The 66101-nt window shown below is 40.8% G+C and overlaps 1 protein-coding gene across 1 annotated transcript; it reads left to right on the forward strand.

Moving 5' to 3' along the window:
* The first annotated feature begins 1022 nt into the window (after nt 1-1022).
* On the forward strand, nt 1023-53670 carry FAM193B (family with sequence similarity 193 member B). Its single transcript, XM_075209166.1, is given in 11 exon segments — nt 1023-1319; nt 8107-8349; nt 18759-19008; nt 34888-35028; nt 35031-35069; nt 35167-35515; nt 35831-36044; nt 42583-42810; nt 50579-51446; nt 51627-51702; nt 52168-53670. Coding segments are annotated over 11 exon segments (2649 nt in total). The 5' UTR covers nt 1023-1175; the 3' UTR covers nt 52265-53670.
* Nucleotides 53671-66101: the final 12431 nt, after the last annotated feature.

The following is a 66101-nucleotide window of genomic DNA, read 5'->3' on the forward strand; positions in this document are numbered from 1 at the left end:
CATAATGTCTATTTGTCCAGACTAAATTTGTATGGTGAGTGACACTAAATACCTATAAAACGGAAAGGAGCTGGGTTGTATATGAAAGTTTAAGCAAATTTATTTTGAGAGCTGACAAATCCTGTAATTATACAAATGACCTCAGGAAGTGAAAGAGACCAAGGTCACTGAGATAAAGAAGGGTGGTTTACAAATGAGAAAGTATATTATTAATTCAATACTAAATGGACTCTCCCACCATAATCTGGGTATGAAGAAGAAAAACCCCTGCTCTAAAATACTTTTATAGTAAGAACAAATATGTAAAGCCTTGTGTTATTTTCATAAGAGTAGCTGCTATTCCCATGTCTATACTTCAATATGAAATCTGAAAATGTCTTAGCTAATCTTTTAAGAAGTTGTCATCTGAATAAGATTTGTGCCAACAAAGTAAAATGTATTGTGTGTTCAATTTTTTCTTTTATGATTATTTTGAAACATATTGTTATTGCTATTTTCACAAATATGTTTGTGTTTAAACTTACACACTACAGTCTAGGAAATGTGTAATCTTTTGTGATGCATGAATTTATTTCGACAAAAAAAACCCAAATTATTTTATATTAAGACTGACAACCTAGTAAATTAGCACCATTTTTTTTGTAGCTTCATAGCTACAAACAATAGCTTTTGGAGTGTGTAAAAGATCTTAATTGGGTATTTCAAAATGGTCCTGGTTGACTTTGAGCCTGTCAATACGCAACAGCCTCCTCGACAGTTCAACATGTTTAAAAGGCTGTGTAAGTGCCAGAATTATCCTTATAGCGTTGGTGTTAATTTGTTCTTCCCTACTTACATTACAAGAGACAGAGTTTACCTATTTGTCTAAAGTGAAGGCATGCTCTGCCCATAGTAAAGATGGCGTTGCTGAGCCGAGTCTTGCTTTCTCGGTAGTACATCCTGACGCGTTTGCCATTACGTAAGATGGTAACTACAACATCAAGTTCATGGTGGATGCCTGCGGCCCTATAACCTTTACCCTGCTGGCAAGGGGCGTGGTAATTGTCCCCAGCACGCCGCCATATTGGCTGTTGTCCTGTCCAAGGTGTACAAATCTGGGTTTGTGACTTGGGGTGTTATATTGTGGCGTCGGAGTGAACTGTGTGAATACAGGGACCTGTGTGGAAGAATAAGCAATGACCAGGCGGCGGAACAAGCAGGGGAGCATACGGAGAGAGCGAGCAGTGGGCCAGCACAGGCCGGGGAAAGAAGCTTCTGCTTGTGATGGACCAGAGACAGATACAGGAGAGAGGCTGGAAGAGATGGGCAAAGGTGGTCAGGTAAGGCGCCACACCCCCTCTTACCTATTAGTCTCCTACTATGTACACCCTGGTTTCATACATACTGTCTGACGCTCTTACAGTACATACAACATTACCACCTTTCCTTACTACATTGCATGTACTCAGGTAATACACACCTGCTTCAATCTACCATCAAGGTACAGACATCCCTTTCTACCTTCCGCTCATACCTAACCTACTCACAGGTTGCAGGTGCTTGTAACTCCATCTCTAAACCAAACTTACTATTTTAATTATGAAGAAAATTTGTTTTATCTGAACATTTGTTAAAAAGTATTCTCCCTCTCATTACCTCAGCCAGTGATGTGCAACCTGAAATACTTCATGTGCGGACCTCCAAAATGACTGAGCATTACCCTTCTACACAAACACACATCACTTATACCAAAATACACCCAGTGACCTAACTGCTCCAAAATTCCACCACATGCCCTCAAACCGCAACCTGTACCAAATTGCCTATAATAAAGTGTATTTTTTTTTTTCCTCAACAAATTTGTAACTATACCAAGTAAAATCTTGTGTTGCACAGCATTACACTGATATGCCTATTATAGGGTCCACCAAGGAGTTCCTCCTGTGCACAGATCCTTACTTCTCATATGAAGCATCCACCTGCCTTTCTCATCCATAAAATCAGCACTCTCTCCACTGGCTGGACAGCGACAGGAGTGAAACAGAAGAAGAAAAAACTTTTACTTCATGTCCTGATCCAGCACTCACCTGAGCCTGTGTGAAGTGTGTGGCAGAGGGTTAATCATAAACAACCACCTGGTCTGTTTAAAACAATTAAAACTTTTCCTATCTTTGCCTTACCAATTATGACACCACCAAGGTTTTTCTTGAAGAGCTGACACACTTACTCAGGAAGCCTTCGGGTCTCCCTTAAAAATAATCTATCACAATTTACTTTTATTAGAGTTATCTTAAACCAAGTGATCTTCCCTGTTTCAACTATGTAGTGTTTTAAAACCAAGCTGTCTGACACATGCATTTGTAAGAACAAAGAGACCTGAACTTATCAAGTGTAATTTCATATGGGAAATCCACAATGCTTAGGATAACAATTAACAAAATGACATACAAGATATTATGCAGTAGTTTATTTTGAAATAAAAAGGAATAAAACGCAGAAATGATGAATTTATGAATGATCAAGTTTCTCTTTGCTAGGAGAAGCATAATAAAGGGACACTCTTCAATATGACACTGGCTCCTGAAAGCTGAACAGTTTGGTTACAGATACAGCACATTTTAACTCTTCTGCAGGTGGCCCACAGCCCCCCTTCCTGTGATGTCAGGACTAGAAATTCTGTGTAAATGCTAATTAGTTATTTATGACTTCTGTTCAAAACGCCTTTCAAGTCAGATTTTCTTTCCACCAGGAGGTCCTACAAATATGATTTTACCTCCACACAACAGGTCATAAGTTTCCCTTCATTTGTATACCACACATGACTCCTGTAAGTATTATATTTGAGAAAATATGATATGAAATTTTCCTGAGTCCTTATTTCAATTTGTTTACACTTTTCCCAGCTGCTCTACCCTGGCATTTGGGATCTGTTTGTTGCATATCACTGTCCTTGGATAGCCCAGATGTTCTTGATGTAACCTTTAAAGAAAGATTTCCAAGACCTCCGCTTATGATGTGGGTCATAAATTACTACTTGGGCACGCTCTGAAATCAGTGTCTGGGGCTTTCTGATCTATAAACACCTTCTGGGGAGAACAGAACAATAACACATTAAAAGGGATATATTACTTTAGATTCAGGTTCCAGGTTTAACCCACGGCTGGATACAAAGATCATCTGAGCCATATCAAGCTATTACTATAAATCAATTCACAAACACAGTTTTGCAGTTTTATAATACCTGTACTTAACGTGCATATGACACAGCATTGACTTTTTGTGATATTTTATTTGTGCTGTTCATACAGCATACAACTACATTTTCCATCACAACTTTAGTGTTTGGCCTGGGAACGAATTAGGAGCCAGGGGTGGGTTGTGGCGATGCCCCATCAGCAAGTTAGGGTGCTTGACCAGCCGCTGAGAGAACTATTGGTGGGCTTCCTCAGTGGTTCTGGATTAGCTCGGTGTGTGTCTGTGGGCCATAGGTGGGCTGCCCATTAGAAATCTCCCTTCCCCTCCAAATACTGCAGCAACTGGTGTGGTGCACCCATTCACCATAGCAGATCAGAACCATAAAATCTGGACTGTCCAGCCAAAATCGGGACAGTTGGGATGTATGTCATCATGCCCCTCCCTACCGAACATCCTCACAATTCACACACGCCTACTACCTTGTTCACTGTACGTCTCAACCTGCTGCCTACCATCCTTACAATAAATACACCCACTTATCTACGCTGCCTTGCCCCATTGCTTCAAGCTCCATATCTATAGTCTCCAGCACATTTGTATAGATGAATATACTTGACCAATTTTTAAAAATATGTATTTTTTTCCCCTTATGCTGGCACGCGTACAGAGAAAATATATACGAGAGTAAAAGAAGGGACATTTCTGAACCTCTGCTCTAGACCTGGGCCTATATGTCCTTTACACAAATCTGAGCCTGCATAACCCGTTCCTAACTTCCCATCTAACCTATCATCTTCACCATATATACACCCTTTCCTATTTACAGGACCTCCCATAATCAACACCAGTACATACTCTGGTGACACAGACCCTATCCAGTCTACAGATCACACAGTATATATAACTGGGTGATCCTGACTCCACCAACCTACATCTTTGTCCCAGACAAATATCTACTATAATCATCCCTAGTCTGCTTTCACTTTGTAAATGGATCAGCCTTGAAAGTTACCCAAATCATGAGTTTCCTGCACAAATTTATTTGTTGCCTTAACACATGCCTACCCCAGCTGCTGCTGTTGGTCATATTGTCCCCTCCTCTCATTTAGATATTCCAATTAGTTACTTCTTTCTCTTACAAGTGTATGCATTCCATTGTTAGGTCCTTTATGAATTACAAACTCTGTCATTCACACAGATTTTAAGTTCTGTAGTAATTTTGTATTTTTGTGTAGGCATTGGTTTCATTATTAGGGCACATTTAAATTCTCCTGCATATTAAATGGCAGTATTGTGTATCTTCCCTGTCCATCTGCAGCACACACCATTCACACCTTTTACTTCCAATTGTTTTGCATATACATCTATTCCTTTTTTGGCAAAATACTTGAAAATTTCTGTTTGATGTAGATCGATTGGCTTATGTACATCCATCTTCTACTTGCACAGCACTCTTGTGATAAATGCTATTGGATTACCTTGGTAAAACTCCAAATTACTGTCAAATATGTGGAGCTGTACTATGTTTTCATGTGTGTCTATATAATATATAAATACACACACACTTTTTTATTAATGGAAATGTCTAATCAACCAATCACATGGCAGCGACTCTGTATAAAAGCATGCATACTTGGACATGAGGTTTAGTTGTTCAGACCAAACGCCAGAATGGGGAAGAAATGTGATCCAAGTGACTTGACCGTGGAGTCATTGTTGGTGCCAGATGGGATGGTTTGAGTATTTCAGAAACCTTTGATGTCCTGGGGATTTTCACGCACAACAGTTTCTAGAGTTTACAGAGAATGGCGTGCAAAGCAAAAAATATCCACCAGAGAGTGACAGTTCTGCAGATGAAAATTTCTTGTTTATGAGAGTGGTCAGAGGAGAATGGCCAGACTGGTTCAAGGTGACAGTAACTCCAACAATCATGCGTTTCAACAGTGGTATGCAGAAGAGCATCTCTGATCACACAGAATGTCAATCCTTTTAGTGTATGAGTTACAGTAGCAGAAGACCCCATCAGATTCCACTGCTGTCAGCTAAGAACAGGAAACTAAGGCTGCAGTGGACACCTGCTCACAAAGAGCGACAGTTGAAGAGTGGAAAACCGTTGCTTGGTCTGACGAATCTCGATTTCTGTTGATGGTAGGGTCAGAATTTGGTGTAAACAGGACTATGGATCCATCCTGCCTTATGTCAATGGTGCAGTCTAGTGTTATAGTGGTGTGGGAATGTCTTATTGGCACATTGGGTCTCTAATACCAATTGAGCATTGATTTAAATGCTACAGCCTACCTGAATAATATTGCAGACCATGTCTATCCTTTTTTAGCAACAATCTAACCACCTTCTAATGCCTACTTCCCGCAGGATAACGTGCCATGTTACAAAGCACATGTCATCTCTGGCAGATTCCATTAACATGACAATGAGTTCAGTGTACTCCAATGATCTCCACAGTCGTCAGAACTGAATCCAATAGAGCACCATTCCTGTCAACATGGACCAGAGTCTGCAAGCAATGTTTCCAGTACCTTGTTGAATCCATGTCCCAAAGGATTCATGCCCTTCTGGAGGCAAAGTGGGGGGAGGGGGGGGGTCATGCCCAGTACAAGAAAGGTGTACAAAATTAAGTGGCCACTGAGAGTATATCACACACACCAGATTGAGATAAGCAGGGCCCACTGTAGAAATCTATTAACTACGAAATGGCATGTGGAGGAGGGGGCATGACCAGACAACAGAGGACATGACTAGGACATGACCATCTCCTTGCCCCTCCATTATGTCTGTGTATGCTGTGCGCACCAGTGTTTAGTTTAGGCTTATCTGTAGTTTGAGTGGAGGAGCAGGTATTGAAGAGTGTTGACATAGGGGCCCACCTGGGACCAGGGACCACCTGAACAATTTCAGACTAAAGTCTGTGTTAAAGATAGTTATTTTTTAACTTTAATAACTAATCTGCATAGCACATTTTTGCTTCAAAATGTTACAAATACATTGCACTAGAGTTTAAAATATCATATGCAAACATAAATAAACACCACCTCCAAACCCAGCCATGCTTCTTTATTTTCATTCCATTATTCTTAAATAAGAATAGTAAATATTTGGTGAGTTTTGTTATTCTCTTAAAGTCCTCTACCTTAAGCTTTTTTGCATGCTAGGTTTTAAATTCATGTCACAAACACCTTACACCTTCATGTGTGACAAAGGGTTAATCGCAGCAATCCCACCTGGTTTAGCAGTGACTATAATCCCCGATTATTATTTTTTTTATATTGCACACTCACTATTAATTCCGAGAATTAACCACTTTGCCTATTATGCCAAACAGTTACCTAAAGTAAATGGGAGAAAATATAGAAATAGAAAAATGTACTTCATTTCTTATCTCTGTTGCAGGAGAACGTAGAAATATGGATCATAACCCCAATCAGAGTTGGTCTGCTGGTAATATGAACAAAGATGCTTTGCCCTCATGGTGATTTTAAAAGATCAGCTCCTGCCCTCCCTCTGAGAAAGGCAGTGCATATACTAATATACATCGGAAAATGAAACGCAGTATATTCAGAAATTCTTGTACAAGCCATAAGTTTCCTTTCGTACATCACTGAATCGTAATACATGCAATCGGAGTATACATGTACCTACATGTTTACATGACGTCACTGTAAAATAAAATCTATTGGGGAGATATTGGGTTACTATGGTATTTTATTAACTTGTCATTAGACCCTATCAACAACAATCAGATTTTCTAATTCTGATGCTAAGGAGTGTTCATATGGATGTGTTCTTTCTAGATACTTTACAGATAATTTTAAAAGTAGATGCTATCTGACTTGTCATTTGATCTTTGTTATGTATATGATGGCTGAAAGAGAAACGCATCACTGACCATATGTCTTCAATGTTTTCTATATTTGTGTATATTTTGGTTTGTGTAAACATAAGCAAGTGGACACCGGTGTATGTTCCTTTTTGACTGAAGCTTTTCTCACTGTGTTGAGGACTGAAATAAGACATGTCACAGACTGCATATAGTTCTTTGTAAGTATTATATTTGTAGTCTACAGGGATTATTTGGAATATGTGTGCTGTCCAATTGAAATACATTGTTAGTTGAAGTAGATTTCATGAGGTAAAAATTACACACCTGCTCATCACATCTGAAATCATTGTCCATATAGCTACACGCGATTCTCTGTTCAGAATCCATTGTCTTTCTCTTGCCTCGTTCTCCAGCATGTTATCTCAGCATTTTACCAGGTCCAGCAGAAAGCCTGAAATAGTTTTGGTCCTAGAAACTTAAGAGGCTTATAGATTGTTGTGTAGATTCAACACCCTTGATTGTGAATTTGCTGCTCAAGCACACTGAATCTTGTACTCTACATTACCTTTGAATGATTGGTGACAGAAAATGTTTGTAATCTGGTGTGAAACACTTGTTAGTTGTCTGGATTGGTGTGAACATATTCATACATAGACTGCAAAAGGCTCCTAAAAAAAATAAAATTACACAAAAAAAAAATAATAAAAAATTGTTACCTAGCATGTTTTTATTGAAGTACACATTATCTTTGCACTTGGTGCCATTTTAATGGAGGCAAAAGGGAGCCCACCATTAGAGTTCCTTGTACTGGAGTCTGGATAACACAGATGCTAAAATAGGTTTCTGCCCCTTTGCGATCTTAGGATGACAAGAGAACTGGTGAAAGACACTGGGGGGAAAAAACAGTCTAGAGGCGACTAGGCTCCCATCGCATGTGCTACTTTACTACTGATTCTTATCAGTGGTAGAAATTGTTTTAACCTTAAAGAATATTGTCTGAATTTCCAGTCACTCCTTGATCACTACCATGATGAACCACATTGTTACCTCTCATTATTCTCGGTCTCTTTACATTGATGTATGCTCTGTTTTAGGTATTGCCTTCTTCAAGTGAGTTTGTACAAACGTGCTGCCTGTTGTGTCATCGGGAGAGGAAAGATTGGTTGGGCTCTGCTTCTCACAATGGGTTGTTATCTCACATGGATGAGATTCCTGCCTCCTTTATGCCCTCCTTGGCACAGAATCTGCTTGGGGAAATGCCATTGTGGATCTGCCAAAGCTGTCGGAAGAGTGTGGAGGAAGAAGAGAGCCAGACAATGGCAGAGCAACCATTAGCGGTGAGGTTCTGTTCTCTAAAGAAAGGATTGTTGACATGGTTTCCTTTTTTTTTTTTTCCACTTCTTCTTATACCTTGTCTCTTCTGTGTGGTTTTGTTGTTCTGTTGGCAGATACCATGAGAAACTGACTAAACATGTCAATCTGGTGAGTCCTTCATCTCCAAATTTGACCAAAAATCCAACTTCTAATCGGCCAAAAACTCACTTTGAATTGTCAAGCTCTTAATTTCATTGAGCAACACAGAAAACCTAGTTGGATGCTTAAATTGTGTCAACCAAATAACTAGATCACAAAGAACACATATTGCGATTGGTCAACGGCTGCACACACCCATCAATGCAGTCATCGGCAAGCTACATTTTCCAGCCAGCCCAATAAAAATCTGATCAGATTCAATTTTGATTTACAATCTCACCTCAGTTTGGTTGAAAATGTATCAAATTGCATTTATAAGGGACTGGCTGTGAGTTACCTTACATCGGCTTACCTTACAGTCTAGATATACATACTTTTGGTAGGTACAAACCACAGTATACCGAGAATACCCCACAAGACCTGCCATTTTGGTGATGCTCTGACCTCTGACCCAGTCATCGAGCCACCACAGTTTAGCCCTTGTCAAAGTTGCTTAAATCCTAACTCTTGCCCGTTTTACCGGCTTCCATTACCTCAATTTCAAGAACTGACTGTTCATTTGCTGCCTAATATATCCCACCTCTTGAGATATAGATAGATATACAATAATCAAGATACAAATTGGGGCATACTCTATAAGGATGATTGTCCAGATAGTCCAAAGGTCATGAAACACTTGCCAATGTACAGACGGCTGCCAATTCCTAGTAACACCAGATGTTAATTCCAGGAAAATTCTGAAAATAAAAATAAAGGAATAGGTTGTCAAAATAGTGTACTACTGTTAAAATAACAATCCTTAATAGCTAATTAGTGCGTGCCAAAGGATGGACAAAAGCTCGTGTGACCTTAGTCCATATAGATCCCAATTTCACAAGATGGGATGATCAAAATGTGTACAACAGAAAAGGGAGTAGAGACTTTCGTGCTAACACCGTGACCCGAACCCAAAGGTAAATATGCATACCAAAAATAAAAACTTTATAGCTTATCTGCTTGTAGTCCTGTAGTCCTCATATATTCACTGTCACTCTTGAACACAAAACATCAGAAAGAAGCCAGTATAGTGTAGTATTTTTAGTACACAGTTTAATGCACATGAAAACAATTGATATAACACTCACATTGTGTAAAAGAGGGATAGGCTTATCTGAATTACTACATATTGAGTCCTGGCAAAAATGAATCCTGGGTTAAGATGCACCAGTCAACTCACAGTATGGTAGAAAATAGTCCCAGATAGGTATCCCTTACACTCCAGTAGTAAATGAAACCTCCTCAACGCGTTTCATATTTCTCGTAACAGGAATGTAAACGTTGGAGAAGATGACACTCTTTTATACACTATCAAGCTTGTCCGTTTCTCAACCTCGGAACCGAAATTCTCTTCCTTAAATCTGGCAGAAGTTGTGGATCTATATCTTTATTTATATTTAGAGATATTGTTGTTGTTTTTTTAGCTTTTTCAAGCTCCATAAATGATTCATATAATTTGCGGTAATCTACTAATATTAAATAAAAGTAAATTACTAAAAAGGGATGAATTACCAGTTTTTGGGTTCTTCCAGTTTGCCTGTGGTTTTTTAATTTTATAAAGAACTTTGTTTTCAAGTGCAATATAAAAGTTACAAGGTGACATCAACTGTACAAGTGCTTAAATTCACAAAGCACACAAAAGTTACATAGAAGTGAGTAAAAGTATTCAGAACACTTCAACTAAAGTATGTTGAGAGTTTGTGTGTTTGGCAATGAAAGGTTTGAAAACTGAACAAAATATGTAAGGGTCTATTGTGGGTAGGGGGAGGGGGTGGAGCGAAAAGATACATTAAGGCCAAGGCCTGGAAGCCCGATGTACTTGTGTCCAGTATGTTAGAGGCGAGCGATAGTACACCTCTAACTTGAAGAAAGATCTGAATAGCCTAGATAAAGATCCCTTTGGGGAGAAGGGGGTGAACTTTTTTATAAATGAACCAATTGCACCAGATTTAGGTGTGTTCATGGGATTTATTTAAATATCCAGAGGTTTTCTCCTTGGTTGCTAAGTACTAATTAAGTACCAGATTTTACTATTGACCCGTTGCTGGGATGGAGAATCTGGCCATTTTGGAGTTCTTGCCGCCTGGTTGGGTACTGAGAGGGAAGGACCAGGATCACTTAGAGATTGGAACTTTAATGATATCACTAATAAGTCTATCAATGCTATCCTAAGATTGAAGCTTTATAGACCCCTTTACTCACAGTAAACCATATATTTTAAACACTAATCGTGTAAGTTGCACAAGTCGGCTTCCCAACTGATATCTTGCTTCCAGGTAACGGCCCGCTTAGTGGTCCCCAACAAGTTGTAGAGCACGGAGATGATACCCTTCGAGAGGGAGTTGTGCACACAGAGACTTCAAAAGAGTTGTGGGCTTATTAATATTGGGCAATGGAATCCACAAAATATTACTCTTGCAAGTATGCAAAGGGGTTGACTTCCAGGAGTCCAAATTTATTTTACAAGGTTAGCCCAATAAACGCAATGAACAGATCCAAGGTATCCATTTTTAGCCAAGAGGAAAATGTGGCACACATTGACCAGGTGAAAAGCCAGAGGCTTATTCCATGAAGGCGTAATAGGGGAGGTAGGTTAATTCCAAAGTGAAATATACAGTGGTCCCAGATAAGACATGTAAAATCACTGACAAGCTGGGACCGCAGGAACAAAGGCCTATCTCTAGCTTGGAAGCCCGCCACTGATGCCAAGGAGCAGACGTTCCATTCAGAGGCTTCCATTTTAATCCATGTCCGAGCATGATTTCTTTGGAAACCAAGTCACACTGTGACTTAAGTTAGATGCTAGATAATAAAGACTGATTTCTGGAAAGCCCCTACCACCGTTGGAGGTAGCCCTAAGTAGATCGAAGAAGCTTGTACGTGTGGTTACTACTTACACACAAACTGAACAAACCATCTATGTAGTTAAACCAAAGTGGGCCTGGGTATCTTGACTGCGAGGTATTGGAAGAGAGAGAGTAAGCGGGGCAGCAGACTAATAAGTATAACTGTCCAATCAAGCCACAATATAACTTTTTTTTGAACAGATAAGTTTTGCAGATCTGCTAATTCAAGGATAGTCTATGTTTTGGAGAAATTGATTTTATAATCTAATATAGCCCTATAAGCGGAAAGAACTTCCAATACGGTTGGAAAGGATGTATAAGGGGCGGTTGGCTTAAGTGGTGCACCATCAGCATTTAACCACCCCTTATAGTCTTCTGCTCCAGTTACGTGATGTAAACTGGAGTATCCTTTCATGTCTTGGGATAGGTGGATTCTCTTCTCCAGGAGCTTAATAACCAGCACATATGTCATTGGTGACAAAGGTCGCTCCTGTCTGGTGCCATTCGTAAACGCAAAGTGTTTAGATAAGACACCATTTACCGAGACCCTTGGAGGAAGTCCCCCTCAAACCCAAACTGCCTACAAGATGGAATGATAAAGGGCCAACCAATCCGGTCAAATGCTTTCTCTGCATTGTGAGAGAGCACCAGGGCCAGGGTTTTCTTTGAATTGACGAACCTGTTGTTATAGTGGGCTTTCCTCTTAGGAATGAAGGCCACCTGGTCATTATGGATTAATTAAGGCAGAACCGCGTTCAATCAGTCTGCTAGAAGTGATATGTAAATCTTAATATCCGTGTTCTGAAGGTGGAGAGGAATTTCCAAGTTGTGCAATATTATAGTGATTATTAATAGAGTTTACCAGATTATAGCTTTGTCAGATTCTCATTTAATAATGACAGTATTGGTTTGATTTCAATCTGGACACCAGCAACCGGTCCGCCTTATTCTTCTTTTTCATAAAAGGTCTGATTTAACCATTTAAGGGGGTCATTGGCCTTGGCTGAAAGTAGAAGGCTTAACTCTCCCTTTTGTTGCTATCAGCCTATTGTAGTTCTCCTCAGAGCTTGTGCACTCATGGGTCTTATTTAGCTGTGCAATCATTTCAGAAGCTTGAAGCAGTTTCTATGACCTAGCTTACTGTTACGAGCCGCGGCGATGTCCAGCCGCCGCGACTCTCTTTCCCCCGTCACGGCCGTCGCTATGCCGACCGGGACGTCACTTTCAGGGGCTCGCCGGCCGCTGCCATAGCAACGGCCAGACGCTCTTCTGTCCAACGCTGCGTCCCGGCATTACAGAGCAGCTGGGCGCGTACGCAACAGCGGGGCAAGCCTGCGGGCTAATTAATTCTATCAAGGGACAGCCTGTGGGCAATCAGAGTATTGGGCTCTCATTGGCCTGTTTCAGTATTTAAGGCAGGGAGGGCTTAGCCTCCCTGCCGGTTATAGCTTCCAGTTCCTGTGTCGCTGCCTGCTGTTGCTCTCCTGTACCTTTGGTGATAACCTTTTGGATTGATTTCTGCCGTGTATGACCTCTGCCTGTTTCCTGGATTTGCCTGTGCCCTAGACCTACTGGCTTGAACCACCGTTTCTGCTGTATTACCCGTGACCTCGACCCTTGACTTGTTTCTGGACTATTCTTCCTAGTAAGTAACCCCTGACCCCGGCCTGACCTTTGGAACTGTTGCCTGCCATTACCTCTGCTCCTGGGTTCCCCGCAGCTGATACACACCACACGACCCTCTGTAGTCTGCAGCCAAGGCTGTCCCCACCACTAGGGGCTCCAGTGAACACCTGACTATAAAGTAGACTCCGGGTGGTGTTGTATTGGTTGGTAGGGTTCCTGACACTTACTTAGTGTAGACTGATCAAGATACTCCAAATTACTGTCTTGTGGGCATCCCAGAGTATCGTGGGGAAGGACATTGGGTTAGCATTGGTTATAAATACTATTGTATATCAATATTTGCATCTTCAGCTAGGGGTTAAGAAGAATTTGTTTATTTAGGCGCCAGGTGTATTGCAAAAGTCCAGATTGGGGGTTTAATGCTACCAGCCCAAGATCTGACCACATGCTGGGAAAGATGGCAGCACCCAGGATATAAAGCGCAGGGCTAATGCATAGAAAGATCATGCCCAACCATGTTGGACAATGTGGAGGGGGGCAGTAGAGGGTGTTATTACTAGTGTTGGGTTCCAACTCTCCATGTGCCTGTAAGGTGACTTTCTTGGATTTACAGTTTATCTTCATGCTGACCTTCCTCTACCCTTTAAGGTTTTCACATATACAGGTTTGGGAGTCTGTCTTCTGGAAAGTTGCAAAGTCCTGGACAATGGAGGTTACTTTTGCTGCTGGTGGAGTAACCGTTGTCTCACCTCTATTACTGATCATCTTCCTTCTGTCTCACATGATCCTCCTTCTCCTCATTAATGCACCCTGAAGGGACAGGACACTGAGCCCTAGAATAAAATCCACTGAAAGCCTTTAGTTTCTGGAGCTTTTCTGTAATGAAGGCACATTTCCACCTATGACTTTTATGTTGATATAGCAATATGTCTTGGGGCACATAGAGAATAAATGTGTTCCTTTTTGAATGCTGCTACTATGAAGGTTGCCCACATTCTTTTCTAACAATATGTTTGTATCTTGTTCATTTGCTTTCATATGTCAGGGCAGCATGGTGGCTTAGTGGTTAGCACTTCTGCCTCACAGCACTGGGGTCATGAGTTGGATTCCCAACCATGGCCTTATCTATGTGAAGTTTGTATGTTCATCCCGTGTTTACGTGGGTTTCCCCCCTGTGCTCCGGATTCCAAAAACACCCTGAATATAGATTTGTATCACTAGCTTAGAGACTCGCCTACAGGAGATACCTTGACGTTGGCAGGTACCTAACAAATATGTGGACATAAGGAACAGTGAAGACCCTGTGCAGTACATGGGAATATACAGATAAGCCTATTTTACTGTCTTCAAGGTACGCAGTTACACACTGGAGTGGGAGTGGTGTGCACTTTGCTGCTTATAAAGTTAATGCACTATCTCTGGCCTTTTTTGTCTGTTTCCTTTGGGGGTACTTTGGGGTATTTACTGCGAGACCTACTTCTGACGCTCTGAATATTCGGGGATGAGGTTTCTTGGACATGCTTAAATATATTAAGCTCTGGTACGTATATATTAAGTACGAGGTGTGTGTATATGTATATGTGTGTGTATATATATATATATATATATATATATATATATATATATATATATATATATATATATATATATATATATATATGGAAACCATAGTTTTAACACAACATCTTTTACCCAGTTAGTTGTATTGACTCACTTGTAAAGTCGGTGAATTATTATTATTATGGTAATAGTTTAACGCCAAATAGGTGGACAGTTTTCCCCTTTTTTTTTTTCTTTTTTTTTTATAATAATTATTATGTTTAAGTCTTATGTGCCATTGGTTAGATACTGTTGCTTGGTATGTATCAAATCCACTGATATCGGAACAATGGCAGTGGTGCTTTTGTACCATTGTCCTTTACCAGCATCTGTCCCTTGTATGAGCATACGGTATATTGTGTCTTTCACATTTAAATATAAAAGAAAATGTCCACAAAGGTGTACGTCCTATTGGCGAATGGAGAACACTGAAACGAAAGGTGCTAATGGATCAATCAAGAGAGTGATTTCCTGTCGAAGATCCCTTAGTAGCTATGGGACTCTTGAATTTTGTTACCCCTCCCTTGATGTGCTCATGTACACTGATATCCTGTTATGTCACTGTTCTCAATTAGAGGTGCAGCTGAATATTTTTGATTTGGTGCAAGGGCACAGTGTGCGCTCTCCCCTTCTTGTTGCATATCGGATTACACACAAAAGAATACAGAAAACTGATCAAGGCTGCAGTGTTCATCATGAAGCAAATAACTGGCACTGGTAAAATTTTATTGACACATGCACAAATAAATGCAGGCTTTCAGCAATAAATAAGATTTAATAAGACAGGCTCTTCCTCAGGGTGTGACTTTCTGCTTGTCCTCCGGTTTTCCACAGGTTATTGCAAACCGGTGCTCATTAAACCCTATTTTCCCCAATCTACATAACATGGTATATCAGCTGTCTATAATATCAGTTTAAAAGAAATCCATTGCCTCAGCAGAAAAATACTGCATTACAATTAGTAGACTGCAAACAGGAGAACTAGAGGGGTTTAAATGCAACAAACTACTATCCTATTGATTAGGACTGCTGTGATCATGGTTTATAGAGAATGGTTTGTCAAAGGTCATAAAGATCATTCATTGCCCTTTGTTTAACCTAAATATCCAAAATTATGTCCTTTAATAGTTGTGACAACTAATTCCTCATTCTCTATGTACTCAATGTATTATATTTCTGAATTCTTCCATTGTGACCATTCCAAAAAATGTCTGTATGATGAGTAAGTGTTTTAAAGCTTAGCAATATTAAATGTTCCTGCAAGTGACCTTACTAAATATCTTGCTGTGCAGGAAAGAGATGGGGTTGAATTTCTCTCTGTCATACAGAAGACTATTTATAGCGCAGTGGAAAGAGGAACATGTCCACTCTGAGGTCTGCCCATACCATGAGGACATTGTAACTTGGAGGCGGTATATCAACAACATGTCCACATGGTGTGGGCAGGACCAGTGGAAAACCAATTTGTCTTCCAGAAACTTATATAATAATCCAGGAAGCATCTAATTTACTATGGTGTATAAGAATAATGGCACAGATGTCATAATATTTTGTGTTAGGACGGTCCAGGTAAACAAATTATAGAATGTCAACTGCAGTAACACAGTGACGGAAGTGTGTGTATAGATCTATATCGTGAGTGTGTGTGTATATAATAATATATATATATATAATGTGTGTTATTGCATTTAACTCCCCAACTCCAGTTCTCTGATTTGCCATTTATTCTTCTGAATGCAGTATTTTCTGTAATGCATAATGCTCAGTATTATCGATTTGCCAATACTGCATTGCTCTGTCCACTGACACATTTTTAAGACTCTTTATAAGTTCAAATAAGACACAACTTTTAAAAAAAAAAAAAATGGCAAAAAGGTTAATTTATTTTAAAGAAATCTTGAATTGCCATAATTATTAGATTGGGCGCACAATTAAGATTGCATGTAATGGGCATTTGTTGCAAAATTGTCTTTTGATGGTATTAAAAACAATTTATAAAACTTTTGTTTCACCCCCAAATACTTTTGGCAAGAATTTTTTTTTATTTTTTTTTTATACTCCGTTGTTCATGAACATGACAAATGGAGGGAAGTAGTGTATACAGAGATAGCTGTGAATTAAAACAACACTTTTATAAAAGTTGTTTCTAGAAATATTGTTTTAATTGCTTTATATTTCTCCATGTTAAAGCAAGCCTGTGTCAGTATTTTTCATCCTGTTGGCAGATCAACTACAATCGGACAAAGAATAAATCTTGTGCTACATTGCATTTGCCTCACATGTGCTGCATTTGTGCATAGTTTCAGCAGCATATGTACATCTTGGTGAATCTCACTGTATCAATATTCAGTATGTGCATATATGGCTAGACTGCACAAATTTAGGTTTTTAGAGCCTATTACAGGCTGCATTATTGAATATTCCTAACTGACTATAGGTGTACGTTTTGAAATGATTTCTATACTGATACACCATTTGCGTAAACCATATTCAAGTACTCTGAAGTCAAACAGCCCTATTCACTTTGATACATCCTAGTTTTATGTATGATAAATGCATGCTTAACTGAAATACTAGACACCATTTACTCAAACGGTTTGATACACTCGTATAGGGATCTTTTGTGTATTGGAATTATACGGTCAAATTCTATCAAATTCTATCAAAGCTATATAAGATTTGATGAGCTGAAAAATGCAATTTGTGACTATATGACTTATCTGGAAACAAACTCTATAGTGTGTGCATAACTGGTACCGTGGGGTTCGAAAACTGCAGCATTGTCAGATAAATATTTAACAATGGCACTGTTTTGTCAACATGTATAGTTATAAAATTATACAATTGAGCACACTAGAAGTCTGTGTTTTATTCAATACTTTTTATGTTTTGGGTTTTTTACTAGTAAAGCTACAAAGTGCATCCATCATCTGTTATTTAACATAGTGTATTAAAATAAATATTTATAGAAATCCTATACAGGTTTTCAAATTTTACAATTTGTATGCTGTGTAACATTTGCAGCTTGAGCTTGCATAGTTAAAGTTTTTTTTCTATTGCCCTAAAACAGTGATGGCTAACCTGTGACACTACAGGTGTTGTGAAACTACAAGCCCCATCATGCTTTGCCAGTAGATAACTAGCTGATAGCTGGCAAAGCATGCTGGGACTTGTAGTTTCACAACACCTGTAGTGTCACAGGTTAGCCATCACTGCCCTAAAACATGTTTTTGGTTTGTGGAGCACCTAATCAAGACACCACTCTTTTCATTACATGTATTACCACTGTGTAGCTGTAATTACTAGTTTTTTTTTTGTTTTTTTTTAGATGTCATATAAGGATTTTCAACACTGTTGACATCGCTGGTATGTCACCGTAGGGGTGAAGGCATGACTGCCTGTTTCTCTACTGTAGAATCTAATGGAAATAAATGGGTTGGGCAGCACAGTGGTCTAGTGGTTAGCACTTCTGCCTCAATACTGGGGTCATGAGTTCGATTCCCGACCATGGCCTTATCTGTGTGGAGTTTGTATGTTCTCCCTGTGTTTGCGTGGGTTTTCTCCGGTTTCCTCCCACACTCCAAAAACATACTGGTAGGTTAATTGACTGCTATCAAAAATTGACCCTAGTGTCTGTCTCCCACTCTGTCTGTCTGTGTGAGTGTGTGTCTATATTAAGGAATTTAGACTGTAAGTTCCAATGGGGCAGGGACTGATGTGAATGAGTTCTCTGTACAGCGCTGCGGAATTAGTGGCGCTGTATAAATGATGATGGTGGGTATAATATTCATGAGTGAAAATCCCATGTAAGGACAAGAGTATGCTCGCTGTGCTCTTGTGAAAATCTGTGATGACTAGGGAACATGCCTGCTTCCAATACATTGGCTGTGACTAGTCACATGAGACTAGTGTCATAGGATCTTTAGTTGCAGGATAGTTCACACCAACAGCTAATAAATGGCATGTGTTACTAACTGTATTTTAGGATTATTCTTGGGCTCTACTTTTGAAGTTGACCAGGTAAACTTCAGGTTCTGGTATATTTAGGAAATCACTCCTTTATATATATGTTATTTGAAAATACATTTGCTTTAATTCCAAATCTTTCTATTGATGCATAATGTCACAATTTACTTAACTCATCTGCTCTTCTTCTTTTCTAACAGGTGTCCTTGTCACACACGTCCTGCAAGTCCCAGTCCTGTGGTGGTGGCTCACACTCCTCATCCTCATCTTCATCTTCATCCTCATCCTCCTCCTCCTCTTCTTCTTCCTCCTCATCCTCCTCCTCCTCTTCATCGTCTTGCCATGGCAACTCTGGGGACTGGGACCCCAGTTCCTTTCTGTCTGCTCACAAGCTGTCCGGGCTCTGGAACTCTCAGCACTCTAATGGGAACCTAGGAGCTGGGTCTGCAGGTAAGTGGGTAGTTATTGCACAGGTTTTTTACTAATGCACACATCCAAATATAAAATGACACTGCTTGGTGAATGCTGCTAAAAAATGGATGGAGACCCTGAATGATTTATTGGATGTATTGGTTAGTGATTACATGTAGCTGTGTTGAGACGTTTGAATTAAAAAAAAGCGTGCGACTGTAAGGACCTAAGAGAATAAGCATATGTTCTGATTTTTAACAAGATTGCCTTTTGTAATAAAAGTGTATTACATGTACAGAATGCTTTTATATAGTGTGTGTGTGTGTGTGTGTGTGTGTGTGTGTGTGTTATAATTACTTTATTTAAATGACATTGCTTCACTTTCTTTACCGGCTTGCACTTTTACTATGGTAAATTTCACTACACCACACATTCATTATGCTGGAAATATGCTATTGTGTATGCTATCTAAAATTCTCTATTCTATTTTACTGGTGATCCAGACAAAAGGGAAAATGTTTGATTCCAAAATAACAAGTATTCTTGAAATATATAACTTCAATAGTTGTTTCACATCCTGTTTTAAAGCTATGCATTGGGTGTGGTAATCCTAAAGGGTATTCCACACTTTGTTTTACGTTGAAGTACATAGATGAAAATAAATAATCCAAGCCGTCACCTTGCTGTTTTAGAAAGCTCTATTAATGAAACTGCATGGATCTTTAGTAGTAATCTTGCCTTATAGGCACTTCTTCTTTTCTGGAGTATATAAACTTATGGAACTTTTACTGATTGATACACTCTTCCATGCCACTCTTTTTAATGTTGTTGCTGGTCTTTGAGAATTTTCTTATGCTGTTCTGTTATAGCCGTCTTCACAGACTCGCATTGCATGTTCCAGCTGTGGTCTTGCCAGGATCTTTCATTCAGGCAAGGTTATGCTTTAATCGTGTGAGTTTGTTCCACTACTGCTAAATGATCTTTGATAACACTGGTCGGCACAGCGTATCATTGCTTAATGTTGGAAAATCTGGCCTTCAACATTAGGACTTGGCAGGAGTACAAATCTGATATGAAAGAGGGTTACTTAAGTTATTTATTGAAACCTGGCTTTCAAGTGATCTTTTGAGCATTTTCATAAGGTGTCCAATTGTCTACCATGTTTGACTGTCTTAAAAATCAACCCTGCTTCTTGGCCCTTCTAGGATCTACTCTATTATTTATATCACGTTTGCACTGCCTTAAAAACCCAGTATATTGTCGGGGCGGCAGTTTGAACGAAGTATTAGTGAGTAGCTTGTGTTGTTAGTATTTATGCTACCTAGAATTAATTTCTTCATTTATCTGTATTCCCCACTATTCTTCTCTGCAAAGAGATTTGATGTCACTAAAAGTGTGTATTGCTTAATTCTCTCTACTACAGATATTTGCCCAGGCAACGTTTGATTTTGTGCAGTTTTTTGAGAGACAAATAGACAAACATATTTCTGTAGAAGCTTCTGAGAATCCCATTAACCATTTTCTTGCTCATATATTTTGAAAGTGCAGTTCTAGAGGGCAGCCTGCATACAGTGATTCATCATCATCACCATTTATTTATATAGCACCACTAATTCCGCAGCGCTGTACAGAGAACTCACTCACATTAAGGTAGTATATATTTACACTCACAACTAATTGCAAACACATATATAACATATATAATAACCACACTTAACATTTATCTGTCTCCTACCTGTGATGTCATAACCAAGCTGCCTGCAGCATGGTTGCATGATTTGAATCCTGAGAGCTAATACCTGTAGAGAAGCGAACACAAAATGACATTTGAGGTGGTAGAGGCTGGATCACACTGTCCCAAGGTTGCATAGTAGTGTTTGTTAACCCTTAGCAATCAAACTAAACAATATTACTCCACAGGAGTCCAAGCATCGCTGGATCTTATAAACGAAAGCTCACAGGTACCATGTTGTATTACTAGCAAATATGTGAATTTGGGTATAATGGGCGTAACTTACACTCAAAAAGCCACCCCTAAAAATTTACCCCCATATGTTGTCATCTGCATCTCTTAGAAGCTTTAGTTGTAGCATACAAAGTAGGTTTACATCAGGCATACGTACATTCACATATGCAGACCTATAATTGATTCCTAAGCATAAGAAGAGTTTAAAACATTTTTGAAAGTGGGGAAAAAAAACATTCGCTATTAGTCTTTATTTAAATGAGGGGACCTTTATAATAATGCAGGTTTTCTTTTTTTAAACCATTCTTAATTTTCAATCCAATTGACACAACACCATATTTTTTATTTTTATTTTTTTTCTAGATGTAGACTCCTCTTTGCTGTCCAACAGCACTTTCGGGAAATACATACATCGCACCTGGGCTTTTAAGATAGATTTATTTTGGAGGCCAGGTTTCAACTCGCTGTAGGACTCCCCAAGCACCCCCTATTTTCTATCTGCGTACTCCTCTGGGTATTGTGCCAATCAGATTGGGAACCTGCAGCAAAAAAGCATCATTAGACACATGTAAAATTGTTAGGTCTCCCCACCGCCCAGTTGAGAGCAGGCCAGGACATAAGGAGGATGTCGGTGTAGTGAAGTTACTGCCTCATTACAGCAGGCAACTGGTGGTGTGGTCAGAGTATAGGGTGTGATATGTTTTTGACCCCATGATGTGTTCAGACCTCTAATCATCTTGAGGCAGCTGAGGAAGGCTCCCCGTAGCCTGGGCGTGCCTCAACTTATTGGGAGTGCTTGCGTGGCGGTTGCCACAAAGTCCAGTGTAAAAACAGAGGGGAAGAGCCCCATCAGTACCTGAAGGCCCACAACGAGAGAACCTGCTGGGAGATTCCCATCTTCAGGGGTATCCCAGAAACATCATCACCACCGCAGACTCAGGTTGGCACTACAGGGAGGGATGGCAGTGAGAGTCTTAAAACTTCTTCCATCAGGTACCCCATGGGGTAGTCCCCTCGGAAGTCTGTGGGGTGGGGCAGCTCTGCACGCGGTTATTTAGGAGATGCGGCTGATACAGAGGTTGGAAACTGCATGGCAAAAAAATCCCTGCAGAGTGGGATGGAGGTCCTGAGGATCTGTGAGTTGTCTGTCTGCATATTTGTGATCAGGTGAGCTGTATAATTTTGCAAAGCCTGTTTTATGCAATCTGTGGTCTGCCTGTGAAACAGCTGTTACTTTCTCAGCAGTGTGCAAGAGTGAGAGGCAATAAACAAAAAACCTTACAGTCTGCTTATGTAATGTGCAGGAGAAGGCGATTTAAAGTTGTACATCTTTGCAACCGTTTTCTTTTCTTTTTTTTTTTCAAAACATTTTTATTGAAGACAATTAGACATCAATTATGTAATACTGTTCATTTCACAAAAGAAGAGAAACATTCCATACAGTCAATATAAATGTACATGGGTATTATTACATTTTTTCCTTGGATACCACTTGAGGAGGTTTGACGACCATAATACAAACATCCTAAAATATGTGTGTCCGATATTAATATATTATCGCTTTGAAATATAAAACAAAGCAAAATTGCAGTAATGGTAACATTAGTGGTGAAAATAAATACGCCATCTCTCGATAAAAGGAGCAGACATGACATTACAATTTCCCCTCCCCTATCCACCATCAGGGTGCGAAGGGACCAGAGGAAGATGACAGGCCCGCCCCATCATGAAGAAAAGCCTTTGGATTAGTATCCAAAAGAAATTGTTTTTCTACTGCTAAGTTAGTGTAAATATTCTGATCCATTATCCAATCCTTCAGGTATCGCAGATGAGCTGCATGGCTGTACTGAACTATGTCTGGGAAATTTATGCCTCCATTTGTCTTGGGTTGTTAAGAGTTTAATAAGGCTAATCCTGGGGCGCTTCTTTTTCCAAATAAATTTACGGAAAAGATAATTAATTTGCTGTGCGTCTTTTTGTGTTAGGAGTGGTAATGTTTGTAACGGGTATAGTAATCGCGGAAACGATATCATCTTCAGGAGGTTTGCCCTGCCTAAGTAGGATAGATTGAGTCGTTCCCAGCCCTCCAACTCCCTTTGCATATCAATTATGACTTTACTAATATTGAGATTATAGAGAGTGGCCATGTTCTTCGGGAGTTGGACCCCCAGATATGATATTGAACCATTTGCCCATTGCAGCCCAAGGGGCCTAGCCCAATGAGGTTCTGCTGGGCCTCTCCCCAAATAAATAGCTGTAGATTTTTCAAGATTTACTTCGAACCCTGAAACTGACCCTATTTCTTTAATCTTCTCCATCAGCGGACACAGACAAGACTCTGGATTCGAGATGTGAAGCAGAATATCATCGGCAAATGCTGTTATTTTTGTGCACTCTGTACTAACCGAAATGCCCTTCATCCGGGGCCACTGCTGGATAATTCTCAGCATAGGGTCTATCGATAAGTTAAACAACAGTGGGGACATTGGGCATCCCTGTCGAGTGCCTCTTGTCATTACTATTGGGTCTCCCAGTAATGTGTTAATGATTAGAGACGTTAATGGAGTTTCATAGAAATAATCTATCATTGCTATAAAATCTTGGCCAAATTCCCTCACATTCAATACGGCTGATAAAAAAGACCAGGATACTGTATCAAATGCCTTATGAGCTTCTAAGCTGAGAAGCATGTTGGATGTGCAGGAATCTTGGGAAGAGGCAATTATTGATGCTATTGCTGTATGAATGCCACGTACCGAGTGGCGTCCGTGCACAAAGCCTAACTGGTGTGATGTCAACAGGGAGGGCAATATAGTTTGGAGGCGTTTGGCCATTATACGGGAAAGACTTTTAAAATCCAGGTTTAGTAAAGTTATGGGGCGATATGAAGACATTAACATAGGGTCTTTATTTGGCTTTGGGATTAACGTAGTGTATGCCTGATTGAAGGATGGGTAATGGGGACGGTGCCGGTGAATTGTCCGATATAGTTCCAGTAGAGTAGGGTCTATCTCTATTTTTAGGAGTTTAAAATATTCACCTGTGAATCCATCAGGGCCAGGGGATTTATGAAGTTTCAGATCCGAGATAGTGTCCAAAATCTCTTGAGCTGAAATCTCTAAGTTTAATAATTCCTGTTGTTCAGGAGATAGTTTTGGTAAATTGGCTTCTTGCAATATTTCATTCAGGAGTGCGTTATTGGGTGGAGTAGCCGTATATAATGTTTGGTAATATTTTAAGAAGGCTCCCGCTATTTCTTTGGATTTAGTGAGGGGCAGTGAAGATTCAGGAGTTTTGATAGCCACTATATGGCTTTTTCGTCTGAAGGGCTTTGAGAGGTTTGCCAAAAGTCTTCCAGTTCTATTGCCCCACCTGTAGTATCTATTCTTTGTGTAGTCTATTTTAGATTGAGCTTGGGCCAGTAAGAAGTTTTCTAATGTTAGTTTTGCCTGCTTATAGCTAGCATATGTTCTATCTTTAGGATCAGACAGATAGGCATTATACTGAGTTCGCATAGTTTGTGAGAGGGATTGGTAAACTTTATTCGATTCTTTTTTCCGATTGGCCATATATGCTATTATATTCCCTTGAAGGACTGCCTTAGATGCCTCCCAGAATAGTATAGGGTTGTCAAAGTATTCAATGTTATTGTCCTGGTAATCCAGCCAATGGTATTTAAGATGCTGTTTAAAATTCTCTGAGGTATATAAATAGGATGGGAATCGCCAAGTAGAATTACGTTGCCCTTCCAATGGCAAACGGAGCGTTATTGTTACAGGGGCATGATCAGATATAAGTATTGAGCCAATATCAGTTTTGATGAGTTCAGTTACTAAAGAATCAGCTATTAGTATATAGTAAAGCCTAGAAAAAGAATTATGCACCCCTGAATGAAATGTAAAAGATTTGTCAGAGGGATTTAGCAATCTCCATGGATCTGTGAGATTATGTGCCATTTTTAGGGTAGAGATTTGAGTCCATAGCTCCGATCTGATATTTTGGGCAATAGGGTTTTTGTCTACGGTTGGATCATCTACCACATTAAAATCACCCCCTATTATTAGATTTGGTGTTTCTCTTGAGGTGACCAATTGGGATATAAAGTGAAAGAATTCTTTTTGATTTACGTTAGGGGCATATATGTTTAGAAGTGTATATTTGTAATCATGGATTTGGACGTCAAGTAATATAAATCTGCCATTTGGATCAATTACTCTGTCTGAAATCTTATAGGACACATTCCTCCCGAACAACACGGCCACTCCCCTGGACTTATTTTTGTATGGGGCTGATATACACTCAGCAATCCAAGTATCTTTAAGGTTAGAGTCTTCCCCCGTTTTCCAATGTGTTTCCTGCAAGAAGATGATATCGGGCTTATGGCGCTTAAGGTGTCTTATAACTCTTTTTTCGCTTTATGGGGGTATTTAGGCATCTACATTCCACGAAATTACTTTCAGCGGTGGAGGAGGACGAGGACGGGAAACTGTCAGGATGTGTAGACGACAAGGCTAGCTCGCCCCCCCCCCCCCAACCCAGGGATTGGTTACTTACAAACTGCAGCCCTTCTTGATGCATTCTTAAGATGATAGGAAGCAGGCGTGTCCACAACCTTTCAAATAGATTCTGGTCTCCTCCGCACCCCCCATGTATCTTCAAATTTTGGATCTCTGTACATGTTAAAAAAAATAAAAGCATTACTGTCTGAACAATCTTCATCCACCATTTTCTATTTTTCCTATTTTCCAATAACAAGCTAGGGTGAATCCCGGACGTGTAGTCGGGACTCATCCTCAAAGATACGAACATTTCAATAACTTTGTTATTCATAACCATAACGAGAAGAAAAGTAACTATTATATTAGTGTAAAACATAACACAACCTATTAACATAGAAGAGGCACAATATTTGTTAAAGTGGCCAAAAATCTAGAGCACTGTCTATGTATGTAATGTCTCAGCGGTGAGGGGACACTCTGTCTCCAGTTGGTGTCCCTTGTGATGGTGACTTACGTAAGAAGTATCTAGTGGCCTCTGCTGGATCTTCAAAAAATAGGGTCTTTCCATTCTTTACTACCCTAAGTTTGGCTGGGAAGAGTAGGACAAAGCGTTTATTGCTGTCTATTAGGTGTTTGCATACAGCTGAAAATTCTTTGCGTTTTTGTGATACTATGACTGAGAAATCTTGAAATATCAGAATTTTTGTGCCTTCAATAATCAGTGACCCCTGTTTTCTATACGCCCCAAGTATTGATTCTTTTGCTCTATAGTCCAGAAACCGGGCTATGACTGGGCGGGGTCTGGGCCTGTCTCCTTCTCTTTCTTGACCAATTCTATGCGCCCTTTCAATTTGGGGTTTCTCCATTGTTTCCTCAAGCTCTAGTGCCAGGGGAATCAAAACACTTAAATAATGAGTGAATTGTTGACCTTTTATTGTCTCTGGAATACCGATGAACCGGAGATTATTTCTTCTGTTCCTGTTCTCCTGATCGTCAATCTTATCAATTAGTTGTTGTAAAGTTTGGGAGTGGCCATCTACTTTAGCTTCTAAAGATTGATTCCTGTCTTCCACATCGCTAGTTCGTTGTTCCAACTCAGCAATGCGGGTTGTATTAGCCGCAATAGTAGATAAGACATTCTCAACCGTATCACGCAGGGCCTGAAATTGTTTATCAATCTGGGGCATGAATATGGCTGAGAATTCCATTGCTGAAATGGAAGGAGAGATATTTTGCGATAGGGCCACCGTAGCATCAGGGTTGTTTGGTTGAGCAGTATCTGACAATGGGGGGGTGGTGGAGAGGGTACAGGTTTATTAGTTTGTGATTTCGGTTTTCCCATTGTGGAGACTTTGGGTGCACTTGTCCCTGTTTTTTGTTTATGTAAGTATTTTTCCATGAACTGAACAGGACAAGTGGAAAAAGGGGACCCCCGTTTAGGTGGTGTGCCTAGGTTGTCAATTTTAAGATAAGAGTTTACATTTACTTCTCTCCTTGAGAGACTACATTTACATTGTTTGCTTGAGTCAGTAAAACACTTTATGTAAAAAGGTTACATAAAAGTTACATTTATATTATTTAGTTAAGCAGTAGGTGTATTGAAGTTGTGTTAGAATTTTTTTGGGCTTTCAAGTTGTACAGTTGCTAGTGTAATTAAAACACCATATATTGACTTGAAGATATTTGACAACTATTACCACAAGGTGGCAGCAGAGTCACAAATTATATAGATTGTTCCTGTTCAAGAATGCCTCGTAAACATTTATCACGTTCTCAATATCAGAATAGATCTTGGTAATTATGCAAGATATTACAGAAAGCATTCAAATCTTGGAAAACATAACAAATTGTACTTCAGCTCTATTTTAGCTATATCAAAGCAGTAATAATGAAAGATAAAGACAAATTTTCCTAGTATACAAGCTCTATCTTTCAATTTCAACAGAGATGCAGTCAGCCACACAAAATAAACCTAGACCTGGTTATCCAGGACTCAGCTAGAGAATACAGGAGTGTCCAGCTTCTCCAGCCCACACTGCCAGATCTCTCTCCGGTAAGCTGGTGCACCCGGTGGTGTTAAACTGTCAGATCTCCAGCTCATATTTTTTCTCCGGCCAGTTACCAGCTGTTATTAGTGTATCGCTGATCTCCTCTGCCTGGATGTACACTTCTCCTCTGTCTTCTACACTGCACGGCAGTCAGCGCTCTCCACACAGAACTGCCTGTAGCTCCCGTCCCGCGTCCGCCACCGGATCAAGGCCGCCAACACAAGATCCTCCGCCCCAGATCCCAGGTAAGTGGTGTCGCTTTCAGTGTCTGAACAATGGGGTCACCGTTTTTTTCCTCCGCCAGGATCAGACCCTCCAACGCGGCTTCCGGACCCCTGTTTCCTTCTGCCTTAGCAGAGCCTTCTGGACAGAATTATAAGAAGGTAGCGGTATTACTGGTCTCGTCCCTTTTCAGTTTTGTGCAGAAAATCTGGGCTCCTATTAAATCTGCTCCTGGAGGGCTTGTGGTATCATTGCCCGTTAGTATGGTACATGAATTAGTGGGACAGGGTGTTGTTCTTTGGCTTTCTAAAAGACATCCGCCATGTGGCGGGAAAACTTAGCGTGGCTCTCAAACAGAGCCGGACTCCGGGGATAACCAGCGACTTAACCCCGTGCTACCAAGCAGGTCTCTTCTAGACTCCTGGGCTTAGTATAAGCCAAATTCTGGTGCTTTTCGGAGTTGTCTAGTGCCCTGATGCCAACAGATGGTAACGAGTTGCACGGAGTCAAACTAAAAAGCGGCCATTCCAGATGCCCCGCCCACCGGAAGTCACCGTTTTCTTTTCTATGCTGGAGGAAGAGGAGTTAATAAAGATTATGTTTCTGCTTTGAACTGAGACGGCTCTGTGCCCAATTTCATTTGCACTGCACCACACCACTGCACTGGGGTCTGCCCACATGTAAACTGTATTAAACACCCGTGTATTGGGGGGGGGGGAGTTCTCTGGTATTACTTGCCTGTACCTACTAGTTGGGACAATAAACACCACACGTGTTTATAGGTCAAGCAACAAGGTGGGACCCTTCATGTAGCTGAATAGTGTGGTTCCCCTTGTCCCTCCAAAACACTTCTGACCCGTTGAGGCATGGACTCCACAAAGACCTCCGAAGGTGTTCGGATGTATCTGAAACCAAGACGCTAGCAGCAGATCCTCTAGTCCTGTAAGTTGCGAGGTGGGGTCTCCATGGCTTGGATTTGAGATCTGGGAAGTTTTGTAGGCCAAGTCAGCATCATGAACTCTATCATGTTCCTCAATCCACACCTGAACAATTTTTGCAATGTGGCAGGGTGCATTATCCTGCTGAAAGAGGCCACTGCCATGAGGGAATACTATTGCCAAGAAGATACTTGGTCTGCAACACTGTTTTAGGTAGGTGGTACTTATCAAAGTAACATCATGAATACCAGGACCCAAGATTTTCCAGCAGAACATTGCCCACAACATCACACTGCCTCTGCCAGCTTACCTTCTTCTGTAGTGCATCCTAGTGCCATCTCTTCCCTAGACAAATGACACACACACACACCCAGCCTTCCACAATGTAGAAGAAAATGTGTTGCACTGTGTGTTCTGACAACTTTCTATCATAGCCTTCATTAACTTTTTCATCAATTTGTGCTACAGTAGCTCTTCTGTGGGATTTGACCAGACGGACTAGCCTTTGCTCCCCACGCGCATCCATGAGTCTTTGGACACCCATGAACCTGTCGCCGGTTCACTAGTTGTCTTTCCTTGGACCACTTTTGGTAGGTAATAACCATTACATATCTGGAACATCCCAGAAGACCTGCTGTTTTGGAGATGCTCTGACCCAGTTGTCTATCACAATCCCTGACATTTTGACATTTGCCAATGTCTCTCAGATCCTCATGTTTGCCCATTTTTCCTGCTTACCACATCAGAATTTGAAGAACTGACTGTTTACTTGCTGCCTAATATAGCCCACCCCTTGACAGGTGCCATTGTAACAAGATAATCACTTCACTTGTCAGAGGTTGTGGCTGATATTAATTATATAATATATTAAAAATATGAGACTTGTTGGGATGAACACTATGTGACCAAATGTATGTTGACACCTCTTCTAATTAGTGTGTTTGGACATTGCAGCCACACCAATTACAAACAGATGCATAAAATCAAGCATTTAGCCATGCACACTCCATAGTCCAACATTAGCAGCGCAGAATGGGTTGTATTGAAGAGCTCTATGACTTTCAATGTGGCATTGCGATAGGATTCCACCTCTCCACAAATCATTTAATCAAATTTCTGCCCTGTGCGTGCTGCATTGGTCAACTGTATGTGCTGTTGTTGTTAAGTGGAAATATCTATGAGCACAACAGCTCAGGAGAATTTCGCTTGTCTGCAAACTGGTAGGCCACACACTCATAGAATGGGATGCCAAGTGCTGAAGCATGTACCATGTAAATAACAACTGTCCTCTTTTGTAGTACTCACTGTTGAGTTCCAAACTACCTTTGGAAGGAACATCTGCACAAGAACTGTCCTTGGGGAGCTTCATAGATTGGGTTTCCATGACTGAATGCAAGCGTCTGATCACCATGCGCACAGACAAATGTCGTCTGGAGTGGTACAATGCAATTGGACTCTGTAGCAGTGGAAACAGTCTCTTGAGTGGCGAATCCTCCTTTATCATCTGGCAGTGTGATTTAACAAATCTGGGTTTTGTGGATGTCAGGAGAACATTTCCTATATGAATGCATACTACCAACTGTAAAGTTTGGTGGAGGAGGATTAATGGTCTGGGGCTGTTTTTAATCGTTTGGACTGGACTCCAAGGTTCTAGTTTTCCCTTTATACCTGGAAGGCAATCTTACTCTAGCTATTTTTTCCTGCTAGACATGTCTCATACCGGTATTTCACTCTTTATCTTACCTTGTATTTCAAGAGGACTAAACTGGTCTTAGAATTGCTCCATCCAATCGTGTTTGCAGGTACCATTTTAATCAGTTGCTGATTGAAACACACTAAAGCGGCTCAGTTTTCTACTCTGGCTGTTGTCCGCTGGTTGTGGATCTACATCTCCAAGACCCAAGTGATCCGCTGTACATATTCACTCCTGCTTCTATTCAACACCAATAGAAATGGTTTTGGGGCAGCCTGTCTTTAGCATTTTTTGATTAATCCAAATAGTGTTCTGCATGAAACCCACCTGTTCATATCTTCATACTTTGTCCAGAATTTCTAAGGTGAAAGTGGCTGTTTCTGTGAGAGTTGTCTTCGGCCAGAATTTATTTATGCAGCCACTACATTTTAAGCATAAGCCCATTCCCTTTTATGGATTTTCCTTGACTGAGTTCCCCTTGTGCAGGAGAATAATGAAATTGCCAGTAAATCCTTGTCTCCTAAGCTGGTAGGGGGCACAGGTCAACCACCATCCCCAACTCCCCCCCCCCCCCCCCCATTGTAAGTATATACCTCTTTTACAGTCTAGTTTCATAATTATGATGTTGACATACCCTAATATACAACATTCAACACTTTGTATCTGAATCATTACACAGAGGCAGCCCAGAACTGAACTCTGTTACTCCAATATTCCCAGTCTTATGCTATACATTTTTTTTGCATGTCTACATTTCAATAACTTTTACTAACGTTCTATATACACAACATCTCAATATGTTGGTGTAAGGTGGCTTGATAGTTCTCACAACAATTCTAACTTCTACTTTAATTTTATATAATTTATATGAGCCCTTAGTGACCTTTCAAATAACTACCCCAATCTTTTCCTATGGGGAGATTCAATTGCCGTGATGTGTCATGCGATCATCTACTGCAATGTGCACTGCGCACGTTGCCTGCCATTATGATAGGAATATCTGCTCATTGTTCTACGCACAGCTATGGGGTGCTAGAAAAAAATGAGTGGAGATTTCTGTAAAATCTGATGCGAGATGTGTCCGTGTATGTTCTAGAGCAGGGGTAGGCAACCTGCGGCTCTCCAGGTGTTGTGAAACTACAAATCCCAGCATGCCTTGCCACCTATCTGCTGGTTATCTACTGGCAAAGCATGCTGGGACTTGTAGTTTCACAACACCTGGAGAGCCGCAGGTTGCCTACCCCTGTTCTAGAGACTCCTCTCTCTCGTTGAATTGAATCTCCCCCCAGACTGTTTTAATATCTGCCAATTAAATTGCAGGTTAGGGCCTGATGCTGAATAGGACATACGCCCATTTGCATAGCATAAAAAGTGTAAATTTGTTTTGTGCATGCCCAGAAAATAAGCCTTACGCATACAATATTATAATGATCTGCACTTGTGCCTCCTCACAACTGGTGAGGCAGATGGCAAGGGGCTGTCTAACATAGTACAGTAAGGGCATGTTCATGGTAATGTGACTGAGGCAGACCAGCATTTAGAGCCTACACCTGCCATATTATTTTTGCACCTGCTATGGGACAGGTGCAATTACACACGGATGTTGGAAGTCATCAGCACTGGTTAGCCCCTTCTGATAAGCCTATTGTGTATTCACCTCTGAAGCTGTTAGGAGCTTACTTCATTGATCATGCCTATATTATTAGATTTTGCAGGTATATTTTAGAAATATATTTCTTGCTTCTTTTTTTTTTTTAACTTCAATAGTATTTTTATTATTCATTTTTCAAAAATTATGGGGTACAGAAGGAAGAAAAGGGATGGGGGGGTAAGGAAAGGACACAAAATAAAAAGGGGAAGGATTGCAGGGGTACATAGTGGGGGGAACACATTAAACAATTCTGCTGTTAAACCATATTGAACACATGAGGGAGGGAACCTAATAGGATCCCTTTCATTTTGTGAAAGTTACACTGGTCGAATGGTCACCATGGAACTACTAATAGGGACATTGGGGAACTTCGCTAAGTGTAGGAGAGGCAGGTAGTAAATCAGAGTCTATTCGGTCTGGACGCGCTCCCTCTCCGTCCGTAACATACACATGCCAGCTGAACCACTTCATTATCGGGGACGAGGTGGCAGTGGGGTAGGGCATCCCCTCTGTCTCCATTTTAAAGCTGAATTGCACCTTGGCCACTACTTTCGATATCAAGGGTATCTGTGGTGACTTCCAACCTTGAGCTAAGGAGGCTCTTGCGGAAATCAGAATATGACTAAAGACATATTTAGCATGTGATGGAAACTGAGGGGGATAATGCTGCAGCAACGCAACCTCCGGGGTAGGAGAGAGATTTTGTCTAGTAACCTTATTGGCTAGCTGGAAGATTTGTACCCAGCACGACTGTATATGGGGACAATTCCAGAATATATGCATCAAATCCCCCGGTATATTGCATTGCTGCCAGCAAAGCTTTGACTGGGAAGGCAACATTTATGAAGTCTAGTTGGGGTAAGATACAATCTATTAATTAATTTTATCATTTCTGTGTGATTTATACATTTGGACATTCGGAACGAGTTTGTGAAAATGGCTTCCCATTCTTCACTTTCCAACTCTAGTTAAAGGTCAGATTCCCACTGCAATTGTATTTTGGTTTTATTTTCTGATGTAGAGGGGAGAGTATAGCGGTACCAGAAGGTAATGCTGGCTCTATTATCTCCATTTGGTACATTTAGTGAACAGCAAGGGCGGTGGTGATGTAATGGGTAGACCTAGTCTGGGAAGGGAATTAAACCAGTGTCTGAGCTGCAGGTATTTATAAAATTCCTGGGAAGTGAGGTTAAATCTTTCCTTTATTTGTGTAAAAGATAGTAAACTCTGATCGTCTAGTAATTGAGAAAATGAGGATATTCCGTTTGATACCCATAGGCTGAGATTTAAATTAGGAATTAATTTAGCCACTGCAGCTAAGGAGATATTTTTGGTCGGGACCAGAGTCATAGAATTGGCCTTTAACATTTTGTCCCACACCAACAGGGAGTCCCTAGTTGTCTTTGGTAATTGGGCATTTACAGGGCGCCAATTTTTTGGAACCCAGATCAAATCTGCCAATGGGAAATGCGGGTTAAGAGCTTTCTCCAGGTCTACCCATGGTTTTTGGTGCATCGGGAGGGACCAGTCACGAAGCTGAGAAAGTAAGCAAGCCCGCATGGTATCTGTACAAGTCTGGCAACGCCAAACCTCCCTGTTGTTTAGGCAAATACATCCGAGAACTGGCTATTCGTGGGGGTTTGTGCTTCCAGACATATAATATCATAACTGAATGCAGTTTATCCAATAAAGATTTGGGGATACAAACAGGAATAGTACGGGATAAATACATCATTTTTGGGAGCAACATCATCTTGAAGGCTGCGATCCTTCCCAACCAGGAGACCTCGCTGCAGACCCAGGATTTACTTAAAGTTGGAGGGTTAGAGATGAAAAATTAAGATTAATCGTATTTTCCAGTGAGGAAGTGATTTGAATACCCAAATATTTCAGTGCCGACATCTTCCATGAGTAATGAAAAGATGTTTTAAGGAGTTGCACCTTCTCATGGGGAATATTTATTGGAAGGGCTTCTGATTTAGTGGAGTTTAGCTTATAATATGAAGCTCGGCTATATGTGTCTAAAATATTATGAAGGGTCGGCAGCGAAGTCGCCGGGTCAGTTACAAAAAGCAAAACATCATCGGCAAATAGACATATTTTATGCAAGGTATTTTTAACAGTGGCACCAGGAAACAGATGTGAGGATCTAATGGATATGGCAAGAGGTTCCATTGCCAAGACAAATATCAACGGGATAAGGGGCAACCCTGTCGAGTTCCGTTTGTGATCGTGAATCTATCCGACAGGAATCCGTTACTAAACACTCTAGCCGATGGGTGGGAATATAAGGCCAAAATAGCCCTCAAGAAGTCGCCATGGAATCCAAACCGGAGAAGGACCTCCTCCATGTAGCCCCAATGTAGTCTATCAAATGCCTTCTCGGCATCAAGGGAGAGGACTAACAGCTCAGACTGGGCCTCTGAGAACCATTCTATAATATTAAGCACTCTTCTCGTATTATCCGAGGCCTGCCGCCCCTGAACAAATCCTACCTGGTCTGGATATTTCTTGCTTCTTTTAATACATGAGAAGGAGTATTATATTTTGAATTATTACATAGATGTTTTTCTAATTATTTTTTATTAAACTTTTAACTAAGCCTAAAAGAGTGGTTTTTCCCAATCAAATCAAATGTTGGCAAACTTTCTTGTGACATGACTGTGTATATGTATGCCTGATGTTATTGCTACAGATGCAGAGCTCAGCATATAGGAGTAAATATGCTATATTTTTGGGTGGGTTTTTTTTTGTTATTTTTTTGTTTTGGGGGTTTTTTCTACCCCTTAAATTACATTCAACATGCATCTAACTCGGCAACATAACCTTAATTTCCTCTCCCTTAGTCATGAAAACACACTTTGGTTTAACCTTACTGAACTGAGTACATTTATTCCTCAGGGGAGAAAGGCAGCGGACTTCCGTTATCACCGGAACATGGTAGCAAGCCTTTCAAGCACTCTGGTTTGAAGGTGTGTCCGTATAGTTCATCTGGAGCAACCACAGGAACTCTCCCTACCTCACTCAACTTCTGTAAATCTCCAAGCAATTCAAAAGCATGTGCCATAGGCCATCATCCCCAGGTGTGTAGTAAGTGTTTACAGTTTTGTCATGATTTCAACACTTGTACCTTTTACATAATCCTGCATGATTTATATCTTATAAGTTTTGTTCTTGCAGGGGAAGCTTATTCTTTTGAGCATCATCACCATACGGATCCAAGTGCTCCTCCGAACAGTCCAACAGGACTCTCGTCACAGCAGCCAACATCACCTCACAGCCCTCCACCTCCACACCTCTCCTCATCTAACATCCCAACCCCTTACTCAACAAGCCTCTCATCTCACACCACGCCATGTAAAGCCACGGTTTGCCACACCTCCGGAGCTCACCGAGGAAGTCATTTAACAGCATCCAGTCAAACTCTCCTAAAAGTCAATCAACCTCTCCCATCGCTCTCTGCATGCAGCCACCCTTGCAATGGACATTGTAGTGCAGCCAATGCGCTTCAAGGAGGAAGCACTTCTGGGCCACTACCAGGTAATGAAAGAGAGTGTGGGTTATAGTGTAGATGAAAAAAGCTCTGACTTGTTCCTTTTATCAGTTTTACTTTCCCAAAATTTATTTTTATGCTGTCTTATATTAATTTATTTATTAAGTAATTTGAGCTTTCCAAGAAGCCAATCGGTTAGTATCTTAAATGGACAAAAACTATGCACTCTAGAATGAACTGTACAGCTAAATGTGTAGTGTAGCCTTTCTTATTTATTGCATTTATGTTGCATTGTCAAGTTGCTGAAATAGGGCATTAGAAGCAAGAGGGCAACTGTCGTGCTTAATGCAGATTTTAATACCTTAGGGATGCAACATGTAGAGGACGCAAATGTTCAAATGTTTCAAGCTGCTCAGCCATGCAATCCTGTGAAGGGGATGAGGGTCTGGGTGAAGATGAAGACAGCAGCTCCGAGCGTAGCTCATCATGTACTTCTTCCTCAACCACTCAGAGAGATGGCAAGTTCTGTGACTGTTGCTACTGCGAGTTCTTTGGCCACAACACGGTGAGAGACCTCTTTCTTTTATGAAGAGTAGTATGGGAATAATCGTGTTGTTCATTTAAGATGGTAGAAGTTTGCTTTACGTGTATACCTTCTTGTTCCTGTTTTTGACAGGGTTGTCCACTCTTGAAACTGCATGGAGCAATTCAATGTATTTGGGAGCTACTTTCTTTGGCCACAGTTTTCACAGAACAAATTTGCAACATAAAAAACCTGTCTTCGCCATTACAGCAAACATTAAGGGGGTATCCATTTTTTGGATTATCCTCCCCCTTCCCTTCACTCCCATTTAAAACACCTTCCCTACATCTGTCCGTCAATCCTCCAGTAACATGAAGCCTGATTGTGCTGTAGGTCACATCACTTGTGTATTCAATCCGTCCAGTCTTCCTTTTGCTTAGCGCTCTTTTGAAGAGGGATGATCAGATTGTAATAGCGATGAGCTGTAGTGCACTGCAATAAAGTGAGCTGAAGTGCAATCCAGCTCCCACATTAAAGTCATAGGGGAGATTCAGGAAGATATGTTACTACATGAGTTGGCAGATATTTCCAGGGCATGTCCAAAATTGCACAACCATTTTGCGCGGTTGTATGTGTTTTAAAGCTACTATGAAAACTGTCGCCCACAAAAATTGGCCCAGGGTACATTATGATTAGCATTGTCCTGTGCATTTGACAGTTTTACTTAATGTGTTTCTGCATAGGGTGTCCCAAAAGAGACAAACAGATTATATTGGGGGGGGGGGGGGGGGGGGGGGGGGGGGGGGTACACGAACTAAAGTGTGACTAAGAGCTTTATTAACCGCTCAAAAAACACTGTTTTTCAAATATTGGACATCACTGTCCCAAATTTCTCTTACCTGGTAAGAATACAAAGCTGTGCAACACTGTGCCAGATAAGAGGTGGTTGTGAGAGACGAAATATGTGGCCATTCAGAACATAAGAGGCGGCTAATAGGTGAATGATAAGCTACAAAGATCAATGCTTGGTTGTAACCTTCAGAAGAGGGCCCAAAAAGCCCATGGAAAAATCTTGTTTGTGGGACAAACTACTATAAATGAATCAATTGTACCAGTTTTGGGTGTATTTGTTGGATTAATTATTTAGGTATGCAGAGATTTTCCGACGTAGCAGATTTTATATAAGGGCTCCTTTTCAGGAAGCATCTAGCTGTATTAAGAATTTGCATGGAGATTTTATCAGAGTGTTTATGCAAAGCCTCTTGTGTGGTAACAAGAAGGAAGGGCCAGAGGCACTTAGAGGTTGGGACTTTAATAATATCACTAATAAGTCTAGGAACACAATCCCAAAACCGGATGATCTTTGGGTAGGACTGCCAGATGTGAACTAAGGCTACTCTCTCGCTACAGCCTCTCCAGCATTGATCAGATTTGGTGCCATTGATCCTCCCTAGTCCCAGCAAAAACCATGTACCACCTATAATATACTTTTCTCTATAATCCACTGGGGGACACTGGACCATGGGGTATAGAGCCTCCTTCAGGACATGGGCACTTTAAATAATTTGAACAATTAAATGCTCCTCCCTCTTATACCTCCCCCTCCTGCAGGGAAGTCAGTTTTTATTTAGAGTGCCCTCAGGACAGGGTGTTTATTTTAATTTATTTTTATTTGAAATTTTAAGGGCAGGCAGTCTTGCAGGGTTGTCTGCACAGTTTTCCACAACCCCACTCCCCGGCGTGGGATTTCTCCTGGGGCCCTGCTCCTCTTCCAACGCAGGTTGTAGCTGGGTAGCTAGAGCAGCACCAGAATGTATCAGCAGAGCTTCATGGTAAGTCCTTTTTCTCGGCAACGGGAAGGAGATGTTAAAAAGATTGGCTTCTGGTCTGGTGGGGCCTGGCCGCTGCAGAGCCAGGGCTCCACTTGGGAAGCAGGATCAGGTGGGGCCACCTCATCACAAGGTAGAACTCCACTAGGCACAGTCGCAGCACAAGGGGGGCTGTCCTCTAGGACCATGTCTGCTGATGTGCTGGGCCCTGGGGAGAGGTGTAAAATAAAAAATAAATAAAAAAGACTTCTGCACCATATCATTTACCTTCTTCCTGACTGATTTCAGCTGTTCTGAAGGTCAGTCTAAATGAGTCACTTTGCCAGTAACCCCTGCTACCTATTCACCTGCTCTTTTCCTTATGATGGTGATAAAGAGAGGTATATAACTGAGTCCTGGGGGAGGTGGAGGTACAAGCAGCATCATGCACTCACCTCTCTGACTGATTTTCAGGTGTGTACTGAAGATTAGACACTGCCATGAGCTATGCAAATCCCCCTGACTGATTTACTATCCTCTGTCTATTCAGCAGCAGGTAGTGGGATTGTATTGGAAATATGTAATATTTTTCTACTCAGATTCTGTTGAGTTTTATTGTCTATTGCTACCTTGTTCACTTTTCAATATTGTGTACTTTATCGGCCTGTTTCCTACTCTTTTTTTTTTTTCTTTTCATATTAGATAGAGGTCTAGGGCTACAGAGTCCTGGGGAGAGGTGTAAAAAAACACACACCTGCACCATATCATTCTCCTCCTCCCTGACTGATTTCAGCTGTGTTCTGAAGATCAGTCTAAACCACTTTGCCAGCAACCCTGCAGCCTCTTTACCTGCTCTTTTCCTTATGATGGGGATAAAGAGAGGTATATGCCTGAATCCTGTGAGAGGTGCAGGTACAAGCAGCATAATATCCACTGCCCCATCTGACTAACTTCAGGTGTGTAGTGAAGGTCAGACACTATGACCATTAGCTATATATACTCTCCTCTGTTTCTACAGCAGCAGGCAAATACTGCTAGCTAGAGTGGGATTGTGTGCTATATCTGTTCACATTCTGCTGAGATTTATTGATACCTGGTTCATTTATCAATAGTGTGTACTTTTGCATCTGCTTTTTTCCTCTTTTTTTTTTTAAGCCCTCAGGCTGGATAAAGAGAGGTCCTGGGGGGAGGTGCAGGTACAAGCAGTATGATTTTTTTTTTTGTGTGGTTTATTTCTGCAGAGTTTTATCTATTGATACTTGTTCCACTTTTTCATATTGTGTATACTGTATCTGCTGTTTTTTCCTACTCTTCTCATCAGGTTGGATAAAGAGAAATTTATGACCTTAAGGGAAGTACAGGTAGCATAATTTGCACACACCCCTGACTGGTTTCAGGTGTGTACTGAAAATCAATATACTGTAGAATAGACTGTGCAGCTGCCAGCTCTGTCTCCCCAGCAGCAGGTTGGATAAAGAGAGGTTTATGCATACTGAGTGTTGGGGAAGGTACAGGTAGCATAATGTGCTCTCCACCTGACTGGTTTCAGGTATACACTGAATATTGGTCTAGATCAGACACTGCAGTACAACTCTCCTCTATTTCCCAAGCAGCAGGTAGTTCTAGCTGGAGTGGGATTGCATTGGGGATAGTGTGGTATATTTCTGCACAATTTACTGATGAGTTTATTGCTGTCTGTTGATACCTGATCTCCTTTTCTATATTGTGTACTCTGCTTTTGTTTGTCCTTTCTTGGCTGCGCTGCAAAATAAAGGGAGGTCTAGGATGGCGGGGCTTCATCTGTGACTTGTCATACTTATGTAAAATATCGGGCTGTGACCAAGTGGACAGTCAGACAGAGATGCCTTTGGGAGGCCAGCTGTCGTACGCACTGGCTGGAATCAACTCTGATTTGGTGGAACCATTCTGGGCTAAAGCATTAGCACAGTCTAGTTCTGCGTTTACCAATCAACTTGCTTCATAACCACTGGCTGTAGGAGAAGGGACCTGTCCTTCCATTGATTTCACTTCAGTCGATTACCCCATTCTTTTCTTAGCAATGCCACAAGATGAACCTGTTTGGGCGATATGCCTGGTTAAAACTGTACAAGGTTTTGTAAGAGTTTCCTTCTGCTTAGAAATATTCTAGAGAACACTTCACTGACTAAGGACTCTACAAGATGGCATGGTGTGGATGATTTGGTGTGGACTGTTCCCAGGTACTATATATAGGACACCGGGAAGTCGGCAGTTTTTGCAGGAAACTGTTTAAAAGAATGAAAGAATAAGCAGTTTCTTTTCTTCCTTATTTTCCGCAAAACAAATGCTGTACGAGTCGGGGACCCAAACTGTACATAGATTTAGGTAATATGCAGATATCGGACACTTTATCATTTACCAGAGCAGGTTACAAGGAAATTCCACATAGGGGGTTGATTCTATAGCACGATTGTCTAATGCCATGTCTATTCTTATCCACGAATACCACAGCACATCAGAATGGTCTCAGCTTTCTGTCTTTACCATTCTTAAACCTGTTAGTGGTTGGTGCTTTACTGTGATCCATTTTTAGCTTCAGATTGGGTCAACTAAACCACGGAAAAGTGTCCAAATCAACTCTGCGGGCTTGCAGCCTGGGTGGCATAGATCTGTAATGGCAACCTTGTTTCACATCTGGAAGGAATATGTATATCTGGGGGATCAAACCAGGGGACCAGAATTTTATCTTGATGGTCTCAGCATGCCGAGACAATTGGCTCAATACTTGGGAGGCAGATGCAGAGTCAAAATTACTTTTGTGTCCTTTTCTTTTACGGTGATGGCTTTTCGGGGTTGACTTGCATGGCTAATATCTTATACAACAGGTGAAGATTTCCTACTGGTATATCTGCTCAGGACTCTTGGTTTCAGGCCTTTTCATGTAGTGGTAAAGGCACGGGTCAGGATTTGCTTCAGCAGTTTTTGGCACCTCCTCCTCATTGGGAACAGCAGGAATGTTTCAATAAGATGCCATCAGCCAGGTCCTCAAAATAACATGCTGCATGATGGACATTCTGCCCATCCGCAGAAGCAGTTGTGTGTTCCTATCTGCTGATTGTTAGGTTTCACAGGTTCAGTTCCACTTCACATTCCTGTGTGAGGGCATAAATTGATTTTCTACCTTTCTGTCTGTGGACCAGCTTTAATTGCCATACAGTTAGCCAATCCCATATTACTTACAGCTGGTGTGATTTTCTTCCACTGTTGGTATAACAAAGTGGAAGGGGGTTATCTTCCCAAAAACTGTTTGCGTTAAGGTATCAGATGGATTCATTCGGCAGGATGATCCTCGGGACACTCAGCACTCATGTTCAGGTGGACATACTCAGATTAGTAGGGTGTCTATTGGCTCTCAGATGGACACTGCTCCTCTGGAGGTTTGAGATGGCAGCATTAACAGGGCCTGTCCCGTGGCTATATAAAATTGGACAGTTGGGACAACAGATGCTTGTCCATAGTGTTGTGATGCTGTCTCCTTTCACTGTCCGTTCTTGAAAAGCTTCTGATTAGTGTTCTAGAATTAAGAGCAATGCTAAACGCTATAGCTCAGGGTTGCCTTCTGTCACAGGAAAATCCCATACAGATTCAATTAGACATTGCCACCACAGTGGCATATATTATCATCCGTGATATACAAATAACTATTGCAATAGGCTTCTAGAATTTTTACTGGTTGCCTCTAATGGTGATGCCTCTTGTACCCTAAAAGTGTAAAACAGGAAGGAGTCCAGGTACAGTTGTGGCACCAGACTGGCAAAGCTGGTAATGGCAGAGATTAGCACAGCTGGCTTTAATGGTGTAATCTGTGTGCGTCTTGGGGACGGCGCAACATGAGGCTTCAACTGAGCAGTTTGGTCGGGCAGTCACAAGGTATAAGAGGAAGGAGCATTTAATTGTTAGATTTATTAAAAGTGCCCATGTCCTGAAGGAGGCTCTATATCCTCTTTAGTGGTCACCAGTATGACTATAGAGATGATGCCATTCAAGATGGGGTCGTGCACACAGACTCAAATGGAGTCAGGGGCTTAATTATATTGGGGTATGAAGGGAGTTGACAAATTGTTTCACTTGCAGATAAGCAAAGGGGCGAACTGTTAGGATGCCACATTTTTCCTGCAAGGTAGCCAGGATAGAGGGGCAATTGACCAGTCTTTTAATATTGTTACTTCAACATTCTATCTATAATTAAGACTATATAATCCACCTTTTATATGCCTCACACATAAGTAATTTCTTTGAGTTAGTGAATTATATACTTTCCTTTATTTTTTATTTTGTTTTTTTTTGTAGAAAGAACACCTTGCTTTTTAAAGGTTAAATGCATAGGTATGTGACATTCATATTTACTATGCAAGAAATTCTCAGCTCTATTTTTGAGCATTTTTGTCCCCAACATTGTCTTTAGTTTATAAATAATCCATTTCCTGGTACCGTTTACCTTGTTTTGGATCTTAATGTCATTATCAAATTTTTTTATTATTTTTTTCTGTATACGCAGCCCACAATTCTTGTTTACTTTCTGTCGAAAAATGTTAGTGTTCTACAAAATACTGTATAATAATTAAATTTATTAGTTCTATATAATTTCCATTGTATTCTGATCATGTCCTGTTTGGTAGGTGTCCTTGGGAAAACACTTCCAGATGTCAAATATATGGGAATTTTAGCAGAGGGTACTCCTAACTGAATTTTATTTTTTTTTGTAACTTAAAAATGTCGTCTTGTCTCTTCAGCCACCTCCAGCCCCTACAAGTCGGAATTATCCAGAAATGCGTGAAAAACTTAGATCACGTTTGACCAAGAGGAAAGAGGAGGTCCCACAGAAGAGACACCCTCCCGGGGAGCAAGCTGTGGATCACCGCGATGTAGATGAACTGCTAGACTTTATCAACAGTACTGAATCTAAGACGACCAGCAGCAACAAAGCTGCCAAGAGAGCACGACATAAGCTGAAGAAAAAGGTGTGTCCTGCACTATAATATGTTTCTAAACTAGATGCCTAGACTAGATGTGTTTACAAATGAAGCAGGAGAGAGTGTATTTACACAGCTACTTTAAATGCGCTTACGATGCTTTGGTCTACTCATTACACATGAGGTTTGTGGTTTTAAAATACACTGCAACCTTTAAATTTTAGATTTGAATATGGCTTTGCTTATGGGCTTGTAATAGTCACATCATAGAACTAAACCTAAAAACAACACAGTAATAAAGAAATACTCAGACCTGTCTATATAAGTGTGAATGTATATAATTTAGGACATGTGAATGTGTTGGAATTAAATAGCTGAAATTTGTGGGTTTTATAAGAGAGCCTCTCACCTCCCCATAACCTCCCTGATTCTCTACCAGGTTTGAAAATATCTGATTAGAATTGTTTTGTTTCAATTGTTAAACTCTGTAAAACTCTCCCCTCGTATATGGTCAGTTAGTTGAGGCTTTTTTTCTGATTTCATTTTTCATTTGTACACTTAGAATTTATCCTGTTTTTTGTATATCTTGAAATGTGCTTATATCTATCTGGATTGTAAACAAACAAAAAATATAGTACTGTGTTAACCAGCAAAAATGTTGTGGTAGATACCTGTGAGGTTAAAAAAACACCAAAAGTAATCCCAATAAAAACTGCATTGCAAGCTTTTCAGGCTCTAGGTGCAAAACTTGCACTGAACCACATTAACCAATCAGTAAATGGCACGTAAATGCAATGTTAATAAATGAGCTTTCCCCTCCTACACACACGTCATCAGGTTAAATTTAAATATATTATCAATTATCCACTCATCCATTCTCTCATCTCCCGTCTTGACTATTGCAACCTCCTGCTATCGAGGGCCGTCTCTTCCATTGGGCACGATGAGCAGGTGCCCAGGGGCCCTGCAGGCAAGGGGGGCCCGTCCGAATCCTAAAAAAAAAATACTTACCTTGCGGTCACATCAGCGGTGATCCGGCTCCCTCCCTGGTCCCCTCTTCCGTGCTGTGCTCGCCGTGAATGCTGAGCTTGATGTCACGCCCAGCATTCACTGCAACCACAGCACGGAAGAGGGCAGAAGAGACTCAGCGGCGCGGAAAAAAGAAGAGGATCAGACTTAGGGTAAGTTAAGGGGGCCCCTATATATATATATATATATATATATATATATATATATATATATATATATATATATATATATATATATATATATATATAGGGGGCCCGGTACACTGCTTTGCCTGGGGGCCCATAAAGTAGTTAAGGTGACCCTACTGCTATCTGGCATTCCTGACACCCATATATCCAAACTTCAATTCATTCTAAATGCTGCTGCAAGGCTGATCTTGCTCTCTCACTGCTCCATATCTGCTACACCACTTTGCAAATCCCTACACTGGCTCCCTGTGTCCTCCAGAATCAAATTCAAATTACTCAACCTACAAAAGCCCTCAACAACACTACCCCTGCATACATCTCAAATCTCATATCAAAATACTCTCGCTCCCACCCTCTTAGATCTACCTCTGACCTGCGCCTTGTCTCGTCTCTGATAACCACCTTTCACTCTCGCTTACAAGACTTCTGTGCTGCTCCCCAGTTATGGAATTCCCTACCATGCTCAATTACACTTTTCCACAGCCTTCAAATCTTTAGATGCTCTTTGAAAACTAATCTATTTTTTTTTTTATTTTTTTTTTTAGAAGTGACCTTATCCTCAAACACTATTCACACTAATTCACCCTCACAACTATCCCAATCTCCACTCTGAGCCACACTAGCTCCTCTTGTTTCAGCTGTGCCCTCTTCCCTTTAGAACGTAAGCTCTCTAATGAGCAGGGTCCTCCATACCCTTTGTTTTCATGTCTCCATTCATTTTGTCTGCTTTATCTGTTCTTGTTTTATGTATGTCCTTGTCATCCCTACTGTATGGCACTGCAGAGGACTGTGGCGCCTTACAAATCTACAATAAAAATAATAAATAGTAAAATATTGCTTATAAAATGTTATGAGTTTGGTGGCAGGGCAATTAAAATGTAAACTAGATTGTTAGACGGAGAGGCAGTTCGTTAGATAAAGGGTGTGTGTATGAGTATCAAGGTGTCAACTATTGCTTGATTATTGCATAATTTTGCCCTTTTATGCATGATGTTTTGGAGGCCACTTGAAGGAAAACTTCTGTATTCCAGCTAAGTTGAGTCATTTTGGAACAGCACGAGCTAAATGCCTGCAAGGAATATGCCCACTAGGGTAATTGTCAAGATGGTATTCTGAAGCTTTGAAGATGATCGCTTCAATGGCTCCTGACCAAACTGAGGCAGAAGAACAAAATAAAAAAAAGATTCAGTGTGGTGTGGTAGACTCTATGGGAGTGCTCACTGGCTGAACGCGTTTTGCAGGAGCAGCATCAAGAGTCCATAGGCAGAGGAAGCTGCACAGGCATTAGTGTTGCCTTGGCAAGGCATGATAAGGGTAAAGTCGTAGACTGAAAGCAATTCAGAAGGCTTTGAATGAAACACAGGCTGACAGTGGTCAGCATCTGAAGAATGGGTGCATCTGGAGTGCTAATTTCCATTTTTATTTTTTTTATAAAGGTGAGAAATATTACCTTCTTGTAGTGCTCTTATTCTGTTCAGTGAATATTTCTTACTGCCTCTTCAGTCTTTGCCTGGCGACCTGAGGACTTATATAAAAGTGGACCAAATCATGACTATTTTCTCTGGCTTGCCACCTTTGGTCTATTTTACACCGTACAGACATCACTGTACTACAAACAGATAAGCTGGCCTGCTCACCTCAAATGGAACAACTTTTAGCTAAAACTTGTACAGCAAGGTTTTGGGTTTGGCTATCTGTTCAAACACTGAAGAGATCAAGTAGTAACTTATTTTTCCTTTTCAATCCTCAATGGCATCCATAAGTCTGGGTAAATTCTCTTTCCAATTTAGGTAGACAGGCTGCAAAAACAGACCCCAGGTAATATATAGCGCCTCTTCTCTTTTCCTGTTTCTGGTAATAGGTAGTGCAGGGAGTGATTGATTTATTTGTCGGTAGATTACTTCCTCTACAGGTCTCTATAACACACCAGTCTCTGCTGCAAGCTGAGAACTGGGCTGGTGACCTAGGAACACCAGTCTGTTACCTCCAGGAACAGATCTGGTGTAGTAATTTTGAATTTGGGGCAGAAGATGCAGCACCTGGCTGATTGCAGGCACAGAGCAGCTTCCCTGCCTCTGGGAAATGTTTTGCATTGGCCTCCAGTGATTTTTCTGGTAGACCTAGATAGGAGGTAAAACTTGATTCAGACCCCCAATAGGCGAAAGGCACCCACACTAAGTAAGCCTTTAAGATAGGGGGGCTGCGTTGTTGATGATATCTTTAATGAGATCAGTAATTTAAGATCTATTCAGCATCTTGTAGAGCGAAAAGGAAGCAAGATGCATAATGTTTGTGGAGCTGTGAAAAACCTTTTAATGGATGAATTGGAAGGCGTTTTTTGCAGTTTATGCTGTTCATAACCCAAGGAAAGAAATCGGCCACGAGAGTAGAATAAGGAATTTATAGCTTGGATGAAAGAGGCTTTTGTAGCTAAAGAAGATTTGTGTTCCATACATAGGTTAAAGAGAACTAGTTCCCAGACAAGCATATATCTAGCGGACATATTTGTCAGAATGTGATTCCCAGTGGATGTGGATTATTCCTCCAGTAGTGACTTTGGGAAACTTGGTCACCTAAAATGGTTAATTTGGGCAATGTGGCTAAAGCTTGCTTTAGCATTTTTAGAAGTCTATAGGATTAGGTCAGGAATAGGCTTTCACAGAAACGCAAAGATCCCTTTTTGAAGTCCGTAGTAAAAAATGTAGTTTTCCCTGTACATTAAGTTGTGAAATAATAATTTTTTAAGGAATGGGCACCAGTGGATAAGTATTACCATACCTTAATTATGTTAGACTATGTTTCCTCTTAATGATGAAGCTCAGAAATGGAGCATGGTCCCTAAAGTAGACACATCTGTAGCTAGCATGTCATCCAGAACTACTCTTCCTATTGAAGAAGGGAGTTCCCTCAGAGATCACTTGGATAGGAAGATGGACAGTTGCTTTAAGAAACGTCATATTTCTTCTGGATTTACTTTAAAATCGGGTGTGGCTATGGCATCTGTGGCATGACCACTTAGGTTATTGGGCGAGACACTTTAAATTTCCAAGAGTGTTAATAGACAGCACATGTTGAAAAGCATCAAGATAATGTGGATAGACTAGTTGTTTTTTTTTTTTTTGTTTGTTTGTGAAGTATCTTTGTATACCATTTGCTTTTTCGGCAAGAACAATGGCCTCCGTAGCTGTGGCTTGAAGAGTTCTGTAGATGATGTCCTCTGGGACTAGGTCTAACTGCTTTCCACAATAATAAGATATTCTTACTCTGCTCAACAGCACTTCAGAGAGGTGAAAAGCTGTAAGCCAGAGAAAGTATATGGCAAACAAAATATGCCTAACACTTCCAAATAGTCCTTTGGGGCTTTTAGGCTCAATGCTGAGTCAAATCAGGAAACTTCAGTGACTATTGCTAGGACTAGCCTTCATTGGCACCAATAGGGGGGCATAATCTCACAGTATGCGTACATATGTGCCCACTCTCCACAGATCAGTGGGTGTTTGATATTGTAAGAAATGGGTTTGGGATGGAGCTTCTTTATTCAGTCCAGTGCTCCATTGACCAGACCAGACTTGGTAGCTTTAAAAAAAAAAAAAGTCTGCAAACTTTTATAGAGACTAGTGCAATTTCTTTTGCTCCTGCAGGTGAATAAGGCACAGACTTCTAGTCCAGACTCTTCCTTGTTAGAAAGTCATCAGGGGCTTTACGTACAATTCTGCATCTGAAGAGGGTGTGAATTCTATCCTCACGGTCGTCTGCAAAGGAAGCTTTTTCACATCCATAGACCTTCAGGATGCCCATTTTTATATTTCTGTTGCAGTTCATCACAGGAATTTACTCAGATTCTGGATCCTGGGACAACACTCAGTTCACTTATCTGGTGATGAAGAACTTTTACCAAGGTCTTATACGGTCTTATGGCAGCAGAGTGCGGAAGCTATGAATCAAGATATGGTCTTCTCTGGACAGCATTCTTGTGGTGGGGAATTCACAATGCAGTGTAGGTTGCAAGATTGCGCAAGTGATAAGTTTCCTGGAACAACATGGCTGAATTATGCACAAAAACTCATTTCATCATAACCGATGCAGTTTCTGGGGGTCCAGATAGACGAAATACAGCGCAAAATGTCTGTCATTGGCAAACGTCAATAAATAACAGGCTTGTGGATGTTTTCTCCACCATAAGGACCATCCTGAGGGCAAGATGGCACGAGGCTTTTCTGAATCACGTCTTCACCCTGTCAAATGCCACATCCCTCATTTGGTAGCTAAGCCCATAGTTAGACAAATGGAGTGTCTCTTTTGAAGCCAGCATGGATGATACTTGCCACAGACGCCATTGCCACAGGCCGGAGGGCTCACCTTCAGGGACAAGTAGCGTAAGGCAATTGGTCACGAAACAACAAAAGTCATCATGTAAATGTCATGAAAATGAGAGCAGATGAACAACTTCATTAGAATTCTCAGATAGCGGAAGAATATTCCCTTCACCGGGAATTATCCTAGCTATTGACCATAACATTCATGTTTCTTCAAGTGGACAACATGCCAATAAGCAAAAGTTGCCAAGTTCTTCATTCACCACAGGGATCCAGAAACTGCATATATTGCGGGTTTGTATTTCTAGTGTGGCCCTCCCTATTGTATTGGTTTGGTACATCCCAGAGTTATGGCTGCCATGGAGGATTGAAGAGGAAAAGAATGGATTATGCTTACAGATTCCTTTTTCCTTTTAAAAGCCTCCATGGCATTTCAACTTCCCGCCCATGTTTGTAATATTTTGTTCATATCTTTCAGAGGAGAGCTTGAGAAGTCATTCGGACATAGGATAAGAGGAGGAGCTACATTATACCCTCCGGGGGGGGGCGTTTTTGTGACCTGTCTATGCTTAATTTGGAATTGAAATATACTCAGATATGGCTGTCATGGAGTTTATGAAAAAAAGAATTATCAGTAAGCATAATCCACTACTTTCTAAGCCGTACCTTCTCAGATCAAGATTCTAATCCAAAAATAGAGGATCACATTTATAGAGCAATAAAAATACCCAAACACTGCTAGAAAACACGCAATGGGCAGAAAACTGGTTGTCTGTTGTTATTGCCTTGATCCTCCTTGTTTTTTCTATGAACATATATGTACATGCATTAAAATAAGTGTCCAATACAAAACAGGACTATAAATAGCCTTGTAAATTACTTTTGTGATTTTTCTCAAATGTGGTGTACAAATTTTCCCACTGTTGTACTTTTAAAAAAATTGTTATCTTTAAGTATAGTAGGGGAGAACCCTTACTATACTTAAAGATAACATTTTTAAAACTGAAAGATTTGAAAATTCTAATTTATAACCACGTTCTAATTCTCAAGTCAGGATTTATACTTTGGGCTAGTGTTTATGCTACGATATTAAACAGACATTTCTTTTTTGAAATAATTGAGTAAAGCCACACTACCTAGTGTTTTCACACCCTTTCTGTAATTTAACGGTCCTCATCTTTAATCTCTCTGAAAAGTATTTGTTTAAAGTCAGTTTTTCCCCACTTTTTTTTGTTTGTTTTTTTTGTTTAAAAGAGTAGAAATTCTTTGCCTGCCATCTAATATTTGATCTGACCAACTCCCATGAAGACAAAGTTGCCCACTTCCTTTTTAGTAGGCAAATTATGCAACAAACTATGTACTATAGTTAATGTCTAAAGTTGGGTACACACTACACTGTTTTCGTCCAATAATCGGCTCAAACAGCCGACATACGACCGCTCGTTCAAAAGTCGGGTCAGTGTGTGCAGTGACACGATGGTCGAAAGTCTGCCCAAATGGACGATTATCGCCTCATTTGGTTGGTCGTACTGTTTAATATTTTCGTTCCAATCTCGTTTCCGCTGTGTAGTGTGTATAAACTTCCGACTGATCGGCAACAGTGAGTACGAAATTAGTCATTGCTCACGACAACATGGCTGTAAAAAGTCGCTCTTCCCTTTATCGTCCTAAACAAGGCTAGTGTGTATGCAGTCCATGGACCGAGCGATCAGACCATCGATCGCATGTAAAATCGCTCGGCATAAAAAGCTGGTCGAAATTTCTGTAGTGTGTACCCAGCTTAAGCCACCAACCAAAATCAAAACGCATTTTTAACAAACTTGATGAGCCTATCTCTGGCAACTATAATGTTCCCTTATTCTTGTCAGAGACTTTAATGTAGTACTGAACAACACTTTTTGAACAGGTCTATCCATAGGGCCGCCACTGCTGACAAGTTGGAACTCCAGGATTCCAAATCAGTACTCCATAAATCCCCCCCCAGTTGTTGGTAAAATACAGAAATGGCATCGGAACTAATTTTCTGTAGTGTGCACCCAGCCTAAGTGAGTGACTATTACTTCAAGACCATTTTCTGTTTGCTTTTACAGAGTGCATGATTGGCAGACACTAGCCATTGTGCTCATTAATGTACTTGAGTAGTAGCAATTGTTCCCACTACACAAGGCACACTACAGTTATGTTGATTATGGGCTATGAAATGACAGTTCATGAGGAATGTATTCAGTGTTTAAATGAATCTTAATTTAATACATGGTTTTGTTTTTTATTTTTATTGCATAGAAGGCCCTCCAGGAGGCTGGTGCTCCGATCTCATCTGACGTTTATGGTTCATCTGTTGAAGACACGAGGGTGCCATCTTCAGGGGAAAAGTTGTTCCAGTGGCCTCAGCTTGAGCTGGAGCGGGTAAACAGTTTCCTTACCAGTCGGCTAGAAGAGATAAAGAATACCATCAAAGACTCTATTAGAGCCAGCTTTAGTGTTTATGATCTAAACCTTGATGTCAATGACTTTCCCAAAAAAGCAGCTGTACTGGAGCAGAAAAATCTGCTCTCACACCTTAATGGTTGTTCTGATCTCCAAGAGATTGATCTTGATTTGTCCCCTCTTACACTTGATGTCTTAAAGAGCCAGGATGCAAACTTGCTGGAGGAGGATAATATTGCTTCTGATGCTGCAGAAAATGGTGGTGTTAAAAGGCTAAGTGCTGTTCCTAATCTTTCTCGTATGATCTGGGTTCAATCTCCAAAAAGCTCAGAATCTGGGCAAAGTTCTGCCTCTGTCCCAGACAGCAAGATTTTGTGCAGCTCTGAAAACCAGAGACTTCAGGGACAGTTAATAGCTGGAAGTAGTATGAAAAAGAGCAAAAAACAAAGTCTCCAGACACGAAAGTATGAGCCTTTTAGTGGAGAGGCTATGGTGGCCAAAATAACTGCTCAAGGAGCAAAAACGCAGCCGAGGCCCCTACCTGAAAAAACAGAGGACATTTCAAGACAAGGACCAGATTCTGTGAATTTTGTTAATTTCAGGCCTGAAAAAGATAAGACTGAGCCAGATGGATTTGAGAGGACTAATGTAAAAGCCAGTAGTGGAGCTAAAGGCAAATCCAGAAAAAGTAGAACCAAGATGGACAAACCCAGTATCTCAGTAGGTATGTTTCAACATTGCCTTGATGCTAATTTTTTTTTTTTTTTGTTAAGGAAAGCTTGCAGTACTATATTTAATTCGAATTGTAGCATAAAATGTTGTGTGATGAACTAACAGATTTTTTTTTTTGTTTTTTTTAAAGCCATGTATTGCCTTCTGCAATAATGTGTCTCTATTATCCTAGATGATGTGTTCCTTCCAAAGGATCTAGACAGTATGGAGATGGATGAGACCGATCGAGAAGTAGAGTATTTTAAGAGGTAAACATGTTGATAATTTTAAGTTCATATGGAGCAATACAAGGACAACAACCTCTGGCTAATAATGTAGCGTTCACTGCTTGCAGTTTACACTCTGGCCATTGGGTGTCAACATGCCATTATATGAAATAGTTTGCCATTCGATACATTGATATTTAACACACTTCAGGTGCTGCATGGGTAGACCTCTAATCTTCAAGAGGGTTACACATTACCCTAATCTCAATAATAAGTTAAAACCGCACATTTAATCAAGAAAGACACATCTGTAATAACATACAAGCAGGGATTTAAAAAAAGAAAGTTTTGCAAACTATAACAAACCTGCCAGCAAAGCGGTAAGGAGCTGAGGGCTGCAGGTGAAAGGTCAGAGGGCCACCCATTACTGATGTAGTAGATTGTTGCAAGTAAATAGAAATAAAATCTCTCCTACCAGCATCATATCCTTATCTTGTTCCTTCCTAGGTTCTGTCTGGACTCTGCCAAGCAAACACGCCAGAAAGTGGCTGTTAACTGGACCAACTTTAGTCTGAAGAAAACCACTTCCAACGCGTCGCAGTGATGCTTGCACTCTTACTACATTTTCCTCTTAACTTCCAAACAGACGTGTTTTATCTTATACCTCTGCCCTCTGGTTCTCCACTCCATTTTGCTCACTCGCAAACTTGTTTTGCTGGGTTTTAACAAAGCGTCCACACTGTTTTTTTTGTTACAGCAAAGATGACCAAAATATGTTTTAAAGGCCTGGCCGTCTGCCCTCACTGTTGAAGCTAAGCCTCTCTTACTCCCTTTCAGCATCACTGTCCAGTCTAGGCATGACACTACTGACTCTGCATGTCCTCTCAGAAAAACAAACACTTCTTATAGACTGTGATGCTTGGATGACCTTTTCACATAGCATAAATGTGCTCAGTTCTTAAATGTCCAAACGCTACATGTCATTTTATTTTTTTTTTAATTAGGGACACAGCCAAGGAAAAGAGATCTGTAAAAACATTGTCGCTGATGTGAACTGTTTTTTATTTTTTATGAAATCAGGATGAGTTAAACTTTTTAACAGTGTTTGGTTCAGATCACGTTTTGTAGATAAATCTGCTTGTTCACATACTTACTAATAAACTGGAGCATGTGCTGTCCAGTGAAAAAAATGGGCCACCCTCAGCCCAAATAACAAGTAATCAAAGTGGACACTTCCAAGTATTGAGAACCTTTGCAAATTCAACAGCTTGCCCCCCTTGCCTCTTCATAAAATTCAGGACTGCTGTGGTGGGTGAAAACGCCCATTTTGTTCCCTACATGGATCTTCTTCCTGACAAATCCAATGGATTAATAAAGTACCCTTTCAAAATGAGACGTCATAAAGCACCAGTAAAGAATAATTTCTTGAGAAGAGTGGAGTTAATGCATAATGAGATTTACAACATTAGATGAAAAACTATGGATAGAAATTACTGAATGTCCTGTAGGCTCAAAGGAACAGAAGCCTCAATTGAATTGCTTGTATTCCTACATCTGCAAATCCTCTCTCATCAAGTTCTTGCATCACTTTTGTTTCTCTACTGTGTATCTTGTGACGCCTCCAATAGGGTGCAGTGGGGAGGTACTTGACCATTTTAACTAGTGCACCCTTTTAATAGTCCCAAATCATCTGCTATATATTTCCCTGGCATCTTTTTATCAACCAAAATAATGTATCTGGCTACAGTAGAGTGAGACAGAAGTAATAATGTTGCATTTTATTGTTTTGTTTTTGTTCCTGGTATTTTTATCTGACAGCTGGTGCTATGCTCGAATAAACCATGAGTCTGACCTTGTGGATAAGCAAGTCCAATTCTCTGGATTCGACATTTGGATTTTATTAATGTTCTGTTAGCCAAGTGTATATTGGCTTTGCTGTGTTTTTATTTACTTTTTTATACTGTGAAAATCTTTCATTCAGAAAGATTAAATGATATTTGGACACAGGTATATTTGAGTCTTGTCTCCTTTTTGTATTTAGTAACATGTCCATAAGAACAACATCCACAGAAACACTGTAAAAAAAAATATATATATATAATTTTTATAGTGGGTGAAATAAGTATTGTACACCAACATTTTTCTCACTGAATACATATTTAATGTGGCTATTATAATGAAAGTTACACCAAATGTCAGCAACAGCCCTTGCAAATCCATACATGCAAAGAAATCAAACCATGGATGTCTATAATTTAAGATTTGTGTAATAATGTGAAATGACACAGGGAAAAAGTATTGAACACTCTTCCTGAAAGTTTAATACTTTGTACAAAAGCCTATGTTGGTATTGACAGCTTCAAGACGCCTTCTGTATGGAGAAACTAGTTGCATGCTTTGCTCAGGTGTGATTTTGCCTTATATGAACTTTTTAGTTCTTTCCATAGATTTTCAGCTGGATTTAAGTCAGGTGATTGGCTGGGTCATTCAAGCAGCTTTATTTGCTTTCTATTAAACCAATTGAGTGTCCTTGGCTGTGTGTTTGGGATCATTGTCTTGCTGAAATGCACTCCCTTGTTTCATCTTCAGCATCCTGGTAGATGGCAGCAGATTTTTATCAAGAATTTCTCTGTACATTTTTACATTCATCCTTCCTTCAATTATATGCAGTATGCCAGTACCATGTGCACAAATACAGCCCCACACCATGATAATTCCACCTCCAAACTTCACTGTTGGTATGGTGTTTTTGGGATGATGTGCAGTGTCATTTCTCCTCCAAACATGGTGTGTAATATGGCATCCAAAGAGTTCAATTTTGCTCTCATCTGACCACACTATATTGTCCCAGTATTTCACAGGCTTGTCCAAATGTTGTGCAGCAAATTTTAAACGAGCCTCAACATGGTTTTTTTTTCTTCAGCAAAGGAGTCTTGCGTAGTGAGCGTGCATACAGGCCATGGCGGTTGAGTGCATGAATTATTGTTTTCTTTGGCACAATTGTACCTGCTAATTCCATGTCTTTCTGAAGCTCTCCACAAGTAGTCCTTGGTTCTTGGACAACACTTCTGATAAAAAAAAATTCACTTCTCTGTCAGTAATCTTGAGGTGTACCTGGTTGTGGCCGTTTTATTGTGAAATTATTATCTTTCCACTTTGGGATTATGGCCCCAACAGTGCTCGCAAGAACATTCAGCAGTTTAGAAATCCTTCTGTAATCAATGCCATCAGTATGTTTTGCAACAATAAGGTAGCAAAGGTCTGGAGAGAGCTCTTTGTTTTTACCCATCGTGAGATGTTTCTTGTGTGACACCTTAGACACCTTTTTATAGGCCATCAGTTGTGGCTGAACCAGCTGGTAGGATTGCTTTCTAATTACTGATAGATTTCAGCTGGTGTCTTGGCTTTCCATGCCTTTTTGCACCTTCCATTCTTCATGTGTTCAATACTTTTTCCCTGTGTCATTTCACATTATTACACAAAACTTAAATTATAGACATCCATTCTTTGCATGTAGGTATTGCAAGGGCTGTTGCTGGCATTTGGTATAAATTTCATTACAATAGCCACATTAAATATATATTCACTGAGAAAAAATGTTGATGTGTTCAATACTTATTTCACCAACTGTATATACCTTTGCTAGGGAAGCTAGCTACTTGTAATATTTATTGCCACTGCTGGACATCCCCTTTAAAAGCAAGCTACAGTTAAAAATACATAAGGCTACAGTTTTAAAATCTAGTAACATTCACCATATATAATATATTTGATGTTCCACTATTGTTACAGGTTCCCATACCCAATGCAATTTCACATCCTTGTCTGGTTTTGACCTAATTGGCTGATAGTCGCAGAAAGTATATTGCTTCCAATCAAATTTCCAATCTGTACATCAAGAGTGCAGTATAATACTATACATGCATAGGTAGAAGGTCCACCCATTCTGAACGCATTCTGTTTCAATTATATTTGTAACAGAACTAGGACCCTCTCTTAGAACTACAAAGCAATACATGTTTAGTTTGTTTATCCCAAAAGAATTGTACAAAAGAAACATTCCAAAGCAAAATCGGTAACTTTCTAATATGCTGAGCCGTGAGTCACAATATTTGCAGTCAACGAGGTTAGGAAACAATTATTTTTTTTTCACTTTTAGTTTGTTTTTCGCCATGAAGATCAGACCATTGTGCCCATTTCTGAGCATTCCAAGGAGGCATGTTGGTGTGTACTGTCAATGTCTTTCATTGGAATGTGACTAAAAGAAGTGTCTTCCCATGGCTTCTTGCCATCTGTCTGAAAGCTGAGCAAACTCTACAAATGACTTTTTAATTTTTTTTGCGTGTTTTATAGTTTTTGCAAATTATTGTGCCGCATACCCTTCTTGGCTAACAGTCTGTATACAGTCTTTGGCCTATACAAAATTATATATATATATTGTCCATCCTCAGCCATTTGCCCTAATAATCTTTGTTCTTCTGATGAAGATAAACACGTTTTAAAGCCTTGCCCAATGTAAGGGAGGTATGGTAGGAATAAAGAACAGGTGGATTCACAGGTACTGCAATTTTGATCTACTACTATCGTGAGTTCAGTAGATGGGATGTGTGAATGTCTGGGTTCCAAAGTTCCCCTAAAAACTGATGTAATTGGATGTGTGTCAAAAAAAACTGAGGCATTGTGTGTGTGTGTGTCTGTCTCAGCATATGAATAGTGTGCGCGTGTGTCGGCATATGAATGTAGTGTGCGTGTGTGTCGGCGTATGAATGTAGCGTGCGTGTGTCGGCGTATGAATGTAGCGTGCGTGTGTCGGCGTATGAATGTAGCGTGCGTGTGTCGGCGTATGAATGTAGCGTGCGTGTGTCGGCGTATGAATGTAGCGTGCGTGTGTCGGCGTATGAATGTAGCGTGCGTGTGTCGGCGTATGAATGTAGCGTCGGCGTATGAATGTAGTGCGTGCGCGCGTCGGCGTATGAATGTAGTGCGCGCGTCGGCGTATGAATGTAGTGCGCGCGCATGAATGTAGTGCGCGCGCGTGTCGGCGTATGAATGTAGTGCGCGCGCATGAATGTAGTGCGCGCGCGTGTCGGCGTATGAATGTAGTGCGCGCGCGTGTCGGCGTATGAATGTAGTGCGCGCGCGCATGAATGTAGTGCGCGCGCGCATGAATGTAGTGCGCGCGCGCGCGTCTCGGCGTATGAATGTAGTGCGCGCGCGTCTCGGCGTATGAATGGCGGTGCGCGCGTCAGCGTATGAATGGCGTGCGCGCGTCAGCGTATGAATGTAGTGCGCGCGCATGAATGTAGTGCGCGCGCATGAATGTAGTGCGCGCGCGTGTCGGCGTATGAATGTAGTGCGCGCGCGTGTCGGCGTATGAATGTAGTGCGCGCGCGTGTCGGCGTATGAATGTAGTGCGCGCGCGTGTCGGCGTATGAATGTAGTGCGCGCGCGTGTCGGCGTATGAATGTAGTGCGCGCGCGTGTCGGCGTATGAATGTAGTGCGCGCGCGTGTCGGCGTATGAATGTAGTGCGCGCGCGTGTCGGCGTATGAATGTAGTGCGCGCGCGTGTCGGCGTATGAATGTAGTGCGCGCGCGTGTCTGCGTATGAATGTAGCGCGCGCGCGTGTCGGCGTATGAATGTAGCGCGCGCGCGTGTCGGCGTATGAATGTAGCGCGCGCGCGTGTCGGCGTATGAATGTAGCGCGCGCGCGTGTCGGCATTTGAATGTAGAAGCGCGCGCGTGTGTGACGGCGTATGAATGTAGAAGCGCGCGTGTGTGTCGGCGTATGAATGTAGAAGTGTGTGTGCGTGTCGGCGTAGGAATGTAGCGTGCGCGTGTGTGTGTCGGCTTATGAATGTAGCGTGCGTGTGTGTGTCGGCTTATGAATGTAGCGTGCGTGTGTGTCGGCGTATGAATGTAGAAGTGTGTGTGTCGGCGTAGGAATGTAGTGCGCGCGTGTGTGTCGGCGTATGAATGTAGTGCGCGCGTGTGTGTCGGCGTATGAATGTAGCGCGTGTGTCGGCGTAGGAATGTAGTGCGCGCGCGCGTGTGTAGGCGTATGAATGTAGTGTGTGCGCGCGCGTGTCGGCGTAGGAATGTAGTGCGCGCGCGTGTGTCGGCGTATGAATGTAGTGCGCGCGCGTGTGTCGGCGTATGAATGTAGGTGTGTGTGTCTGTCTGTCGGCGTATGAATGTAGAAGTGTGTGTGTGTCGGCGTAGGAATGTAGCGTGCATGCGTGTGTCGGCGTAGGAATGTAGCGTGCGTGTCGGCGTACGAATGTAGTGTGTGTGCGTGTGTGGGGGGGGTCGTCTAATTATTGGGTGCTATTTTATTTGTGAGGTGATGGTGGGGCAATTTAAATTAATAGTGGGGCCTATGAATTTTTAATGGGGTAATTGGACCTTTTAATGCTGGGGTGGTTTGGGAGCTTATTTATTGATTGTGGGCTGTTTGTGGAAAATGAGGTCTATTTGTTAAATGTGATTATGTATTATTTAATGCCTGTGATTGTTGTGGGAAATGGTAATATTTGGTAAATGTAAATACCTTATGTCCTAAACTGCATTGCAGCCATACACTGGAGGAAAATTATTTTATCTTGTTTATAGCACTCCGCAGCTCAGTAGTAACCAAAAAGTCTTACATTTCCTCCTGTAAAACTGCTTGCTATGGCATTTTGGTTTCAGATTGTAGCCATGAAGGCCTGCTTAGCCTTACATTCTGAAAAAAAATTCTGTTTTCGCAGGATTGTGGCAAATTTAAGTTTTGTAGTTTATTTCAGTTTAATGCTAGAGATACAGATATCTCTGGTGTTCACTAAATTGTCCATCACTACAGCTGTACCCATAGTTCTCTATGGGGATGACGAAATGGGTCAGTTTAACATGTTCCAAAAAGCTTCGCTTTTCAAGGCTTGTCTCCAATAACAATTTCCATCTGCGGATGGCGTTGGCAGCTCTTATCTAGGTAATGATTTTTTTTTCTCTCCTTTCTGTTCAGCGTGGACACATGCCCTGGCCTAAAGCTGCACCTGCACAGAGAATGCAGTCGGGACAGAACCCAAAAGTGTAGTCTTTTGCTACTGCACTGGAAGATGTCTCATTGCAAATCAATCTTCGCCATGACAGCCACTGATTTATAAACTGCTCTGTTATTTTATTTTATTGCAGTGCTAACAAATGATACTTTATGGGCAATTTATACGACTCCTCGTAAATGTGCCCCTTTGTGCTTTGTATGACACCTGAGATGATAACCATACCCTAGATATTTTTGTGTTCAGTAATTGGCAATTATGTTTCTACTGAACAGACTCCTCAATAATTTGATATTTGAAAACCCAGAATACTAGCATATCCTGTACCAGTGCTTTACATGTGATTTCGTGTATAAAAAATGGCAGCTAAGAGCAAATCTACAAACGCCACAAAACTCTAATCAAAATATTAAACAAAATATGTATACAAAATATAGTTATTGATGTTAAGAACCAGGTTGACACTTAGTAGGTGCTGTTTAGAATACATACTTTACTGTAGTAGGTTAATATCAATAGGCATTATTACTGTATAACACAATTAAAAAATGATGGGTTAGCTGGGAGTATATGGAATCGAAAGCACCACATGGTGATACCACCAAGTTGCCATGGGGAAGGATTGTAGGTTGACAACACACCCATTTTGCCTTTCATTGTCGCATGTAGGCTACTGGTTAAGCTTATTGTGCCTTTATTGTTCCATTAAATATCCTATTAATTGCGCTGATCTTTCTTTATGCATATGTTGCAATATCTGTCACTGGGAAAATGCAACTAGTTCATACACTCTAGGGCAGTGGTGCGTGTACCTTTAGGGGTTACAGTCAACAGACTAAAAGGTTACTTTCATCAGTTAAATTATACTCAAAGTATAATTTTAATTTATAATGATGAATAAAACAATGAAAACAAATGAGGTAATTTTAAGGCAAACATTTATACCCAGTTGGGAGTACATGTAGAGAAGGATAAATCCCGTACAGCTAAAGGACCTTTTTTGCCAGAAGGTATCCGGTCTGATACAGGGATAGTAATTGTAGAGCAGGATAGATCCTTTCCTGCCAAATGACCTTTATCTGCACCTAGAAGTCAGGACAATATAGGAATAGAAAAAGCTATTTGTCTTTATATAGATGAGCATTATCCATAAAGAAACCTGTCAATGTTGGCTATAAAAAGTATTCACCCCCGTTTGGTATTTTGACTTTTTTTTTTTCTTCGCATAATTTAACCACTTCATCTACTACGTATCCTCAAAAATTGCAAAAAGGGTACAGGCATAGCAACTAGCTTAGTACATGTGGAAGCCTGATTCCTATCCAGGTAAATTACCTTTTTTCTGGCCCTAGTCTGATCCAGTATAGAGATATATCCAAGCAACTTATGTAGACAATACTAATTACTAAACAGACCTGGGGGTGTGTTTACTAAACTGGGTTTGAAAAAAAAATGGAGATGTTGCCTATAGCAACCAATCAGATTCTAGTTATTTAATTAGTACATTCTACAAAATGGCAGCTAGAATCAGATTGGCTGCTATAGGCAACATCTCCTCTTTTTCAAGCCCGCAGTTTAGTAAATATACCTCCTAGTGTTCAGGTGCAGTAGAGAGATTGAATAGTCACTTTATATAGAGAAAGCTAAAAGTTTCACTGGCAAATATGGGCACTTGATCCAAACACCCGGCTCTATGGCCATGGTACACAGGCACCGAAGACTGAAAAATGTGCCCTTGCGAAGGTACATGTCATCCTAGTACTATGTAGCAGCTGCTAGACCTCTAATCTGCTAATTCAGTATGACCCTTACAAATGCAGGTAGTACCATCAAATGTGGTTGGAACTGACAATAAAAAAAATTACCCAAAAGTCTATGAATATAAGCACATTAGAAGGCACAAAGAAGTTCTGTGACAATATAAATCAAAAAGATGTAGACCCTTATAGAGGACACAGAAACTCAAGATGACTTTTAATGGCCTCAAATTACAGGGTGTGCTATCCTTTGTAATATATACTTGTACAGTTTTGGACAACTCTACCCTCTTTTTCAACTGCCCCATCCCATGTGGCAAAGGGCGAGTATTGCACCTGTTATCTGCATTGTGCTGTCAGCTTGCAGATAAGGTGGAATCAATCCATCCACATCTCCATCAGCAGAGCTGAATGGAAGCACTTTGTTGAAAAGTATTGACTGAGCCCTCTGGCACTGTGAGTTCACATGAAGATAGGGGTGCCAGCCTATAGAAAAGGGGAGGTGTGCACACGTAGAACTTTTGTAATTGGAGTCATTGAGCCCAAGAGTAATGACGTCACCCCCTTATCTCTCCACGGTCAACTGCTTGGAAATGGAGCATAAGTGGATTAAAGGTTATATCCATATTTTGATAAATTCTTTTTTTTTAAAAAACCACAAAAACATTTAGTCCCCTTATGGGTATTGTGTGATCGCTCCCCTAGAATACCCTTCCTCTACACCTTTGGATGGAGAGTCTGATTTGTGAGTAGGTCGCAGCAGAGCTTTTGTGGACACCGCCTTTTGCTGCATCGTCACACACATTCAGGCCACCTATGTAATAACTTTTTAATGCACCTATGTGATGACTATTGACAGGTTCAACAGGTGTTGATACGATCTAAGCAGAAACTAAGCCCTATATATGCTTTTATCACGGACCCCAACACCACAGATAATGAGTGTACCGGGCAAGGGATTCTCACAGTTAAAAAATGTACTGAAAAGTGGAACTACCTGGTTACACTTGACCTAGCATGTTGGATTGGTTTTTTTCTGTACTACCCCATGTGTTGTCTTGCCCCCCAAAAAATGGTCACTCAACCAGAAAGTGATAGATCAACAATTTGGTGTTTAGGATCATACCCCAGATAAGGTTTGTGAAAGTATTTGGCCTTTTAATTAGGATCTGCTTCAGGAGCCTCCAAACCAAAACAACCACTAATATTGACCCATATCTGATGTTAATCTATAAAATGTTAATTAGGAATTCTGCAATCTTATGATAACAGTGATTTAACAGTGATTTAAACCTGCATCAGCCAACCTAACTGTGCCCCATAGGATCTATCTATCCTTAGCATCATATGGCTGGCTCTATCCAATGTGACTATCCATATAGCTAACTTAGACATAGATGCAGCCACTTGACTGGGTATTCATACACAAATGATAAGACTCAATGTATCCTATGGATTTATGTCATTTTATGATTGTTAGGAAAATTGCTAGCAAACTCTCAAGGTCAACCATTTGTTATTACTATGCCCTGTATATTGTTAATTTTCTCTTTATTTGTTTGCCTTATTACCATAAAAAGGATGATTGTTTCAAAATATTCTTGTTAAGGGACTTTACCTATTTTTTTTTATAATAGTGATGCGTCTCCTTGAAGAGCTTGCCATTTAGTACAGTGTCATTATTTGCTTTCTCTCACCCCATAAAGTTCCTCACACTAGGGTAGTCAACTATTTTTAAAATAATTCCTGTACATGTAACCGGAAGCTAACATTGAGATACACATATCATATTAGGCAATTTGGGGTCAAAGCTTACCGTTAAACTGCAATGTAGTATTATAGACTTTTTTGTGAAAAAAACAAAACATGTAAAATAAGGATGAAAACAAATTGAAAAGAAACTGATTTGTTGTCTGCTTGCGAGAACCAGGACACAGACTTCGATAAAGTAGTTAACTGTTTGAGAAATAGAGTGGAGGAGTATGATCAGCGTTATTCTCTCAAATTCCTGGACATTTTGCGTGATTCTTGCTGTTATTTTTGCTGGGCAGATTTGATAATGAAAGCAAACATCTGACATTTGTTTTCCTGTGGTTTCATAAATGTCACCAATTGTCGCACGTATTTAATATTATGCTGACACATCACAATCCACTTTGTTTTACGGAATCTGATTTACATTGTTACACAATCTGTACCAATAACAAGACATTCATTTCCACAGGTTTTAAGAACAGAATAGTAAAAAACAAAACAAAACATGTAGTTGTAGTTGGGAGTCACATATACAAATTAAGCAGGTTTATACAATTGGTGACCACCCAATACTTTTGTGCCCCTTGGAACTGTGAAAATACATTACAAAGCAACTTTCCTCCAACATAGGCTGGGTACACACTACAGAGTTTTCAGACGACTATCGAGCCAATCATCCAATAAACTAACCAATATTTCAATAGAGTGTACACTGCAACGTTGAGCGATTATCTTTCCAAAGCTCATTGTATCTTTTATTTTAATTTTAAACCAGACTAAAAATGTTGTTCAACGATAGAACAATGTTGTTCCAATCTCCCCGGGTGCTCCGGTTGCCTCCCACAAACATACTAGTATGTTCATCATCATCATCATCACCATTTATTTATATGCGCCACTCATTCCGCAACACTGTACAGAGAACTCATTCACGTCAGTCCCTGCCCCATTAGAGCTTACAGTCTAGATTCCCTAACACACACACAGACAGACAGAGAGAGAGAGAGACTAGGATCAATTTTGATAGCAGCCAATTAACCTACTAGTATGTTTTTGGAATGTGGGAGGAAACCCACGCAAACATGGGGAGAACATACAAACTCCACACAGATAAGGCCATGGACGGGAATTGAACTCATGACCCCAGTGCTGTGAGGCAGAAGTGCTAACCACTACGCCATCTATTAAATTGACCTTAGTCTCTTGGTCTGTGTGTGTGTGTATGTTAGGGAATTTAGACTGTAAGCTCCAATGGGGTAGGGACTGATGTGAATGAGTTCTCTATACAGCACTGCGGAATTAGTGGCACTATAATAATAGCTGATGATGATGAATTCTGCAGTGTGCTCGTACTCACAATCAGGAACTACGTAAAGTTTCCAGAGTCATGATCTGTTCAGCCGATGGCTATGACAGATGAAGAGCACGGATCTAAAGGTAAATCTTATAAAACATGTATAGTGTGCACACGTGTATCGGCATTTTGATTAGGATTATTTTTTTTCATTGATCGTTAGTATCATTATAGATAAGACATCGGGAGAAACTTTCTGTATTGTGTACCCAGCCTTACACTAAGGCTGGGTACACACTACAAAAACTTTGAACCGATTTGTTATTACGATTTTCGTTAGACATTCAGTGAGTGTGAACAGAGCAGGGAAGAGCATTCCAGGACCCAGACAAGCCGCAACTAAAGAAACCTGCAGCCACAGGTGGTGAAAGTGAGAAGAACAGGTAGGAGAGAGCAGGACAGTCTGTCAAATGTTCTGATTCTAGTGGACAATAACAATTTTTGGTAAATGTTCAGGCCAAGACTGTTAACTCTTTATGTACACACTGCATTCTTTATATACTACACTATGGTGCTAGATGTCCTACGTAAGTTTACTACACCTCCTCTGGTGGTTTGGTTACACCTCTCTAGTGGCTGGCCGCACCACCTCTGGTGGGCCTCTACCATTGTATCCCCTCCAGGGAATGTGAATTGGGGGCATTACTGTGAACTCTACTATGTGGTATGTTATGAATTGTGGGCATGACTATTTACCATACTATTAACTGGGCCTTTACTATGGGGACACAACTAAGAGGCACTATGCAGTCACTGTCCCGCTGTCCTGAAAGTCAGGACTGTTGGGGCATATGTCACGCTCCGGTGAGCGGACACTGCACACTTCTGCCAATGGTGTACACAACAATGCAGGTTTTTTTTCTGTAGTAGAGTGGCCTAGCGATTTTCACCTGCTAGACACGCCCCAATTGTATGGCCACACCCAGTCCAACTTTTGCAGCGCTGTACTGAGGCACTGAATTCCTCTTTGCAGCCCTGGATTCATGCTTACACGCTATACATGTTGTAAACGATTATCTTCAGATTTGTGCTCTTCAACTGTCAAGTATCGGTTGAAAAAATCCTGACTCTGCAGGTAAATGATGCCTCACTAGCCAGCTTCCCACTGTTCACAATCTCTACCACTCAAAGTGGATAACACAAGTGCACAACATGCTGTTTGTAAACTGCTAAAATGAGAGCAAGCTGAGCACAGTTGTACATAGATAGCCTTGTAAAAATGTCTGGCAGACATCTCCCCTAGCCCACGCCCTGGGATCCTCTATGCCCTCCCCCCTCTTCTCATCCAACGCTTGCATACACTCAGCCAATACTGCATCAACACTTTCCAATGTCCTCCTTCAAAAAGCGTCACCGTATTCCCCACAGCTGTGCAGTTTAGAAACACAATAAGCATGCGGCATGATACAGATTGGGAGAGAACAGGTACATCTCCAGCCAGCTGCACCCCTGCATTGCACACACTGCAAGACACTCTGAGCTGTCCCATGGGTTATCTGTTATATCCACTGTATCCTGTTCCTGGGACTGCTAACCGAATAGGGGAGGGTGCTTGGGTGAATATAGCTTTCACGTGCGGGGAGCTGCAAGTGCTGTAATAAGACTTCTGCTGGAACGGATAATCGGCTCCTTTAAATCTGTTGCAGTCGGCCTGGTGGCAGCTGAAAGCTGGCAGATTACTTCCAACCAAGTTACAGCTATTGAATTCAGTAAAAGGGTCATCAGAGAAGTGGGGGGTTGGAGCCCCGCTGGGAAAAAAACAACCTACAAAGTTATTAGTGAAGGACGTCCTATCCCTGCTTGAGAGACGGAAGATGCTCTGCAGGCATAAAGCTGCCTTAGCAGGAAGGGCAATCTCTTCTGCCCGTTTCCCTCCTTTATGACCAGGTATGATGGTAAAGAATCCTGGTGGCGCCTCCATACCCCAGCTCCTTCAGTGACAAAAGCTAAATTGTTGTTCCAATTCTGCAGAGTGCATACACACTGTAGAATTTAAACGACATTGTTTTATCGTGGAACAAGATTTTTAGTTCAGTTTAACAATCTCGTTAAACAATATTATGAGCTTTGGAATGATAATCGTTCCTTGTTGCAGAGTAGACACTGCTGTGGTATCGGACTAATCAGACATTTATCGTCCAATAGGTACAATAATCTGTTGAAAACACTGTAGTGTTTACCCACAAGTAAACAGTCAGATATTAACCTGCATTCAGCTTTGTAAACTGGTTAATCTCAAAGTGTGATAAAGTACTCCATCCTATATATTATATGCTACATACATGGGCAGCACAGTGGTGTAGTGGATAGCACTTCTGCCTTACAGCACTGGGGTCATGAGTTCGATTCCCGACCTTATCTAGGTGGAGTTTGTATGTTCTCCCTGTGTTTGTGTGGTTTTCCTCTGGGTGCTCTGGTTTCCCCCCACACTCTAAAAACATACTGGTAGGTTAATTGGTTGCTAACAAATTGACCCTAGTTTGTATCAGTCTGTGGGTGTGTGTGTTTTAGGGAATTTAGATTGTAAGCCCCAATG

This window comes from Mixophyes fleayi, chromosome 4 (assembly GCF_038048845.1).
Source record: "Mixophyes fleayi isolate aMixFle1 chromosome 4, aMixFle1.hap1, whole genome shotgun sequence".
NCBI lineage: Eukaryota > Metazoa > Chordata > Amphibia > Anura > Limnodynastidae > Mixophyes > Mixophyes fleayi.